The following is a 60,948-nucleotide window of genomic DNA, read 5'->3' as shown; positions in this document are numbered from 1 at the left end:
AGGAAAATAAACGGCCTGACTAAATGGTTGGGGGTATATCCCCCTTATGTCCGAAATATTGTTATTTTTTAGTTCTTTTTTTCTGATATTTGACTGCCGTTCCCCCTTTTCATACAAAATAACTCATACAACCGAAGCACATTAAACAAACGAAATATGGAAATCAATTTAAAAATTCCAAAATAGTCACGTGGTTTTACCTCATCTTCAAATAGACAAGTTGTCGACTTAATCAATTAACAAGTTGAATTCATCATGTCGACTTCTTATTACTATGTCATTACATTTATATTAACAAGTCGACATTGTAATGCAATTATTTCTTCGTCATTCCGACAAGTTGACTCCACATGATGATTAAATTCCAGCTTATAACACACAACATAACCAATAATTCCGACTTATTAGCAACAAAATAACTTTACAAGGGGCGTACCATATCCGCTTCCATAGTTTTTCAACAGACTGTCGGCATTCCAATGGGAACAAATTCTGCCCTTCTTCTTGCCGACTTGTTTCTTTATTATTATGAGGCTGACTTCATACAGAAAATTCTTATGAAGAAAGATAAGAAGTTAGCAATATCCGCTATATAGATGATGTTCTTTCACTAAATAATTCAAAATTTGGTGACTTTGTTGAACGCATCTATCCCATCGAACTAGACTGAGATAAATAAAGGATACTACAGATACAGTTAAGTCGGCCTCATATCTAGAAACTGACAATGAGGGTCGGTTGAAAACAAAACTTTACGACAAAAAGGATGATTTCAGCTTTCCAATTATGAACTTTCCATTTCTAAGTAGCAACATTCCAGCAGCACCTGCATACGGGATATATATCTCCCAATTGATACGATATTCCCGTGCTTGCATTTCCTATCATGATTTTTTTTGATAGAGAGTTGCTGCTCACAAGGAAGCTATTTTAAAACCAAGAGTTCCAAATGGTGAAGTTGAAATCATCCCTTCGTAAATTTTTACGGACGCCATCACCAGTTGGTTGACTGTTATTGAATAACCGTTTCACAAATGATATCGGATATGTTCCTGACGTCGTAACTACAATCCCCTTCCCTTTGATGAATGTGACTTTGACTAATTAGACTATTTGACTAATTAGACTATTTACTGGATTTGTTATCATATAAGCAATACGACGGGTGCCACATGTGGAGCAGGATCTGCTTACCCTTCCTGAGATCACCCCTAGTTTTTGGTGGGGTTCGTGTTGCTTATTCTTTAATTTTCTATGTTGTGTCATGTGTACTATTATTTGTCTCTTTGTCTTTTTCATTTTTAGCCATTGCGTTGTCAGTTTTTTTATTTATGAGTTGACTGTCCCTCTGGTATCTTTCGTCCCTCTTTTTTCTTCTTTACATATTACTTGTTTAGATCATAGATGGGTATTACATCTATGTTTAGATATAGATCAGTACAAACAGTATGTTAATAAAAAAACTTAAAATGATCATCATCACAGAAAAGAACTCAACTCTAAAGGTGTAATACATATATACCCCTATTTTTATACGACCGCAAAATTTAAAAATAATTTGGTCGTATATTAATATCAGTTCGTCGTTGTTGTCCGAAGACAGATGGTTTCCGGATAATAACTTTAGTATAATAAGCCAATAAAAATCAATAAAATTTTAACCCTTTCCTCCATGGAATTTTTTTTTTACAGACTTGATTCGTACATGATTTTTTCAATAAAAAAAATCACCAGGTTTAAAGTATCAATGCATTTAAGAATTGAATGCTCTTTTTTGTAAATTTATTGGAAGCGCTTCATACTAAAAATGTGCGCACGGTCAACGCTTTTACAACCCTATAAAGTTACAAAAAAAAGCATTCAATACTTTTAATTACATTTTTACCTGTATGATCATGAAAACACGCCTTTTATCAAGTTTTTATTTCATGTACCTGTGCACTTTATTGTGGGACCTTGTGTCATCATGAATGAAAAGTTGCATTGTGTAATGCAATTGATTAAGGAATATCACGAGATTGCTAGTTAACCAATCAGAATAACGTATTATAATGAAACATATGTCTAATATGTAATTATTGTAAAATCTAATATTTCATCAATGAAATTCCTGTCAGATATTCTCATGAATATCCTCTTTAAATTGGATAAAAATTTTATTAAGTCTGATTCAGATTTTTCGTAGGCATGACATTTCAACTGAAGCACTATATATATATAGCTACATAAGCGTCAAAAGGCGTCATTTTGGAGTGAAGGCAAAAAAGAGGCCCGAAAAGGCATTTTTATAGTTTCTAGACAATAACTTGTGTTCAAGTGTATGAATCTCTCTGAAATTATACCACAAGTTTCCATACCACAAAGGGGTGGTTAGGAATGGCATTGGGGGGTTATGGCTCAAACTGTTTAGGAATTAGGGACAAAAAAAGGAGGAAAAACAAGGATTTCTTGGTTAATTGACAATTAAGACAATTTTAAAGCAGTGTAAGGGAAGTAATCCAAACATAAAGTAACCATGTAACCTCAAGTTTCCAAAATATTTTTAGAAACACCAAATAAAAAAAGAATATTGCTTTGTTACACCCAAGATATAATATGTTATGACTTAGAATGTTTTTACTGCAATGAATTGTAGGATTAATTTCCTACAACTGTCAAATTCAAGGGAATATTTTTTCAACCCTTTTTCATGTGCAACTGGATGTGACGTGCTATAATTTGGTGGTATCACTCTTGAAAGATCTTAAAATGTCAAATAATAGCTATCAAAAGGAAGTGCAAGCTTAAGAACAAACAAACAGTATTATACCCTAAAAATGCTCTTAAATTACTGAAAGAAAGCTCAAGGTAATCGGCTGATATGGAATTATGCTGTTTTCTAGTGCTCTACTCTAGAATATTTTATTCAGAAGAACCATAAACCCTACAGGGAGACCCTACCTTGTTCAATGCTCAGAAGACATTTTATAGAATAACAAAGGAAAAAGAAAGAAACATTTAAAAGTTTTGTTTCAAACTTTAAATTAGAAAATTGATATACAGCCTAAAATATACAAGATAAAAAAGAGATATGAAAGTCAATTCTTCAACGAGTTAGGCAGCAACCATTTCTTTTTCTGGGGGGGGGGGGGGGGGGGGGGGGGGCGTGCTATGTTTTTTTTTTCTGTGCAAACTTTTTTTTTCGCCTTCGGCGAAGAATAATCTATTTTTTTAGCGACAAACCGAAGACAATTTTTTTCTTTCAATTTTAGCATTACATATAGTGGCAGCTGAGGGTGAAACAAACAATTTTTTTTACTCAGGGTCCAAAACAAATTATTTTTTTCACCAAAACCTGGAAACAAACTTTTTTTTATAGCCCCCCCCCAGAAAATCAAATGGTTGCTGCCTTAGTTTCAGTAATACTATTGCTGTAAAACACTGGCTATAAAATACAACATTTGGTAGAAATTCGGTATTTGGAATCATATACTTCCACAATTAATCTCTTTAATACAAAGAATGTATAATCAATTGTTTTGTATAACATCTACGAGTCACATTACCTTAAATATATGTGAAAGCGCTAGTAAAAGGGATGAATTGAAACTGTTACTATGTTTTATTAACATTCATATATCCACACCAAATAGAAAACAGTCCATACAAGGCCACAAATGGGTCTTCAACACAGCAACAAAAATCCGCAGCTGACCACTAATTAGTATAGCACAGATGGGTTTAGCAACACCCTTTAAAAGTCTTGTTTCAAACTTTAAATTAGCAAATGGGTGATCAGCCTAAAAATATAGGAAGAAATTAGTAGTTATTTTTGTAAACTTAGAAAATTCAGAAACAAAATAGATAATATATTCAATTTCTATGATATAATTAAAACTCCCTTTAGTAATTTAAATTTCCCACCAAAATCAACTCAAAACTCTTCATTGTTGGAGGTGCTAACAGTCTATTTATCCAAAACACATTTTTGTAACTTGCTGTAGCGAGTGTTGTAATAGAGTCATAAGAGAAATATAGTAGATTTTTTGGTTAATAACAATGGAATTAGGAAGGGTCAGTGTTAGAGGACAAAATGTCAACTTATTATATGAAGGTGAGATGTTGTCATGTAATAAGATTTTCTTAATTTGGCTCTAAAACAGCACTGTTGTACAGGGAAGTGAAACACGTTTCTATAGACTATGAAGTAGTCAGTATATAATACTGCATGCTAAGTAATGAGAATTTCTTGTTTTTTGACAAAAAACATTGACACACTGTAAGACATTTTCTGTGGTAGAGCAGCTGAGGCATTGAGTACCCCTCACTTGTCGTAAAGATAGCTATCAGTATCATTCTTGATGAGATAAATAGATTTGAAAAATACCTGAGGCCATGGAAGTATTATATGAACAGGAACTATTAATTAGCACTAATTTATAACCCGGGTAGCTCTGTAGAAAAGATATGGAAACTGTCTAATTAATACTTACTTATACTATACTAAATGATGTTTTCCGGTACAGGATCCTCACGGTTCCTCTTCACCAGACTGATTATTGTCTCCATTATTTCTGATGCTGCTTCTGGTTAATTCAGCTTGATAATCAGAATGATAGATTTCTTTGTATTCCCAGTATTTATATAGTCTATTTTTAAATGAGTTTATAGATGGCGCTTTAGTTACTTTAAGGTAATTTGTTCCATAATTTGGCTATTCAAAACTGTTTTTCCTCAGATTTGTTTTGAATCGTTGGTAAATGATTTTATTACTATTTACTCTTGTGCTATGCCTATTTTCAGTTCTTGAAATTAATTTATGGAATGAACTCGTTTCTGGATCGTAATTACCATTTAGTATCTTGTATGTCTCAATCATGTCCCCTTGGACCCTTCTATATGACAGTACGGTGTCGTTAATTTCGTTTGTGACTATCTGCGATGCTGTGGTCATAAATTGACCAGAGATACTTCTTATCAATCACATGGTTTTTATCGAGACAGCTTGACATTATTAACTATCGGAAAACTTTAAAAACACCTTTACTAATTTCAATCGCGTCGGTAGACCTTTATTTGTAAGAAGTATCTATAGCGCTGTCTATATCATCCTTATCAGCTCTAAATAAAATTGCCTATCACAGCTTTGTGAAGTCAAATACATTGACACAGCCTTAATAACTTTGACCCAGACATATCAGCGACATCATAATGTTTGAACTGGCATTGATAAGTTTGACTCAAACTCAGTCATCCTCCAATAGCTGGTAAAACTAAGAAAACACTTCAAAAATAGCAAAGACAGCTCAATAAATTGATTATCAGCTAGGTTATCTGCATATCGATATTGTAAAATATCAGCTGCTTAATTAAAAAGACACAATATGAAGACTTTTTGATCTTCTTTGCTGCGCTCACTCAACAAAAAGTGTGTTTACTATCAAACGAAAAGCTTCATATTGTGACTCGCAGCTGATATTTTACAATATCAACATGCAGACAACCTGAGAATCCATACTTATGAAGTCAAAATTTTACGAAAACCTGTGTGATGTCCAGTAATGGCGGACAAATAGCAACAAGGTGTATTAGTTTTAATGGTACATGTAAGTAAGTCTTGTGTGGACAAAATGCACTTCTGGTGTATTAAAAATTTTAAACTTATTGCCTTTTGTTAGCTATATTATTCGTGTGTTTCTTTGTCAATTGTGTTCTCCTATTTATTTATATTGTAGTCCTGTAATGTTGTGTTGTCATTTTAATGTTATATTTCACATGGCCATAAAAGAGAGAGGTTTGGCATGCCACAAAACCAGGTTCAACCCACCATTTTTGCCTTTAAAAATGTTCTGTACCAAGTCAGGAATATGGCCATTGTTATATTATAGTTCGTTTCTGTGTGTGTTACATTTTAACGTTGTGTTTCCGTTGTGTCGTTTGTTTTCTCTTATTTTTGAGTGTGAATTCACATTACTATAAGACGTGTCATGGTACTTATCTATCCCAAATTCATGTATTTGGTTTTGATGTTATATTTGTTATTCTCATAGGATTTTGTCTGATGCTTAGTCTGTTTCTGTGTGTGTGTGTGTTACATTTTAATGTTGTGTCGTTGTTCTCCTCTTATATTTAATGTGTTTCCCTCAGTTTTAGTTTGTTACCCCAATTTTGCATTTTGTCCATGGATTTATGAGTTTTGAACAGCGGTATACTACTGTTGCCTTTATGTATCTATGATTTGAAGATATCTGCTATAGTTACAACAAAAATATACTTACAATTACCATGATTACCTTCATAGTATCCCTATGATCATGATGATCAGTTGATAGCTTCAGGGACCAATTCACTAGGCTGTTCTAGCCCTATTGTTTTTTGCATAAATCTTAATTGTATGTTATTTCAAATCACAAATTTGTTATTTTCATTTTCAATGTATAAGTTTGTGATTAGGTCTAGTTTGTGGTGAACCACTAGTCTAAGTTAAAGATATTTGGTATGCAGTTGTATTAGTATTGGCACATCTCATTACCATGGAGATTATTTAACCTTGACCCCTCAGTTATGGTCTATTGACTTTGAAATTTTTGCTTAGTTTTCATGTACAAATGTAATACTTTGTGATTAGGTCAGTTAATGGGGAACTAGTGGTAAATTAATGAAAATCAGTATGCAGTTGTATAAGTGTTGGCATATATCTCGTTTCCATGGACAGTATTTGGCCCGCCTCCTCAGTCATGGTCTATTGCATTGGCTTTGAAACTTTTGCTTAGGTCAGTTCATGGTGTACTAGTGGTTAATTAATGATAATTGGTATGCAGTTGTATAAGCATTGGCATATATCTCATTTCCATGAAGAGTATTTGGCCCCGCCTCCTCAGTCATGGTCTATTGGCTTTTGCTAAAGTTTTCATGTATTAGTTTGTGATTAGGTTGGTTTATGGGGAACCACTAGTGGTAGGTCTATGATGTGTGGTATGCAGTTGTACATGTATTAACATTAGTACATCTCATTACCATGGAGATTACTTGACCCTGCCCCCTATGGTTTATTGTCTTTGAAATTTTGCTTAGTTGAACATATATCCATTATATCTCTCAATGCTTTTTAGCTCACCTTGCCAATGAGACAACAGCTCTTGTGGACAGTTGTCTCATTGGCAATCATACCACATCTTTTATACATAGACCAAGGTGAGCAACACAGGCTCCCTTTAGTTATTTTTATCTGTCTTCTACCTGTTGTGTCTTTTTAGCTATTCATCGACAGCATGGTTTAGTGTGGTCTATTGGGAAAACCATTCAACTGGAAAACATCAGTTTACTTGATGGTCAAGTAGAAAACAACTCACCACTGAAGCTTGGAGAGTTCCAGTAAGTACTAGGGAATGTCAAATAATCTGCTTAAAATTCTGTAGTCATTTGAACAATTTTAACAATTAAACACACATTTTTATATCATAGAAAAGGATTTTTGAAAAATTTATTTAACTTTGAATTGAACAGTAAAATATGTAGGATGTACAAATGAGATAAAATCAATTTTGAAATTTAATTCCAGTTCTTTGGATTTATCATGTTTATTGAAAATTTGTGAAGAATTATAAATATGAAAAATTAAATGTAAACTTTCAATGTCTTTCAAAACGGCTCTATCTTGGAATGAATAACATAAACCTAGCTATTGTCTACAACAAATTCACTTTGATATTCGAAAAATTATCCAGGCTATTAATTTATATATCAAATACAAAGTTTATATCTTTTCAATCAGGTTATGAATTTAAACGAAAAAAGAGTACTTTATTAAAGATGATGAAGTAGTAAAACATATATGTGTAAATAGTTTATTACTGAATCATATTGGACTTTTGTTTTCTGAGGTGAAACTATTTCCTGATCATCTGACAAAGTGTTACATCCTGACAAATAGCATGATTAGCTCGGTCATTGTTCACATGTCAAAATATAATTCATAAACTCAATCACAAGTTAAAAAAACTTTACCTGGCAGTGTTGCAAATATTGAATTCATTTATTATTAAAAAGATTTTAATTTAACTCTGCCTATATTTATAGAATGCAAATGTGATGGATCATCAGAGGTCTATCAATGTATACATAAGGTCAATGTTTATTAATTGAGCAGACAAAATCCCTATATGTGCATAAATTTGTCAGGCCATAAAAAAGAATAGGTTTGTTTGCCCAAACCCTACCTACCCAGAAAAAAGCTGCCTACTCAAATTCTTTTATTGTCCTGATTTGAAGAAGTTTTTTTTTAATCAGATAGGCATGAAGACTAATAAACATCCGATACGTAAATTTCTTTAAAAAAAAAAAGAAAAGAAAATGCCTACCTACCTACCCACTGTCTCAACCTTGGGTAGGGTTTGGGCAAACCAAAATATTTTTAATTGTGGCCTCAAATACCAAAAGCTTTTTTTCATCTTCAACAATTAAAAAATCTCCCAACCCACAAAACTAGACTTGTTTGAACACAATTCTTAGCTAGATGTCTATCACACAGCTGTACATATGATAAGGTTTAAACCTTTTTGTCTAGCCTGTCATGGAAGCTTGTTCAATATACATGTATGTCAGGTGGTCAGCTGTGGTATGCTTTGTCACTAGTGTCAAAATTTAGGTTCAGTCAATGGTTAAAGTTAAAAGTTTAAAAAAAAAAATAAAAAATAAAAAAGGCTTCTTCCAAAGCTTCAACATAAAATTCCATGAAGGTTTGACAAAATTATTGGTGCCTACAAAATTTTAACCAAGTTAATAAAAGATCAATAAAAGATGAAGCAAATTAAAAAAAAATGTTGCATTTCAAGATCTAAATATATCAACTGAAGAAGAAAAAAATAATTCTTTAAACAAAAAAATCTATTTTACATATAAACACTTATTTAGGCAGTCTATTTAACATCTTAAAAAAGACAGCAGCAATTTCATGGAACCCTTTACATCTTTTTTTTTCACTCGAGAGTTGACAAGTCAAACAAATCAATAGAAAATTAATACATACTGTAGATTTCTCGTTATTATATAGATTAGACCATTAGTTTTCCCGTTTAAATGGTTTTACACTAGTAATTTTTTGGGCCATTTATAGCTCTGTGTTGAAGGCCGAACCTTGACCTATAATGGTTTACTTTTATAAATTGTGACTTAAATGGAGAGTTGTCTCATTGGCACTCATACCACATCTTCCTATATCTATTAGAGTATAAATTCAAAACCAGTTATACATATATAATTATTTTATTTTGTATAGACATGATGTCCTGTCAGTACACTGGAGCAGTAATATTGGACCTAGTACCTGTTATTTATCTGTAGTTCACAGTCAGCATGTATCATTATGGAAAGTGGATGGAGTGGTACCTAAACTTAACTTCAAACAAGTTAGAAAGCTCAATGTACAACCAATTCCACAAGGTTAGTTAGAAAGCTCAATGCACAATCAGTTCCACAAGGTTAGTTAGAAAGCTAAGCTCATGTACAACCAACTCCACAAGGTTAGTTAGAAAGCTCAATGCACAACCAATTCCACAAGGTTAGTTAGAAAACTCAATGTACAACCAGTTCCACAAGGTTAGTTAGAAAGCTCAATGTTCAACCAATTCCACAAGGTTAGTTAGAAAGCTCAATGCACAACCAATTCCACAAGGTTAGTTAGAAAACTCAATGTACAACCAATTCCACAAGGTTAGTTAGAAAGCTCAATGTACAACCAATTCCACAAGGTTAGTTAGAAAACTCAATGTACAACTCATTCAACAAGGTTAGTGAAGGAAAGAAATATGAAAAAAGACAATTTAAAGGATACCAAATCTTGTAATTTTATTTAAAATGAAAGAAATAGGTTAACTAAATATATGATGATTTTATTGTGTAGACTTGGATTAATTGCCAATCTTCCTAAGCATCATGTAAGGGTGAAAATATGACAAATAAAAACCCACTCAGCTTTACATTAGTTTAAGTTCAGATTAAATTAAGGGGAGATAACTCAATAATATGTTATCATTCTAACCAAAATTTATCTAGATAATTCTTGCCAAGGAGACAACTATTCAACAAAGTTCATTTGAGTTATCTCCCCTTAATTGATGTCAGCAATTTTAGGCAACCATATGGCATTCTACAATGAGAAATACAGCAAATCGTACAAGTGAGAAAAATTAACAGCCTAATTTATGACAAAACAATTTTCAAAACAAATATGACACATGAACCAATGTCAACCACTGACTAAACTATAGGCTCCTGACTTGGGGGAAAGGAACATAAAGAATATTGCAGTGTTTAACATGTTTGTGAGTGCTTAACCGTCCCCTAACCATGGACAGTGGTGTAACAGTGCAACAAAAAAAAACACTATAAAAATCAGTTGAAAAAGGCTTAACTCGTCAGATACAAACAAATACAAATATGTCTAACAAAAAAAACAGAGTGGATGCAGAAGAGAACTTATACAATCCCAAAAAAAAAACATCTAAGAGTACATCCAGGTACTGACAGCTACTGTGGATTCATTAATTTTCGTTGGATACCAATTTTCGTGGGTTTCGTGGTTACAGGTAAACCACGAAATTCAATGTTCCACGAATGACAAATTTGCTATGGGCTTATAGGAAGACTGCATCAAAACCACGAAATTAAATATCCAAGAACATCCAAGTTTTCCCTTATCCACGAAAATTGGTACCCACGAAAATAAATGAATCCACAGTAGTTAAAAGCCAATAACAACTAAAGAAAAAAATCATGTATCTTAGACTAAAATATCAATCAGTATACATTCAATGGATTAAGTGTAAATTGCCATTCAGAGAAAAACATGACCTTGAAAGACTGGCACTTAAGTTGTGTACTGGTTGTAACATCTAAATGCATACTGGTAATGGTAGTACACTTTTAAATCTCTTTTAAAAGTATTGATGGAAGTATTGCTATAGATTGTGATACAAATATTTTATTGAACTGGTAGGTAAAGTTATTTGAGGTACACAGTTTGAAATTTAATACTTAATTGACTTTTTTTAACAGTTTATTGTGCACTAAGATCTCAAACCCACATGATATATTTATTTGGGAGCCAATGTGAGGATAACGCTTAAATAGTCACAACAAATTTTAGAAGAAATGTCTACTGTAAAATGTAAATTCCGAAATTATGGCGATGTTTTTATTATTGCGAAAAATGCAACAGGGTTATAATCACAATAATTTAAACTCGCATTTTGATGAATTTTTTTATATCAATTAATAGGTATTTTCTCAAAATTGCAAACAATGAAATCAAATTTTAGTGTAAAATAATAAAATGGCAATAATAAATGCACACAATAATTTCTGAATTAACAGTATATGTACGTGGAATGTAAATAAAGAATATTTTAAGTTATAAGTAAAAAACAAAACTAGTTTATTTTGTTTTTTAGGTTGTTTATGGAATCCAGATAGAGATATTTTATGTGTTTTAGCCAAACAACAATGTAGTTTCTTCTTTCACCATACAGATGACAAAGGAACTTTTGCCTTCTCTCCTCTGGAAGAGTAAGATTTATATTACCGGTATATACAAAAGTCAACCATACGTTAGTATATGATATGTTCAAAATGGATTAACCTTTCTATAAAAAATTCTCAGATCAATAAAAATGTAGTATACATAAGGAATCCTTGAGATGGATATTCATTTGAAGAAGAAAAAAACCAGCAACAAAACACAAAAATACAATGGTTTTAAAAGACGTAATATCTGAAACAAAATTTTGAAAATATGTTTTATCTTGTTCTCTTTTATACTGGCAATTATCCTTACATTTTTGGAGGTTCAAAAATTTAAGACATCACTAACTTCATGGAATGGTAGTCAACATTAAACATTTTCACCGACAGCAGCAATTGCAGGCAAGAGAAAGGATTATGTGGAATAAATTTTTGAAAGCTACATTACAACACTTTATATTAAAACATTCTCTTAAACGGTTGCATTTTAGAAACCAATTTTTTCTGTATTATGTATGTAGATTTGACAATAACTGTCCTTTTTCATAATTATATTACAGATGAAGTATTAAAATCTTACCAGCAAACATGCATCAATATACAAAACTATTTATATTTTCAAATCTCGAAACTAAATACAGTTAAAAATAGTTTCATACATCGTTTATCGATAAAGGTTTTGAACTATTCCTAACTGTCTTTTGTTTTCAGATTTGAAAATATAAATGACTGATAATTTTTTTAATATTTTTTTATTTTTTTTTGAAATGATAAAAATCTTTTAATATTTTCTGACATTCTAGATTTTTCAAAGATGGTGAATCTTTATCAAAGAGCATTCTCATAACGCAATATGACATTTGACATGTGATATAAAAAAAGATGTTGTATGATACACCACTTTTCATTGGAAGATGTTTGACTTCCATTCGTAGGTTGAAATTCAAGCTGATCCATTGGCAACAATCTTCTGCAATCAAATGCAACAGTTATGTAATAACTCTAAAGTTTTGAATTTGAATGTTTTATGACTTTATCATCAGAATACGATACTGTATTTTGAGTGGCCTAATTGGAATTTGACAGTTGCAAATATCAATTTTGTTGGCTTAGCTCAACATTCCTATTAAAACTACAATAGCAACAGTCAAATCAAGAATTGATGATGATAGCTATTTTAAGAATACAGTATTGTAATTTCTTTTTTAAACCATTTGGATTTTATTAACTGCAGACCCACATAATATACTTGTACTTTCTGTTTCAGTGAGAAGATAAGATGTGGTACCTGGACAGATGATGGAAATAAATTAGTTTTGTGTATTGGTGCATGTTTGCTGGTAAGATTTTATTCATTGATAAAATTTTGAAAAATATTTCCAGGTATGACAAAGTAAGGACTCTTTGGGGATGTCAAGTTGATGGTTGATTGATTACTGTAACATTTAGGTGCAAATATTGCATGCTATGCAGGTGATGAAATGCAATTATTCCTAAAAACTTTCATAATAACTTGTACACATTTTTTAGGTAAAGATTGCATGAAATGCAATGAAAACAGACTTGATATCTAAATCTTCCAAGGCTGATCACTACCTTTTTGATACACAAAATATAGTGCATTGATCATAACATTCTGTACAATTACATATTACCCATGATTATTTCCAGAAATTTATGGATGTAATATATGCTTAGATATTCAAGGCACAAAATGATGTTACACTTGTCAAGAAAATTACATAACTTTTGCAAGGTGCAGGAATCTAATAACTGTTTTTAAAACTTTTAATGATGTCATTGTTAAAGTCATCTTCAAAAATTGATTGGAGTTATCTTCCTTTGTGCAGACTGTTAAATCAACTACTGGTACAACCAATGCTTTATAAAATGCAATATTTAATTTTACTTCCCCCAGATAAATTGAAGCAATCTTTACTGTTCATTGCTTACAAGCACTTTGATTTTAAAGATACCAGCTCCTTTAACTCATCTAAATCCTATTCCGTTTATTCAGAAACTTATCGTCGCTAGGCTTCTAAAATGTTGTATATGACTTTTTTGGCTAAAAATGCTTTTTGACACCAATGGTCTGGCCGGTCTTGAAAATTGTTGTAGAATGGCTTTGGGAAAAAATAATTATACATTTCTTTATTTCTGTGAAAATAATTTAAGTTCTTGGATTATCCAGAAATGTCAAAGTTTTTATTTCACTGCTTTTTACAAAAATGTTCAAGTTCACAGACGACATTTTGGAAGCATGCATTTTGCCAAAATTTTCAAAGCCTGTTTGTGAGATATTTTTTTCTTGAAAAATTTGTTATTTACAACATTTTAGAAGCCCAGCGACATTATGATATGAGTTGTGTCAGATAGAAATCGACCATATGTAAGTGAAAGAATACATGTACATGCATATATGATTTTAATCCATTTTGGAACAATCAATTACAAAAAGGATGATTTTTTATCTGTTTTTAAAGGTCCCTATGTCAACTCAATATTCAAACATTTACAAACGTCGCATAAAGTTTTTTTTAATAATTTTCAATCCGAAATAAATAATCAGCAGTATTGGTATTCATTTGCATAAGGTCCATTTCTATCAGACTCAGCCATATGTTTTCATTTTATGGAATAATGATGACAAAAACTTGGAATGAAATGGCAGGTGTTAATCTCACATTCAGTTTGTTTTGAACAAGAATAGAATTTTAAATTTACAGTATGCCTAACATTGTGTACAGTCTGATATATATCAGAATAGTTAAAAATTTCAGCTATTTCAGAATATGAATAATGTTTTAATACTTGTGAAGTACAGATGCCAGATAGATATACATTTTTGTTAATCTATTAATATATTAAACTTTTTTTCATGACTCCTTTGCTTTCTATGTTAAATTCTGGACTGGATCCCAAAAGTTCAAAAGTATATAAAAAGTGCTTTTACCCTGAAAAAACTGGGAAATATTCTTGTCTATTTAAATTTGAATTGTTACAGCTATGTAGAGGAACTATTTGTACATTGCATTTTTAAAATCATTCCTATATTTCATTTGCTCAACTTTGTACCTTATACTTGGTAAAAGTTAGATTAAAGCCAAGCAACTACCTGTTTTTAAAGAAGAGGTTTTAAAAGTTTGATTTTGAAATGTTTAATTAATATTACTTTTACAGTTGTATTCCTGGCCAGATATAGATGACACTATAAGTGATTATAAGTCAGCAGTATGGAGAATTCCTAAGTAAGTTTCTTTGTTCACAATTGTTTTCTCATCTACAAGTTGTATGTTCATCTAATTATAAACTTGCATGTTGGTACACCGTAACAAAACGGTTAATATTCAAGTGAAAGAACGCAAATGTTAAAAAAATACACATGATCCACTGCTTTGGGTTAGGGTTTAAATCAAAATTATTATATTGGAATATATTTAATGTAGATTCATCAGAATTGGCATGTACAATAGGTACAGTTTGAGGAATAGGCAGAAAGAGATGTTTATAACAGTGCACCCTGATGTATGATTTTAAAAGTACATATTGATATTTAAAGAAAATTAAACTTTGATTTTAAAGTAATATTCTTTAGAAAGTTTAAAAAGCAGTATGCCACACCAAGAATCGAGATTTTGCAAGAAATGTTTGTGCATCATGGCAATATTAAAAACACAACAAAATTTTAAGAACACTGCACCCCTAGTTTGACAATACACCTCTATGTTTAAAAGACATCACTCATTATTATAGAGAAAATCTGGCTAAGATAAAAAGAGCTTGTACTGTTGGTCCATGGAACTGCTAAGATAATTCCTTATTGGAGTTATTGCCCTTTTTTGGTGATTTTTATGAACCTTTTTTTCTACATTACATTAAAAACCGTTATGGATAGAAGGAGGCTATCTAAGTAAAATATGCACACCCTTATTTAATTAACCTTTTGTTTGTATTCTGTTTCTTTTTAGTTTAGATGGATGTGTGACCTCCATTGTGTCTTTATCAGATAGTATTGTATTGTGTGCTGCTGAATTACCTCTGGAAAGTCTTTGTAAGGTCAAGGACACTTTTGTGGTTCCAGGTAAATTTTTGTGTTATGAGCCTCCTGATAGTGTTCTTTGACTTTAGGACTGCACCGATAGTTTTAGGGGAGATAATAATAACAAGCATATTATTTTGGCCATATTTTCCAGACGTATGATGTAGAAGATAATTTATCTTAAATAAATAAAATGTTTTAACAGAAAACTTAACAGCATGATTTGACACAATCATTCTGAAGTCTCCATGTTTTTATGCCCCGTCTACGATAGTAGTAGGGGCATTATGTTTTCTGGTCTGTGCGTCCGTTCGTCTGTTCGTTCGTCTGTTCGTTCGTCTGTTCGTTCGTCCGTCTGTCCCATGTCAGGTTAAAGTTTTTGGTCGAGGTAGTTTATGATGAAGTTGAAGTCCAATCAACTTGAAACTTAGTATACATGTGCCCTATGATATGATCTTTCTAATTTAAATGCCAAATTAGAGTTTTGACCCCAATTTTACGGTTCACTGAACATAGAAAATGATAGTGCAAATTTCAGGTTAAAGTTTTTGGCTTCAGGTTAAAGTTTTTGGTCAAGGTAGTTTTTGATGAAGTTGAAGTCCGATCAACTTGAAACTTAGTATACATGTGCCCTATGATATGATCTTTCTAATTTAAATGCCAAATTAGAGTTTTGACCCCAATTTTACGGTTCACTGAACATAGAAAATGATAGTGCAAATTTCAGGTTAAAGTTTTTGGTCAAGGTAGTTTTTGATAAAGTAGAAGTCCAATCAACTTGAAACTTAGTATACATGTTCCCTTTGATAAGATCATTCTAATTTTAATGCCAAATTAGAGAATTTATTCCAATTTCACAGTCCTTTAAACATAGAAAATGATAGTGCGAGTGGGGCATCCGTGTACTGTGGACACATTCTTGTTTTAAACTTTTTTAAATTTGAGATGGAACTACTTTTTTAACTATGCTAAGCTCACAGCAATGCTTTAACGGTTTCAAAGACTCAGGCCATGAAATTTGCTATCTTTTAAAAAAATAATTAGAGAAATATCTTTTTATCATTCAAATGAATGCTTTGTGTTTATTATTATATTTTAGAATAAACTTAATTAAAAATAAATATTTTTAACATCGAGCTGGTTTGTGTTATTGATTGCAGCAATCTTGTTTACATTGGAAACAAAAAGTAAATATGTAAATGTCGTATATCCAAACAAGAATGTGTCCAAATTACAGGGATGCCCCACTCGCACTATGCTTTACCATGTTCCATGGACCGTGAAATTGGGTAATAATCTAATTTGGCATTAAAATTAGAAAGATTTTACGATAGGGAACATATGTACTAAGTTTCAAGTTGATTGGACTTCAATTTTATCAAAAACTACCTTGACCAAAAACTATAATCTGAAACTCCCACTTTCATTTTCTATGTTTAGTGGACCATGAAATTGGGGTCAAAAGTCTAATTTGGCTTTAAAATTAAAAAGATATTATCATAAGCAACAAGTTTACTAAGTTTCAAGTTGATTAGACTTCAGCTTCATCAAAAACTACCTTGACCAAAAACTTTAACCTGAAACTCCCACTTTCATTTTCTATGTTTAGTGGACGGTGAAATTCGGGTCAAACGTCTAATTTGGCTTAAAATTAGAAAGATCATATAATAAGCAACAAGTGTACTAAGTTTCAAGTTGATTGGACTTCAGCTTCATCAAAAACTACCTTGACCAAAAACTTTAACCTGAAACTTCACTTTCATTTTCTATGTTTAGTGGACCGTGAAATTGGGGTCAAAAGTCTAATTTGGCTTTAAAATTAAAAAGATCATATCATAAGCAACAAGTTTACTAAGTTTCAAGTTGATTGGACTTCAGCTTCATCAAAAACTACTTTGACCAAAAACTTTAACCTGAAACTCCCACTTTCATTTTCTATGTTCAGTGGACGGTGAAATTTGGGTCAAAAGTCTAATTTTGCTTAAAATTAGAAAGATCATATAATAAGCAACAAGTTTACTAAGTTTCAAGTTGATTAGACTTCAGCTTCATCAAAAACTACCTTGACCAAAAACTTTAACCTGAAACTCCCACTTTCATTTTCTATGTTTAGTGGACGGTGAAATTCGGGTCAAACGTCTAATTTGGCTTAAAATTAGAAAGATCATATAATAAGCAACAAGTGTACTAAGTTTCAAGTTGAGTGGACTTCAGCTTCATCAAAAACTACCTTGACCAAAAACTTTAACCTGAAACTTCACTTTCATTTTCTATGTTTAGTGGACCGTGAAATTGGGGTCAAAAGTCTAATTTGGCTTTAAAATTAAAAAGATCATATCATAAGCAACAAGTTTACTAAGTTTCAAGTTGATTGGACTTCAGCTTCATCAAAAACTACTTTGACCAAAAACTTTAACCTGAAACTCCCACTTTCATTTTCTATGTTCAGTGGACGGTGAAATTTGGGTCAAAAGTCTAATTTGGCTTAAAATTAGAAAGATCATATAATAAGCAACAAGGGTACTAAGTTTCAAGTTGATTGGACTTCAGCCTCATCAAAAACTACCTTGACCAAAAACTTCAACCTGAAACTCCCACTTTCATTTTCTATGTTCAGTGGACCGTGAAATTGGGGTCAAAAGTCTAATTTGGCTTTAAAATTAAAAAGATCATATCATAAGCAACAAGTGTACTAAGTTTCAAGTTGATTGGACTTCAGCTTCATCGAAAACTACCTTGACCAAAAACTTTAACCTGGACGGACGGACGGACGAACAGAAGCACAGATGGACGAACGGATCCACAGACCAGAAAACATAATGCCCCTCTACTATCGTAGCAGGGGCATAAAAATAGATAGCTACAAGAGCCATTGATTTTTAACACTATCTTTGGATTTGTTATATCTGATGTTAACATTCTCTTGTATTGAAGTATGAATACTTTTATCTATTCAGAAATTAAAATCAAAATATAAAGTTATTCATTTTAATTAAGGTATTAATTATTGACATAATGAAATACTTTCAGATTTAAATGAAAACACAAACAGTTTACAAGAGGATATAATCTCACCGAAGAAATCTGTATCTGCAACAGAAGCATTGTTCAGTTTATCCAGAAATCCACATTTTGATATTGAATCTACAACTCAGCTGGTGACAGTTAGTCTAGAAGATGAAAAAGATCCTTGTAGCATTTCTATGACAGGGATCAAAGGAATACTTACACCAGAACTCTTAGTTTACATCGTAAGTGTAAAGTTTTGTGTAAAGATCCTTGTAGCATTTCTATGACAGGGATCAAAGGAATACTTACACCAGAACTCTTAGTTTATATCGTAAGTGTAAAGTTTCGTGTAAAGATCCTTGTAGCATTTCTATGACAGGGATCAAAGGAATACTTACACCAGAACTCTTAGTTTATATCGTAAGTGTAAAATTTTGTGTAAAGATCCTTGTAGCATTTCTATGACAGGGATCAAAGGAATACTTACACCAGAACTCTTAGTTTATATCGTAAGTGTAAAGTTTTGTGTAAAGATCCTTGTAGCATTTCTATGACAGGGATCAAAGGAATACTTACACCAGAACTCTTAGTTTATATCGTAAGTGTAAAGTTTCGTGTAAAGATCCTTGTAGCATTTCTATGACAGGGATCAAAGGAATACTTACACCAGAACTCTTAGTTTATATCGTAAGTGTAAAATTTTGTGTAAAGATCCTTGTAGCATTTCTATGACAGGGATCAAAGGAATACTTACACCAGAACTCTTAGTTTATATCGTAAGTGTAAAGTTTTGTGTAAAGATCCTTGTAGCATTTCTATGACAGGGATCAAAGGAATACTTACACCAGAACTCTTAGTTTATATCGTAAGTGTAAAGTTTTGTGTAAAGATCCTTGTAGCATTTCTATGACAGGGATCAAAGGAATACTTACACCAGAACTCTTAGTTTATATCGTAAGTGTAAAGTTTTGTGTAAAGATCCTTGTAGCATTTCTATGACAGGGATCAAAGGAATACTTACACCAGAACTCTTAGTTTATATCGTAAGTGTAAAGTTTTGTGTAAATATGAACATTAAGATACTTTGATATATGTCAATGAGACAAACCCTAACTACACAAAAAAAAATCAAAACAACAGCTTAAGTTTTACAACAAAAGAACAACATAAAAAAGTAAAAAACCATCAATCTGTGCCTATTACAATTTTTTTTAGTTTATGCGTGTGACTGTGTGTTCATTGAAATTATTCGTAACCAAAATAAGAAACTAGTAAATAGTTTTGAGTCAGGACATTGGTTTTTGTGAAATGGCTTTTTGTTCTTGATGCCATATTAATTTAAAAATTCACTAGTACAACAATTTATAAGAAAACGAAGCCAAGGTTTACAATGCTTTTTCGAGGGGTACCAATCTGCTCTATCACCCTCTCAGCTATGTGTTATTTAATTTATTATACTGAATGTCCTATCATTATTGTCTTTAACAGATTAATTTTATTTTAAAAGTAGTATCTATGACATCACATACATATCAACGTGGGTATGAGAAAAACAACAAAGATGTTTTATTTTTTTATTGTGACGGTAAAATAATAAATCTGAGCCAAAACGTAAAAATTAAGTATTGTATTTATAACTTGATGTAACTTCAATTCATTGTCCTTTAAATTATTGATTTTTGATTGGTCTGGACGAGAGGGTAACATTCAAAAAAATTGTCACCTACTCAGCCATGTGATAGAGTAAATTAACATCCCTGTATAGTAGTAGTAGTAGGCATTAACATCCTCCCTCGTATCAGCCAATCAAAATATGTCAATTTAAAACACATTGTCATCAGTCATCCATATATATATTTTTGTATTTGAAAAAAATATTTTTTTCTTTTTCAGCCAAACATAAAGTCAGTTGTTGTTGGCAGTAATACACAGAATCTATTGCAAGTTTTTACATTTCAAAATGGCAGCATAACATCAGCCTTAACAAAAACAGCAGAAGTTGTAAGTTTTATATGATTTTGAAAATATCCAACTTGTCAAAATACGCGTCTCATAACTGAGGGTAGTAATGGGGATATCTTCATGACAAAAAACGTAAAAAATTGTGTCAAATGACTTTAATGGTAATTTTTGATGCATGATGATAAACTGAACACATTCTTTAAAACAATAATAAAATTTGACTAATCACGTTAAGTTCAATCCAAAAATAACAGTAACAATAATTATTTGAGACCTCTGACAAATCACAATAATGATATTTTGAGAATGACGGTAGAATTTTAACCAATGTGAAGCCAATGGTAGCCAAAAACGATAGTTGGATGCCTGACATTAAAAGATATTCTTGCCCTAACACTTATACTCACAATCCTGTTCTCACGTACAAATAGATGTCATTAAATAAAATAATGTCTTTAACACCATGATTATTTTCTGATTATGTTCATTTTAAAACAAGTTGTTGTATCTCAATATTATTTCAATACATGTAGAGACTTGACAAACAAGAAAGACCTAAAGGAATCTCTCAGATGTTACCTCCCCTTACAAACCAGACTGGTATCCTGTTAGCAGTAGGAAGAAGAGCCAGTTCAGATTCAGCCTTTCTAACATCCAGTTCAGGGTCAGCTATGGAAATAAAATTGAAATTCTTTCCTTTTGCAATTGGTATGTTTTATATATATATATCTCAAAATAATAAGATGTGATGAGTGCCAATATTAGACAACTCTCCATTAAAGTCACAATGTATAAAAAGTTATAGGTCAATTTAAAGCCTTCAACACAGAGCCTTTTCTCACACCTAACAGCAAGCTATTAAGGGCATGAAAATGACTAGTGTAAAACATTTCAAACAGAATAAAAAGAATGTTTAAATCTATATAAAAAACAAGAAACACCTATAAACCACATCAACAAATGACAACCATTAAACAACAGGCTTCTGACCTAAATGATACACAAATGATTGAACTGACATAAATATAAAAAAAAAAATTGTAACAAGACGGTTGACAGCTTTTTGTCTTGAAAGGTAAGTTGTGACAAGTATATATATATATATGCCATTATGGTTTTATGAGATATAATGACGCTTGCGGTCAAATAGTTTCATCCAGGTCCAATAGTTGGCAATTTTTGACCGGTCCAATAGTTCAAAGCTTGTTATTTGCAACATAGTGAAAATATTGTGTACTTATTTTATGTAGAAAATGATAACTGAGGTATATTAAATGATTTTGTTTTCTTTTGACAGATAAAAATGTACTAAAGAAACTCAAAGAACAGCAGGGATCGTTGGAATTTAAAGAGTCAGAGAGTTCAAAATCTGTAATAGAAAATGCTGAAAAGGTTTCAGATACAGTTGACATACCAGAAAACATCAAAGAAGCAGTTGCTCATGGAAACCAAACTGAAAAACATTCTGAAAATGATTCCTGTGATAATTATGATCGTGATCTTCTCATAAGGAAACAAGAAACAGTCACTGAACTCAAAGATTTCTCTGAAACCGATTCCACTGATTCATCTCCAAGAGATATTATTATAGGAAGTCAATCTAAGGGAGGTAAATCATTAGTTGAAGACTTGACTGGTTCAGGGAATTCTGGGAGTGAACTTGAAACTGAGACAACAGAATTTTCTGCTAAAACTCCATATTTTCAGAATAACATAGATACATCCTTTCATGACTCTATAACGGATCAGTTAATAAAACCAGTAAGTGATCAACATGATGTTGAAGAGAAACAAGTCCATAGGCCAAAGGTTACAACCTGTCTTGATGATTCTGCTGTATCCATGGCAACCTCTAGTACATCTTTTGTAACAAATACAGATTCAACAAAAGAAGAAAGGATGCAACTTGAGATTGATAAACTTGTAAGTGCAGTAAATGAATTAAAATCTCTTTTCTTGTCAACTTGAGATTGATAAACTTGTAAGTGCAGTAAATGAATAAAAAATCTCTCTTCTTGTCAACTTGAGATTGATAAACTTGTAAGTACAGTAAATGAATAAAAAATCTCTCTTCTTGTCAACTTGAGATTGATAAACTTGTAAGTGCAGTAAATGAATAAAAAATCTCTCTTCTTGTCAACTTGAGATTGATAAACTTGTAAGTACAGTAAATGAATAAAAAATCTCTCTTCTTGTCAACTTGAGATTGATAAACTTGTAAGTGCAGTAAATGAATAAAAAATCTCTCTTCTTGTCAACTTGAGATTGATAAACTTGTAAGTACAGTAAATGAATAAAAAATCTCTCTTCTTGTCAACTTGAGATTGATAAACTTGTAAGTGCAGTAAATGAATAAAAAATCTCTCTTCTTGTCAACTTGAAATTGATAAACTTGTAAGTGCAGTAAATGAATAAAAAATCTCTCTTCTTGTCAACTTGAGATTGATAAACTTGTAAGTGCAGTAAATGAATAAAAAATCTCTCTTCTTGTCAACTTCAGATTGATAAACTTGTAAGTGCAGTAAATGAATAAAAAATCTCTCTTCTTGTCAACTTGAGATTGATAAACTTGTAAGTGCAGTAAATGAATAAAAAATCTCTCTTCTTGTCAACTTGAGATTGATAAACTTGTAAGTGCAGTAAATGAATAAAAAATCTCTCTTCTTGTCAACTTGAGATTGATAAACTTGTAAGTGCAGTAAATGAATAAAAAATCTCTCTTCTTGTCAACTTGAGATTGATTAACTTGTAAGTACAGTAAATGAATAAAAAATCTCTCTTCTTGTCAACTTGAGATTGATAAACTTGTAAGTGCAGTAAATGAATAAAAAATCTCTCTTCTTGTCAACTTGAGATTGATAAACTTGTAAGTGCAGTAAATGAATAAAAAATCTCTCTTCTTGTCAACTTGAGATTGATAAACTTGTAAGTGCAGTAAATGAATAAAAAATCTCTCTTCTTGTCAACTTGAGATTGATCAACTTGTAAGTGCAGTAAATGAATAAAAATCTCTCTTCTTGTCAACTTGAGATTGATAAACTTGTAAGTGCAGTAAATGAATAAAAAATCTCTCTTCTTGTCAACTTGAGATTGATAAACTTGTAAGTACAGTAAATGAATAAAAAATCTCTCTTCTTGTCAACTTGAGATTGATAAACTTGTAAGTGCAGTAAATGAATAAAAAATCTCTCTTCTTGTCAACTTGAAATTGATAAACTTGTAAGTGCAGTAAATGAATAAAAAATCTCTCTTCTTGTCAACTTGAGATTGATAAACTTGTAAGTGCAGTAAATGAATAAAAAATCTCTCTTCTTGTCAACTTCAGATTGATAAACTTGTAAGTGCAGTAAATGAATAAAAAATCTCTCTTCTTGTCAACTTGAGATTGATAAACTTGTAAGTGCAGTAAATGAATAAAAAATCTCTCTTCTTGTCAACTTGAGATTGATAAACTTGTAAGTGCAGTAAATGAATAAAAAATCTCTCTTCTTGTCAACTTGAGATTGATAAACTTGTAAGTGCAGTAAATGAATAAAAAATCTCTCTTCTTGTCAACTTGAGATTGATTAACTTGTAAGTACAGTAAATGAATAAAAAATCTCTCTTCTTGTCAACTTGAGATTGATAAACTTGTAAGTGCAGTAAATGAATAAAAAATCTCTCTTCTTGTCAACTTGAGATTGATAAACTTGTAAGTGCAGTAAATGAATAAAAAATCTCTCTTCTTGTCAACTTGAGATTGATAAACTTGTAAGTGCAGTAAATGAATAAAAAATCTCTCTTCTTGTCAACTTGAGATTGATCAACTTGTAAGTGCAGTAAATGAATAAAAATCTCTCTTCTTGTCAACTTGAGATTGATAAACTTGTAAGTGCAGTAAATGAATAAAAAATCTCTCTTCTTGTCAACTTGAGATTGATAAACTTGTAAGTGCAGTAAATGAATAAAAAATCTCTCTTCTTGTCAACTTGAGATTGATCAACTTGTAAGTGCAGTAAATGAATAAAAATCTCTCTTCTTGTCAACTTGAGATTGATAAACTTGTAAGTGTAGTAAATGAATAAAAAATCTCTCCTTTTGAAAGTATGATATATCAATTGATTTTTCAAGAGTCAAAATTTGAGGAATGTCTATATTTTATTCTATATATGCATGCTTAGAAACTTCTTATAAAGTTTTTGAATATTTATAACATTAAAAAAGGGTGAAATTCTTTTACTATTTTAATTGTGTATGCAATTGAACATGGAATAGATAATTATTATTACCAACAAACAAAGCAATAAATTTAATTCTATTTTATTTCAGAATCACAGAATAGAAGAATTGAAGATGAAAGTATCACATCTTACTGAGTAAGTATTATAAATCTGATTAATCTTAATGATAGGACAATTTTTGGATAACCTCCAGGCATTATTTGCTATTGTATAATAACTGTCCTACACTGTAATACAGTTGAGGGGTAAGTATTATCAGGATAATTATGGTCCTACACTTAAACAGTTTCAGAATAAAAGTCACCTAATAAAAGTTCATAAGATATCTTAAGATAACTGTGGTCTCAATGTTCAAGACAGTATAACGATGATTTGTTCTTTCAATCAGATTTGAATAAATGAGATCCTTTAGATCCTTCAACAAACATTGTATGACTTAAATTGATTGTAAGTGTTAACAATTTATTGTGACTTGCAAGTTATTTTTATACGACCTAAAAAAAATTTGCGTCGTATAATGCTATCATGTCGTCGTCGTCTTCGTCCGAAGACACATTTAGTTTCCGGACAATAACTTTAGTTTTAGTGAATGGATTTCTATAAATTTTTAAATTATACCACAAGTTACCATACCATGAAGGGATGGTTAGTATTGATTTTAGGGGAAGGGAAGGGGGGGGGGGGGGGTGTTATGGCTTAAAAGTTTTGAAAATAAGGGCAAAAGAAGGGGAAAAACTAGGTTTTTCTGGTCAATGGACAATTAAGACAATTTAAAAGCAGTGTAAGGGAGGTAACTCAAAAACATTTAACATACAATGTTGGGTATGTTTCACATTTACCTCCTTTACAGTACTTACAAATTATGTATAAAGAAATGTCAGGTTTTGGACTAATTGGCAAAAAAAGGGGGGGTGGTAGTAGTTTTCAATTTTTTTTCTCAAACTTCTCAAATTCCAAATTTTTGAAAAGTTTGAAGAAGAAATCTTTAATTGCACAATATTTCGTAATAGATTTGTAAGATCTTGACATTTGTTTTGTCTCAGAAACTCATATTATGTCAAAAATTTGATCACAATCCAAATTCAGAGCTGTATCAAGCTTGAATGTTGTGTCCATACTTGCCCCAACTGTTCAGGGTTTGACCTCTGTGGTCGTATAAAACTGCGCCCTGTTGAACACCTGGTTATGTTTTTGTAATATGGTTTTGACTTTCTGGAAATGATGCTTTTTTTTTTAATTTTCAGGCTTATCAAAGAATCTACTATAATTACTAAATATCAGTCACAAAGTCAACCAGGTAAGTTTATATCACCATTTTGTGTCTACTGCAGTAGAACCGTGTCATTCTGAGAACTTACAGTTGCTTATGTGTGACTATATGTCATCTTATGTGCATGTTTAATGTATGACAGTTATTCATTTCACAACAGAGTCATTTCTGTAAATGCTTCTTAAAATCTACAAAGAAAGGAAAATATTAGGTAGCTGGATGGTATTTACTAAAAAGAATGTAAAGACACCTTTCTTTTGTTGAGGACTTAATATTGACTTCAAGATGTCTAGGTTTTCGTGTAATTTTAAGCCACTGCCATTATTCAGATGTACTTTTATTTGATCAAAAAACTATGTTTCTAAATTATTTTCAGAAATAATACAAATACATTGTAAATGTCCTGGTGTGGAAACAAAGAAAAAAACTTTCCTATTAGATAATGGAAGATTACAATATGAAATTGTTAAATCAGCATTCCAGCTTACAACGTTAGAGATATTTATTGGTAAGTTCTGTTTCATCGACACAACTTGTAATGTTTTGTTTTGCAAATTATATTAGGCTAAAATTTCAAATTCATTATAAAAAATTGGGATAACAGTTAAAAAAATTCTTTATAATGCAAATGAAAAGCTTAACACAATATTTAGTAAAATACTAAACTTATTACAGTGAAATTGTCCTAACCAAACTCCTTTAGAATTAATTTGTTGTTTTGTTTAGGAAGATCAAACAATTTCAATAATTTTGCACTTAAGGGGGCTCCTGGGTATAAATCTTTTCTTTTTTTCTAATATAGGATTTCGCTATATTTTTTTATAAATGAACTTTATCATATACTTAAAAGAAAAATGAAATAAAAAAATGGGGTCACCGTTCATTTAAGCTCACAATCTGCCATCGATATAAAAAAAATAACCTAATTACAGAAATCGATTAAATTTTACAATTATTTAGTTTATGTACAGCTTATTTGAAAACAATAATAAAAAAATATAGGTCAACGATGAGTTAAAAAAGATATTTCAAATTTCATGCCAAAAAAATGGCATTTTTGTACCAAAGGGAGATAATTTGGAGTTTTTATACGACCCCAAAAATTTTTTGGGATCGTATAATGGTATGATGTTGTCGTCTGCGTCGTCTGCGTCGTCGTCCGAAGACACATTGGTTTCCGGTTAATAACTTTAGTTTAAGTGAATAGATCTTCATGAATTTTTTTCAGAAGGTTCAATACCACAAAAGGAAGGTTGGGATTGATTTTGGGGATGATGGTCCCAACCGATTAGGAATTAGGGGCCCAAAAGAAGCATTTTTGTTAGTTTCAGGATAATAAATTGTGTAGAAGTATTTCAATTGCTCTGAAATCATACCGCAATGTTTAAAACCACAAGTAGAAGGTTTGGATTCATTTTAGAGGTTATTGGGCCAAAGTTTAGGAATTAAGGGCCAAAAAGGGGTAAAAACAAGCATTTTTCTAGTTTCAAGACAATAACTTGTGTGTAAATGTATGGATCTCTCTGAAATTGTACCACAATGTACCATATAACAAAGGGGAGGCTGGGATTAAGTTTTGGGTCAATTGCCCAAAATATGTAGGAATTAGGGGCCAAAAAAGGGCCAAAAAGAAGCATGTTTCTAGTTTCCAAACAATCATGACAATAACTTGTGTTTAAGTGTATGGATCTCTCTGAAATTATACTACAAGGTTCAATACTGCAATGGAAAGCATGGGATTGAGTTTAAGGGTTATTGCTCCAAGGGGTTTTAAAAAGTTGGGGGGGGGGGGGGGTTGTTTACCATTTTTTGAAGGGCTTCCTTTTTTTATCAAAATTTTTCGAATTTTGAAAAGTTTCAAGAAGAAATCTTTAATTGCACAGTATTGTGCAATAGATTTGTTAGATCATGGACCACATTAATTTTGTGACAAAAACCTATATTATGTCAAAAATTTGATCACAGTCCAAATTCAGACAGAATCAAGCTTGAATATTGTGACCAAATTTGCCCCAACTGTTCAGGGTTCAACCACTGGGGTCGTATAAAGCTGCGCCCTGCGGAGCACCTGGTTTCAATGATATAAACATTTTAAAAGTCATCTGGGGCCAAACCGAATCGATTTTTTGGGTTGATTTTTGTACCATATCATAAAGTAATAACTAATAGTGTAATAAATAAAATTTGTAATGAAAAAATAAAGGTTTAATTTTTAATTTTTTGTACCCGTGAGCCACCTTAATTAATAAACAGGTTTCTCTCTAATTGAACTGTAATGATTTATATAAAAAAGAACATTAAAAAAACAGGCATAGCCATTTACTTAATTTATCATCATATAAATTTTCATTATTTGTCTTATTTGTTTACAGATGATGATCCATGTGTTGTAAGTGCCAACATTGATGGTTACATTCCAATAAGATTCACTCCCTCATCCACTCTAGTCATCACAGGAAACACAGACAGGGGAGACAATACAGCAAAGTGAACAATAAACGAACTGTGATATTCAAAATTGATGTGTTATTTCCCTTTGCAGAAATCCAATGTGTGGTTGAAACTATACATGAAAATTTGTTACAGTTATATATATTGATTGGAGTAACTCTACTTAATATTTATCTACACCATTTTGGAGCAGCTATCAGAAGTTTTAATAGTTTTTGTTACAATTTGAATAGAATTGACTTGTAAGAGGAAAATTGTTTGAATATGCCATGCAAAAAATATCATTGCTGTATAGATCTTGTTACAATTTGAATAGAATTGACTTGTAAGAGGAAAATTGTTTGAATGTGCCATGCAAAAAATATCATTGCTGTATAGATCTGATTATATATTACAACATATATTTTTATATTGTACATACCAAATGTGTTCTACATGTAAATTATGCAATATTTTTATATGTTATTGTTTGATGTTTTGTTTATGTTTAAATTTATGTGATTGGTGCTATGTTACCATATATAGCTCTGTATACATGGAATGCACCTTTTTATACTAAGTTTCAGGCCCTGTTTTACATTATGGAACCCATTAGTGACATTACTATTTGGATAAGGTTCTTGTAAGGATATAGTTAAGCTAAAAGTAAGAATATTAAATACAGTTTTGTGCACTTAAGACACAGTATGTAACATATAGTCTTTTGTCTTTTGACTGATATGCATTGCAGTTGAAGGTTTTATGTTTTTGAATATATGTGTTTGTTTTGAGGTCTGTACCTAAGCATTATTTGAAATAATTGTCATTGTTTCAAAATATTTTCCATATTGTTTGACATCTTGTTAATATCATTGATCTATGTGTAAAAAATCAGCAAGTTCCCTAGCAAATTTTATTTGATGTTTATTTTTCGACAACAGAAAACTCTCCAGATGTGGAAATAGCATTGGAATTATTTAAAAAAAAAAAGCTTAATAAATATCTGCATATAGCCAATAAAAAATGTTTACATGAGTTATTTCCACTTCATGTACATGAGTTATCTCCACTTTATTTTATAGAAGTTATCTCCACTTTATATTGCAAGCATTATCTCAACTTTTCTTTGTGTAATTTAACTGAAATTGATCTTACATATATACAGGAAGAAGACTTCAAATGACAAAAAATGAATCTTTGTAGATAGTCAGTCATGTGGTAGTTTGCAGCCATATCTATCTGTATACTTTATTGCATCTCCTCAAAATAATGTATATCCTAAACTTATCCAAATATAGGATCAGTATGCTCATTTTGTATATGCTGCATCAACTAAAGACTTGATTATTGTTTTTGTTTATAGTAATTCTTGTTATATGAATCCCTCCATAATGTTAGTAAATCTTGCATCTAATTAGTTTCAAAAAGTGGTCAATACAATTTTAAGAAAATCCTGCAAAGAGCAGGGTTAATAAGAATGAATAGATCTTATCATGTTTAATAAGAGTTAAAGACTGGAGAGTGACCTATGTTGACATTAGATATATATTCAGGTGTTAAAATCTGAAAAGTCCTCATGATGACTGCTCCAACAAGCCAGAGCTAATATTTATATTTTCTTAAAGCCTGTATTCCAATTACATTTTTATGTAGGTGAAGGGGGCATTTTGATATACCCTTGTCTGTCTGTACGTACCTCCCAAATTGAGTTTCAGTTCTCTAACTTTAGTTTGCCTCAACCTAATGTTATGAAACCTAAAACAATGCATATTACCACCAAACACAGATCAAATAAGAATTTAGGTGGAGTCACTTCCACCCTTTTTATGTAATGTCCCATTATTGACTCTTGCATATTTACAAGCAAGGATATCTTTTTTTATTCTTTTATTTGTTCCCCATTCTTCAGGGCTGTTTGAGACCTCATATGTATCTTTTTCTTTTTATGATAACTAATTTGTAACTTTTCAGATAATATGCCTGTTCTTCATCACACATATCTATGTATTCCTCAGATGTCTTTCTTATACCTTATTTGTTTTATAAGTATACATTCCATATTATGCTTTGAATAAAAATTCTTACTTCCTTTTTGTTTCTAAATACAGTGTACATTTAAAAAAAGAGAGATTGGTGTGATAGCCAATGAGACAACTCTCAACAAGAGACCGAAATGACACAGAAATTAACAACTATAGGTCACCGTACAGCCTTTTACAAGGAGCAAAGACCATACCGCATAGTCAGCTATAAAAGATCCTGAAATGACAATGTAAAACAAAATCAAACGAGAAAACAAACAGGCTTATTTATGTAATGTTCTGTGCAATTTTATGATGTTGTGTTTTAATGTCTTCGAAATGCTGTGAAACAACTCAATACTTCTGGTAAAACATCAGCTGATTTCAATTTGACTTCAAAAATTCAAGATGACACTTATCAGGTATAATAATTAATTTTGATAAGTTTAATGTCAATTAAGATTAATTACAACTCATACAGTGAATTCATTATTATTTGAGAGATACCAATTTCATGGATTTGTTTGTACAAGTATACCACAAATTTAAATAAGAGTGCAAATGCTGGGTTTCTGTTATCCCACCCTTTTTATATAATTTAGATTTTAAAAATGTATACCTTTTCATATATTGCGTAGGTAAAAGTGTTACCTTTTCACACATTGTTTGGGTTTCGTCTGGTAAGAAATATAACAGTGAAATACCAAAGTGCCATAAGAGAGAAAATTGGTTGATAAAACACAGCCAGGAACACCAAGAAAGATGATGGTTGAAGTTGGGGGAACTTTATCGACCTTATCATATATTTCTGAGACCTATTCACATATTTTGAAGCTTGAAAAGGTGACCTATTCCAGCAGCATGTCCTATCACCTTGTATGGACAAATATAGTTGACCTATTGCTTATAGTAGTTGAAAAGCTGAACTCTAAAAATGAGGTCAAGGGCAATGGAAATATGGCAGATGGAAACTTTGTAACATAAGGTACTGCCATACAAAATATGAAGTATCCAGGCCATTTACGTTCTGAAATATAAAGCTTTATTAGTTAATGCTGCCATCGCCAGATAGTCGTACCTATAGAGTGTGGTCAAATGTATTTGTCACTTGAGATATTTGCTATATATTGTATATACAAGAGTGCACACGCTGAAATGTCTCGCCTTCTTTACTAATCATTGATATTGTGTTGATAGTCCTAAATATAAAGCTTTATTACATCTGTCACATAAACTTAACATTAACCAATGAACCATGAACATGAGGTCAAGGTCAGATGAACCATGCCAGGTAGGCATGTACAGCTAACAATTCTTTCATACAACAAATATAGTTGACCTATTATATATAGTTTAAGAAAAACAGACTAAAACACAAAACTTAACACTGAGCAATGAACAGTGAAAATGAGGTCAAGGTCAAATAAAACTTGCGCGACTGACATATAGATCATAAAATATTTCCATACACCAAATATAGTTGACCTATTGCATATAGTATAAGAAAAAAAGACCAAAACTCAAAAACTTAACTTTGACCACTGAACCATGAAATTGAGGTCAAGGTCAGGTGACACCTGCAAGCTAGAGATGTTCACCTTACAATCATTCCATACACCAAATATAGTAGACCTATTGCATACAGTATAAGAAAAACAGACCAAAACACAAAAACTTAACTATAACCACTGAACCATGAAAATGAGGTCAAGGTCAGATGACACCTGCCAGTTGGACATGTCATGTACACCTTACAGTCCTTCCATACACCGAATATACTAGACCTATTGCTTATAGTATCTGAGATATGGACTTGACCACCTAAACTTAACCTTGTTCACTGATCCATGAAATGAGGTCGAGGTCAAGTGAAAACTGTCTGACGGGCATGAGGACCTTACAAGGTACACACATATCAAATATAGTTATCCTATTACTTATAATAAGAGAATTTAAAATTACAAAAAATCGCTATATTTTCAATCAAATTAAATTATAAAAATTTATTGTATGTGTTCACATCAAGAGAAAACAAAAACACCTGAAGACAATTTCCAAATTAACAAATATACTTTAGACAATTCTACATCATTTAAGGCCTTGTTGATAAAAATCCAACCACAAATGCCTTCAAAATATTTTTTTGAAAAATGTGTTTTTATATGAAATATATAGCAAAAAAAGGCAAGTGACGAATACTTTTGGCCAGGTACTGTAGGTCTCGCATATTGCAGCTGTTGTCACAATCGAGACAAAAATTATGTTTAAATTTTGCCTATAGGCTAATATATGAAACTTTAGCAACACCAGGAAATCCAACATAAACAAAAATACTACTTTTCACGTGTCCACAAAAATTAGAGCCTTGGTGGCCAAATGGTCAAAGTAGTCCAACTACAGTATCACTGGTCTTTCAACATTGAGGTCACAAGTTTGAATCCTGCGTTTGGCAGGCATGCTCAACCAATTGAGCTCATCAGCTTTGTTACCAAAGATCAGTGGTTCTCTCCCCCTTCCTCCAACAATAAAAACTGACTGCCATAATATAGCACAATAGTGCTGAAAATGGTTCAAAACACCAATCCATCAATCAATCAAACAAGAATGTGTCCAAAGTACACGGATGCCCCACTCGCACTATCATTTTCCATGTTCAATGGACCGTGAAATTGGATAAAAATATAATTAGGCATTAAAATTAGAAAGATAATATCATAGGGAACATGTGTACTAAGTTTCAAGTTGATTGGACTTCAACTTCATCAAAAACTACCTTGACCAAAAACTTTAACCTGAAACATGCACTTTCATTTTCTATGTTCAGTGGACCGTGAAATTGGGGTCAAAAGTTTAATTTGGCTTTAAAATTAGAAAGATCATATCATAAGGAACATGTGTACTAAGTTTCAAGTTGATTGGACTTCAACTTCATCAAAAACTACCTTGACCAAAAACTTTAACCTGAAGCGGGACAGACGGACGGACGAACAAACGGACGCACAGACCAGAAAACATAATGCCCCTCTACTATCGTAGGTGGGGCATAAAAAAGTTTCCTATGAAAACTAGTGAATCAACTGACTGTGTTGAAGGCTGTACCTTGACCTATAATGGTTTACTTTTATAAGTTGTTACTTGGATGGAGAGTTGTCAAATTGGCACTCATACCACATCTTCCTATATCTATTAACAACCAAATTCATATAGGTTTTAGCCAATTTTTTGCATTCTGTCGATTCCATCAAACGGTTCTATCATTTTTATGAGAAAATTCTGCAATAAGAGAAGGCAAAAGTTTACAAAGTGAAGAAAAAAAAATAGTAGTCCTGTTGGAAATATCATTTATTCAATTTTATAAAAATATGCTGCACCAATTAATGACTGATTTATGTGTTTCACACAAAGTAACTACATTGGCCGAAAATTACAATAAATATACATATTAATAAATATTTATCTTACCGGTAATGACATAAAAATAATGTTCTCTTATAAACCTCAACCAATCAATGTTTACAAATTTATGAAAATAGGTGACAATACAATGTATAAACAAAAACTCAAAAATAAATTACAGAAATAATGCTGCATTTATTAAATTTCAAAAACCGACAAAAATGTGAGGTTAATCAATGCAAATTGCAGCAGGGGCATAACTATCATTGTAAATTCTAATGGCATTAGTGGTTTACATTTCCCCCTAAATTTGCATTGATTAACCTCACATTTTTGTCGGTTTTTGAAAGGACCCAAATGTGAAAACCAAAAATCTTGGTGTAGTGTCAGATATTGGACATGTTTCTATTTTTAACATGTGACTGAGCTTAACCATTTATGTTGATCTGGAAAGTAGAGGACCATGTTATATGTAGAATAAATGTAAAAACTTATTGTATATATATATATATGCAAATTACAAAATTTTCAAAAAACTTTTAATGTGAAAAAGGGAGTAAACTAAAACTGTATTCAACATATTCAAATAACTTGTCTCTACTAAAAATCTTAAATAAAATGGCTAAATGATATTTTCATACATACTATTATTATATGATATGGTTCTTCAAATTTAAGTATGTAGACAAATATTCAGTGAAAAGTAAAATAACAGAAATACAGATATCTCGAAGGAAAATTCAAAACAGTAAGTCTCTCATCAAATGGCAAAATCCAAGCTCAAACGAATGGATAACAACTGTCCTATTTGTGACTTAGTACAGACATTTTCATATGTAGAAAATGGTTTATAATAAACCTTGTTTTATAGCTGGCTTATAGACAGTCACATAAAATTCTATTATTTTGACAACAATTGAGTCACTCCCCTGAATTTGAAATGACTAAACAAGATATGAGAAATACAATCTAACAATCTGACTGTCAAATAAACTCATCATAGATACCAGGACTAAATTTAGTATATACGCCAGACGCGCGTTTCATCTACAAAAGACTCATCAGTGACGCTCGAATCCAAAAAAGTTAAAAAGGCCAAATAAAGTACGAAGTTGAAGAGCATTGAGAACCAAAATTCCTAAAAGTTTTGCCAAATACAGCTATGGTAATCAAACACATGATGAAATACAAAGGAGTTTGAATTAAATGCAAATAAAATGCTTAAAATAAAAACAAATGAAAAAAAGAATATGTGTTGTCCAAGCTAAAATAGTCATATATTCCTCAGTAAATGAAAAATACATACAAGAACTTTTGATTTCCAAGGTTGAAATTTGTGCTTTTTCTAACACAATTTTAAGGAAGGATTTCATATTTTTGAGTTCTTATGGACACTTATCCTTTTTTTTGTATAACTCATTTTTGCTGCATGTACAACATGTACAAAGATAAACAAGTGTTTTTGTTTCATTGATTAAATCATGTTTTCTTATATCAATGTTTATTTCCTATTAGTTACTTTTAAAAAGAAGAACATCACTTCATAAGTAATAAGTAAATTCACTTATATATATGTTAACATACATGTTTTCAAGAGAAGTCATTTGCTTAATAATGACCCATTTGTCAAACACTACAAGCAAATTGAAACAAGAATGTGTCCTCAGTACATGAATGCCCCACTCGCACTATCATTTTCTATGTTCAGTGGACCGTGAAATTGGGGTAAAATCTCTTATTTGGCATTAAAATTAGAAAGATCATATCATAGGGAACATGAGTACCAAGTTTGAAGTCGATTGGACTTCAACTTCATCAAAAACTACTTCGACCAAAAACTTTAACCTGAAGCGGGACAGACAGACGGACGAACGAACGAACGAACGGACGCACAGACCAGAAAACATAATGCCCCTCTACTATCGTAGGTGGGGCATAAAAAAAAGTACCATATAACCTTGAACCAACTATAATGTTATGTTTCTATATATGTATAAAGTGTAACTTGTTATGGCCATGAAACTCTGCTGATCTTAGACTTCTTCTTCGAAGATTCTTCTGTTGGTGAAATTGGCTGAAATTATACAATATCATGGATATATGCTTACAATGAATACAAAACATGTTTAACCCTTCCAGATAGACATGAACATCTTATAATTGTTCTATTCTACAAATAAAATTGTCCAATTGCTGATTATATCTGAGAAACAGACCAAACCACACAAACTAAACACTGTCCAATGATCTGTTAAATTGAAGTCAAGGTCAGATGAAAAATACCAATTGGACATGTACACCTTACAATCATTACATACACCACATATTGTGGACCTAATGCTTTTAATGCTTATAGTATCTGTGATGCGGACTTAACCATGTAACTTTAATCTTGATTGCTGATTTATGAAATGATGTCAAATCAGGTGAACCCTAGATGGACATGTAGACATTACAAGGAACCTAAATACCAAATACAGTCATCCTATCACTCATAATAAGTGAGTAACAAAGCAAGGTTAATATTCAAATTACATTAACCTGTTTCTCGTCATGAATATGCTTTCAATTTTTTGCTGGAGATTAAACAATTTTGGATGGAATAACTTTCCTTCTTTCATCATGTTCATACAAATCTATATTTGATTGTGTGCACTTGCAATATTGAATAACTTTGTAATATAATAAGCTGTACATAATACCTTTGTATTTTCTGATTTATTGTTGACTGTACTGTGCTCTTCTTTATGGTTTAGGTCTGTTTTTCCACCCAAATGTTTGTTGATAAGACTAACAGATGACTGAAAACTTGCTGCTTTATTTGGAGAAGTTGGTGAATTCAATTTAATTTTCTTAGATTTCTGATTTTCTTCACTTGCGTCACTACATGTTGATGAGTTGAGTTTAATTTTCTTTGGCATGTCAGGTGATACACTTTTGTCATTCTCTGTTGATGATGAATCTAATGTAATTTTTATAATTTTCTTTCGTAATGTTTGTGTATCTTTGCCTTCTTTATTGTCATTATTTAAATTAGCATTTTCAAGCTTTGCCGTTAAACTCTGCTCAGTTTTATTTTTAGAACTTAATGAAATTTTCTTCTTGGTAAAGTCTATACAAGATGGTGGTGGCTTCAGTCGATCACTAGCAGCAGATGAAATATTGTAGGATGAAATAAGTCTTGAATTCGAATCAACAGATGATTTCCTGGAAACAAAATAATTACAGAAAAAATATAAGAAATTGCAAAAATCTTTTAATATACCGATAAACAACTTAACATTAACATATTTCATCTGTACAAATGCAATAAAAAAAACTAGATATCATTGAGATGGGAGCCATCTCTGTGGGCCCCGCTGTCAATAACGTGGGGTAAATAAGTTGTATGGATAATCTGATATGAAGCATTATTTGAAGTTATTACATAGTCTCATGTGTGATTTTGATCTAAAATTTTAAGTTAAAACTGATAAATATTCTCATCTTACTTTCATAGTATAATAGTGATATGACTGCATGATGTGAACTCATTGATTACTACTCTAAGGTGACTTCTGGATATATGGATTGATGTTTGAACAATATGTTTAAAGGTGCTGCCCAATTGATATTTGTCACATATTTTTAGAATTATGCCTTCAATATATTATGACCCACCAAGTATAAAGTATGAAATATTAATGGTTCTCGAGAGGTAGAGCGGACACAATTTGTTAAGAACAACGAACAGATGGACAGACCGACAGACTGATCTTAGACCTAGGATGCATACATTATGACACATTCTCTTGTGTTGGTTAATATATATGTTAAGTTGAAAATGTTTGTCAGGTATAAAGTATGAAATAATAACAGCTGTCCTCTCAAAATATAATGTGGATCAAATTTGTTAGCGATGGACAGACCAACAGACAGACAGACCTTTGACCTAGGAAGTGGTACATATATCATGACACACCCTCTGGTGTTGGCTAAAATAGATGTCAAGTATAATATTTGAAATCATAACGGTTTTCAAGATATAGAGCGGACACAATCTTCACCACAGGACACAGGGTTGTCAACTGAAACCAAAGTTTTTTTGACGTTGACCTTTGACCTAGGAAGTTGTACATACATCATGACACGCCCTCTGGTGGTGGTTAAAATGTATGACAAGTATATACTTTGAAATCATAACGATTATCTAGATATGGAGCGGACACGATCTTCACCACAGGACACAGGATTGTCAACTCGAAACCAAAGTTTTTGACCTTGACCTTTGACCTAGGAAGTTGTACATACATCATGACACACCCTCTGGTGGTTGTTAAAATGGATGTCAAGTATAAACTTTGAAATCATAATGGTTATCTAGATATTGAGCGGACACGATCTTCACCACAGGACACGGGGTTGTCAACTGAAACCAAAGTTTTTGACCTTGACCTTTGACCTAGGAAGTTGTACATACAACATGACACACCCTCTGGTGTTGGTTAATAATCATGTTAAGTATTAAGTATGAAATCATAACGGTTCTCTAGATATGGAGCGGACACGAAAGTGTTACGGACGGACAGACGGACGGACGGACGGACAGACAGACGGACGGACGGACAGACTGATCACTATAGGGCAACCCGCCGTCGGCGGGGCCCTAATCATTCTTGACAAACACTTTTTTAAAAATATTTTAGAAAGCCTACAGATCAAGCAAGGTACTATTGGAATATGGAATTATTATGAAATCTGAAAACGTATAAGATATCTATAATACTAAAATAACGAGGTCCAATTTGTCAGCCCGCATGGGATAAAAACAGCAAATCAAAGAATTCAACTTTATATATAGCTAATATAGGACAATGGTGTTGATTAAAAATTACACCACTCCAGACCCTTTTGTTTTCCAGATAATTATATATTGCAAATAATTAACAAGTTCCGGGTCGAATCCGATACCGATACCAATAGTATATTCACCTGTTACCTTATCAGTACGTTCTGCATCTGACAGGCACACCACCAAACGGTGTATTTAGGATTTGCTATAAACACGGGTCTGTCATAATCACAAGGTTGACAATACTAAATTCTATCATTGTCACATTGTTTCCTATTGTCATATTTTAATCAGTATGACTTTAAATATAATAAGAATACTAAAAATCTAGACTTAAAATAAGGCGTATAGATAGTTTCCAATTTGTTAGCCGGCATGACGCAAAACAACAAAACCAAGAATTCAACTTTATTTATAATTAATATTGGACAGTGCTGTTGATAAAAAATTACTCCATTCCAGGCCCTTTTGTTTTTCAAATAGTTAATATTACCAATAATTGATAAGTTCCAGGTCGACGGTTTCAAACAGAAAGATTTTGAAAGTAGAGAAAACCGTGCATCTTATAATCAGCATAACTTTATCAGATGACTAAATATCCAGGCTAAAATAAGGCTTACACATAGTTATATACTTTAATTTAGTCACGGACCAGCGATTTCACGGGTGTATTCTAGTATTTTAATGAAAACTAAATCAACTTTTGTTGGTTAGCTATTCATGCATGACTAAGGTTCAAGCTCCCTTCTCTGATATTTTAGTACGAACAAACTAACCCCTCTTAGCCATGCATACATACCCATAATTAATTTAATATTGTCTGAGACATTGTTAATAAAAACTTGATATAACTTTCATAATAATTTTGGCAAGAATTACACAATTGAGAGCACTTTTTTACAATGCAATTTTCCATATAATTGATATTTCCAAGGGACATAATTCTTTTAAGAACAGTTGATCTGCACAAATTTGTGAACTACGGTAGTCCCAGACATTGCTGATATTAAATTTTATAAATTCAGGAATTGTACTTGTGAGAGCGCTAACAAGACTGACTGCACAAACAGTATTTCAATGCCTCCTGCAATGCATCAGGCAGAGGAAAAAATGTGTTTGATTTAACAGCTATTCTAGACAAAGGAAGATAACTCCAATTTTTAAAAGATGAGGTTTACAATGACATAATTAATATTTAGATTAGATATTAGATTCCTGCACCTTGCAAAAGTAATGTTATTTTCTTGACAAGTCTAACTTCAATTTGTGCCTTGAATATCTGAGCATATATATTACATTGATAAATTTCTGGAAATGTTTATGGATAGGATGTATAGAATGTATAATATGATCAATGCACTATATTTTGTGTATCAAAAAAATTAGTGATAAGCCTTGGAACATTTAGGTGACAAGTCAGTCCCATAAGGTTTTGATTGCATTCTTTACCTAAAAATATGACTGTAAACAAGTATCTCTTTTTACATGTATTTATATAATGTGAATGTGCTTACTTTTTTGGAGGTTCATTATCATCATTAATTGCGATCTTTCTCTTCTTTGCCATTATGACCTGTTTCTTGGTCATCTCCCGTCCCCGTCTGTTCATACGATATTTCCTCTGAGGAAGTGGTAATACATATCTATAATAGAGTTCTACTAAGCCTTCCTTGCATAGCGATGACAAGTCTTCATTTTGTATGTATCTCTGAAATAGGCATAATCTAGCTGATATTAAGTTAGATATTGTAAATGTTCTACATTAAAGGCGCTCCAAGATATCTAAAAAAAAAACATTATTTGTTTTATTCAATCATTAATAAGTGAAATAGTGAAATAATCATTTGCTTTTAGCAGCCAATTTGTAAGTTTTGTTCAATTTTGTCAAAATAAGCTAATAAATAGAGCTGATGGATTATTCACAATCAAGACAAGTGAAATTTTTTACCTCATCGAGTCTATATACATGTCACCTTCTGTTTAACACTTAAGCTAGAGATGGTTTACACATAAATTAGGCATGTTCAGTTAATAAAAGAAAAATAATGCCAACATTGAAAGTGAAACAAGTGTCAACCATTTGATTGATTGATTCGATCCACAAAACCTCATATTTCAACAGGTAAAAAGGATGATTAACATATATTTCTAGACTATAATATGGAAACAAACACCTAGAAAATGCAATTGCATGAGTTTGCTTTCTATTTCTATTTATGTTTCATCAGATATATAACAGTTGGCAGTCTTCTGAGGTCACCCATATGGTTAATCAGATGGCGTCTTCTGACTAAAATTCATATGAAATGTGGATACAAATTTTACAGCGATTTTACTCTTTAAAATCAACATGTTTCTGATACCCAATCAATTAAGGAGGATAAGAAATTTACTTTGAAGGATAATATGAAGTCGTTGAGAGTTTAGTTTTCTAATGTTGACACCCTGTCAAATAAGCGTTTAGAGTTTGAGGCACATTTATCGATTGAGAAGCCACATATAATAGGTTTATGCGAAATATATCCTAAGAACTCTATTGATAAATCTATAGCATCCATGCTAAATCTAGCTGATTACGAAAAGTATTTACCGGACAAAGTGGGGGATAGAGGTGTAGGTATTTATATTCATTATTCACAAGTCTTTGACAGCTTTTAAAGTTGACATTTTATCAGAATCTAGATTTAATAAATCAGTGTGGTGTGAAGTAAAATTAGAAGGAACTGATAAACTGTTATTGGGCTGTATTTATAGGAGTCCGTCGTCTGTACCATGTAATAATAAGAAATTGAACGATTTAATATGTCATGCTCGTAACTTAAAGTACAGCCATTATTTAATTATGGGAGACTGACTACCCTGAAATCAAGTGGGTTGATAATGTAGTATCAAGATCCTTTGAAATTTTATGAGTGTATGCAAAACAATTTCCTTTTTCAACATATATGTACACCGACTTGTTTTCGTACTGGTCAAAATGCTTATTTACTTGATCTGGTTTTTACCAATGAAGAAAACATGATAGCCAAAGACTCTATACAAATGGATTCGCCAGTTGGAAAGAGTGACCATTGCATGATAACTTTGAGTTTTGTTGCTATTTGAATAATGAGAATACAATGTACTTCTGGCGATCGTTTTTCATATTTTAGAGGTAACTATAAAATTTTTAATGAGAGTCTAAACGACATTGACTTGGATGTTCTGCTAAATAATAAAAGCATTAATGAAATGTGGAAATGTTTCTCTTCTATTATGTCCGAAAACATTGATAGATTTATTCCGAAGAAAAAAACTGACCGTAAATTTATAAGCCCACCTTTGTGAATGGATAGAGCTACTAAGTCTGTAATTGTCAAGAAACATAAATTATGGAAAAAATATAAATATTAAAGAAATAATTTGCCATATGTTAAATATGTGAAGGATCGTAATGAATGTACAAATGCTGTTAGAAATGCCAAACTTAGTTTTGAAAAAAAAGTGGCCTTAGAATCAAATACTAATGTTAAGTAGTTTTGGAATTATGTTAACAGTAAACTCAAGACTAGATCAGGAATAGGCACGCTTGAGAAACCAGATGGTACTTTAGCATCCAGTACTGCTGACAAAGTTGAAGTTTTAAATCAGTTTTTTACTAGTGTTTTTACTCAAACAGAGGACTTGAAAGATTATAATACTAATTCAGAGTCAAACAATTTTTTAAATGATATTGATATTTGCTAGGAAGATGTGTTAAAGACACTTAATAAATTAAAGACAGATAAATCTGCAGGACCTGATGGTCTTCATCCGAAAGTTTTATATGAAGTTAGATATGCAATTTTTTATCCATTGTTTCTAATTTTTAATAAGTCTATATAAAAGAGGGTAAAGTTCCAGACGATTGGAAAAATGCCATAGCATCACTGATATTTAAGAAAGGGAAAAAGCTGAAAACTGGTAATTATAGACCTGTAAGCTTAACATCAGTGGTATGTAAGATCTGTGATTCCATTATTAGAGACAATATTACAAGTTTATTCTCACGAACAATCTTTTTACTAGTAGTCAATATGGCTTCCGTCCCGGTAGATCATGTGTTACTCAACTCCTAGAGGTTTTGGATGAGTGGTCAGAATTAATTGATAGTGGTTTCCACTGGATACTATTTTCCTTGATTTTTTCCAAGGCGTTTGATACCGTGCCACATCAGCGTTTATTTTTGAAACTTGAAAAACTTGGAATAAAGGGGCTGCATTTTGAATCGGATAAAAAGTTTTCTATCTGGGCGTAAGCAATGTGTTCGTATAGATAACACAACTTCAACATGGTCAGAAGTGATGAGTGGTGTACCTCAGGGCAGTGTTTTAGGACCAGTTCTTTTTTTAACATTTATTAATGACCTTCCTGATGTAGTAGAGGGCATAGTGAAAGTTTTTGCTGATGATTGTAAAGTTTATTCTAGTCTCGTCAGATTATGAGCGATGTAAGTTACAGGAAAATTTGGACAGATTATGTGAATGGTCAGATATGTGGAAATTAAAATTTAATGCTGCTAAATGTAAAGTACATATTAATCCTGACAATGACCTGCAATATCGTTCTACCATGTTGGATGAATCCGGAAATTTTATTGTATTATCTACAATGAACGAAGAAAAGGATCTGGGAGTAACTGGGAGTCTAATTTGAAATTTGAAAAACATATAAGTGATATTTATAACAAAGCGCAGAGAGTGTTATCACTTATTCATCATTCTGTTGATTACATGGATCAAGATATATTTCTTACTATTTATAAATCAATGGTGCGTCCGCTGTTAGAATATGGGACATGTGTCTGGTCACTGTATCTTAAACTAGAGGCTCTTTCTAGAGGCTCTAAAGAGCCTGTGTCGCTCACCTTGGTCTATGTGAATATTAAGGAAGCAGATGGATTCATGACAAAATTGTGTTTTGGTGATGGTGATGTGTTTGTACATCTTACTTTACTGAACATTCTTGCTGCTTAAAATTATCTCTATCTATAATGAACTTGGCCCAGTAGTTTCAGTGGAAAATGTTAGTTAAAATTTACAAATTTTATGAAAATTGTTAAAAATTGACTATAAAGGACAATAACTCCTTAGGGGTCAATTGACCATTTCCGTCATGTTGACTTATTTGTAAATCTTACTTTGCTGAACATTATTGTTGTTTACAGTTTATCTCTATCAATAATAATATTCAAGATAATGACCAAAAACAGCAAAATTTCCTTAAAACTAACAATTCAGGGTCAGCAACCCAACAACGGGTTGTCCGATTTATCTAAAAATTTCAGAGCAGATAAATGTTGACCTGATAAACAATTATATCTCACGTCAGATTTGCTCTAGTGCTTTGGGTTATGAGTTATAAGCCAAAAACTGCATTTTACCCCATGTTCTATTTTTAGCCATGGCGGCCATCTTGGTTGGATGGCCGGGTCACCGGACACATTTTTCAAACTACTAACCCAAAAGATGATTGTGGCCAAGTAGTTTCGATTCAGAGAAGATTTTTGTAAAAGATTACTAAGATTTACGAAAAATGGTTAAAAATTGACTATAAAGGGCAATAACTCCTAAAGGGGTCAACTGACCATTTCAGTCATGTTGACTTATTTGTAAATCTTACTTTGCTGAACATTATTGCTGTTTATAGTTTATCTCTATCAATAATAATATTCAAGATAATAACCAACTAGAGAGGCTCTTTAAGAGAGGCTCTAAAGAGCCTGTGTCGCTCACCTTGGTCTATGTGAATATTAAACAAAGGAAGCAGATGGATTCATGACAAAATTGTGTTTTGGTGATGGTGATGTGTTTGTACATCTTACTTTACTGAACATTCTTGCTACTTACAATTATCTCTATCTATAATGAACTTGGCCCAGTAGTTTCAGTGGAAAATGTTAGTTAAAATTTACAAATTTTATGAAAATTGTTAAAAATTGACTATAAAGGACAATAACTCCTTAGGGGTCAATTGACCATTTCCGTCATGTTGACTTATTTGTAAATCTTACTTTGCTTAACATTAATGATGTTTACAGTTTATCTTTATCTATAATAATATTCAAGATAATAACCAAAAACAGCAAAATTTCCTTAAAATTACCAATTCAGGGGCAGCAACCAAACAACAGGTTGTCAGATTCATCTGAAAATTTCAGGGCAGATAGATCTTGACCTGATAAACAATTTTACCCATGTCAGATTTGCTCTAAAGGCTGCGGTTTCAGAGTTATAAGCCAAAATCTACATTTCACCCCTATGTTCTATTTCTAGCCATGGCGGCCATCTTGGTTAGTTGGCCATGTCATGGGACACAATTTTTAAACTATATACCCCAATGATGATTGTGGCCAAGTTTGGTTTAATTTGGCCCAGTAGTTTCAGAGGAGAAGATTTTTGTAAAAGATAACTAAGATTTACGAAAAATGGTTAAAAATTGACTATAAAGGGCAATAACTCCTAAACAAATCAACAGACCATTTTGGTCTTGTTGACTTATTTGTAGATCTTACTTTGCTGAACATTTTTGCTGTTTACAGTTTATCTCTATCTATAATAATATTCAAGATAATAACCAAAAACAGCAAAATTTCCTTAAAATTACCAATTCAGGGGCAGCAACCTATCAACGGGTTGTCCGATTCATCTCAAAATTTCAGGGCAGATAGATCTTGACCTGATTAACAATTTTAACACATGTCAGATTTGCTCTAAATGCTTTGGTTTTTGAGTTATAAGCCAAAAACTGCATTTTACCCCTATGTTCTATTTTTAGCCATGGCGGCCATCTTGGATGCTTGGCCGGGTCACCGGACACATTTTTAAAACTAGATACCCCAATGATGATTGTGGCCAAGTTTGGTTTAATTTGGCCCAGTAGTTTCAGAGGAGAAGATTTTTATAAAAGTTAACGACGACGACAGACGCTGGATGCCAAGTGATGAGAAAAGCTCACTTGGCCTTTTAGGCCAGGTGAGCTAAAAAGACATCCGCAAACTGGAATCTGTACAAAGAAGGGCCACAAAACTGGTAAAAAATATTTGTCATCTTAATTATGAAGACAGGCTACGTTCATTGGGTTTGCCAATCTTGGAATATCGTAGGGATAGGAATGATATACAAGTCTACAAAGCGTTGCATGGTATAGATGACATCGACTGGATGAATCTATCTACTTTAGAACCATCTAATAATACTAGAGGTCAGCAGGTCACTCAATAAAACTTTAAAAAAACAGTGTAAGACTACACCATGTACACATAGACTAAATACTTTTTCAATTAGAGTAGTAGATCAGTGGAATAACCTGTCAGATTTTACAGTGACGGCAAAGACTCTGAATAATTTTAAGTCTGCATTCCTTCTTAGAAAACCTAGTGTACTGTTAGCCTTATTACAGATGGTGTTTATGTGACTGTGCCATTTTGGGTCTGATTGTATTGTCAGGCCTAGGTATTTTGCTTTGTCCACATGTTCAAGAACATGGACGTGTAGAGTGTAATTATAAGTAATTGGATTTTTATTTCGACTGATGGACATAACATTACACTTGTCAGGATGAAAAGCCATTTTCCAAGTATGATCCCAGATGCCTAGTGTGTTAAGATCTTTTTGTAGGGTCTCGCAGTCGCTGTTAGATTTTATAACCAGGTAAGCAATAGTTAGTCTGCGAATAGGCGTATGGTGGAATTTAGCCCGACTGGTATATCATTAATATAAAATAGAAACAGACTTGGGCCAAGAACAGATCCTTGAAGCACTCCTGACTTCACAGGGACATAGTCTGAAGTCTCACCCTCTAGGATAACTGCTTGGGTATGACATGATAAAAAGCCCTGTATCCATGCATTTGTTTTCCCCTGTATCTCATAGTAATTTAGTTTGTGTGATAATAAGTTATGACGGACTTTATCAAAAGCTTTAGAAAAGTCCATTATGAGTACATGTTTGTTTTGAAGTTTCAATATTTTTAGTGACATCATCTATAAATTCCAAAAGCTGAGTTTCACAAGATCTATTTTTTCGAAAGCCATGTTGAAGGGGATACAGGATGTTATGGTTGTCTGCGTGTGTCATGATTGCAATAATTACAACAGGTTCTATAATTTTACAACATATGCATGTTAAAGAAATAGGCCTATAATTCTCTGGATTATATTTGGACCCTTTTTTAAAGATGGGAGAAACATGTGCAGTATATATGCCAGTCAGTGGGGACTTCGCCAGTGTCTAGTGATTTTTGATATATGATGCACAGTATAGGTGAAATTTCATGTGCTAACTCCTTAAGGAGGCGCGGCTTAAGTTCGTCTGGTCCACTTGCTTTTGATGGGTTTAAATTTAAAAGTAGTTTGGTGATACCGTTGATGGTTATGTTTATGTCTGGCATGATAGGATAAAGCTGTTTTTTGTTGCATGTACTGATTGTTTTCAAATTCAGTATCAGTGATTTTTATTGGTTCTGAGAAAACTGATTGAAACTGCCTATTATATATAAATATATTATTATGATATATATGAGAAATCATATAAGACAATCCAAAATGAGGGGACAGTAGAAGCATTTGGCTTACATGTATGTAGCGACCCGATGATAAAGGTATATCACATCAGACATTATAAACCCATGAGGCTGAAAGTGAAAGTGTTGACGCTGAACAGATTCATTTAAAAACAAGCAGTCCGCCTTTCATATATTTTATCATGAGCAAATTGAATTTTAAAGACACATGTTTTCCATAAGTCATAACATCACCTTGTCACGCCTGGTAATCTACACACGCAGAACATTTGGTTCTGCAATAAAAACCGTGAGAGGATTTTCCGGTTGTGCTTAAGTGGAGTAATTATCACCGCTTCAAAAGGTATGTACATTTCTAAATCTCAATTTTCTTATTCAACTGATCAAAATATTGAAAATCAGAGAATGCTATGCTGTGGTGAATACTTTAACGAAGAGATACGTGTATCATTCACTGTTGTATGTAGAGTTGAACTCTTACAAAATCAGTTGCCCCACTAGAAATTGCTTTAAAAAGTGACATTTCAATTTTGAAATGGTTCTTTTTACAGACCTACAAGTTCAAATTTAGTTTTTTTAGGGCAATGGGTATGAATGTTGTATTTGGCGGCGTTAACGCTGTCCGGTGTTGATAGACGTCTTAATAATTCCAAAAGCTACATTTTTTCATTAAGTCATGCGTAAGGGGATCGGTTCTGATTGAGGACATCGTGAATGCGTGAGGGGAAGTACAAATTATATTTTTATATTCAAGCTATGAGTCGTTGAAACTTACCTAAATTAGGCTACATTAGAAAAATTTATGAGATTGAATTATGAAATAGATTGTGGGAACCTAGGTTAAATAATATGTTTCACGAAGAATAAAAACAAAAAATGTGGTCAACGATAACCAAAAATACTGCAGAGATGTTGGGGAGTATCTCATTCGTCTTGATTCGTCCTTTTCAAACCACTCAACAATGTCCAAAAACAGGTCGAACGCAATGTTGTTTAAGGGAAAACGTCCTTTCTGTACTAATGAAAAAAAAATAAAAATTTCTCTTTTCCCTACGTCTGAGAGTTTATCTAAAGCACTTTAAAAAACTTTATATTATTCCTCAATTTCGTCCATCTGGTCTTTCTCGTGGTCTACTACGTGGTCTTCTTCTATGACTTCTTCGTTGTCTAATACATGCTCTACCTTATGGTCTTCCTCGAATTTATCTTGACTTTCATCGATGTTCGTGAATAATAAATTCTGTTTTGCCTTTTTTGTTTCGAAAATTTCGTGATTTAGGGTGAACAGATAACGTCTAATATATATAGGTGTTGAAGTTTTGATCGGCGATATACTTTTCTTAAATTTATGTGGTGATCTCTGTGACGTATATTTGACGACAGGACTACTCCCAGAGGGTTTAGTTCGCTTCGAGGGCGGGGATAACTTGTATCTCCATGGCTATTTGTAGAGAGTCAATTTTAGTCCTCTTTTCCTTTTTCCTTTGAACAATGGCATTTTAAGAAATTGAACAAACAATTAGTAGTTTGATTTCATTGAATCAGTGATCAGTTGACATGTATTGCAGTATAAGGATAAAAAAATGTTTGTTCTTCCCCTCACGCATTCACGATGTCCTCAATCAGAACCTATCCCCTCACGCATGACTTAATGAAAAAATGTAGTTCGGAATTATTAAGACGTCTATCAACACCGGACAGCGTACACGCTGCCAAAACGTACACGCTGCCAAAAACAACATTCATACCCATTGCCCTAAAAAAACTAAATTTGAACTTGTAGGTCTGTAAATAGAACCATTTCAAAATTGAAATGTCACTTTTTTAGGCAATTTCTCGTGGGGCAACTGATTTTGTAAGAGTTCAACTCTACGTACAACAGTGAATGATACATGCATCTCTTCTTTAAAGTATTCACCACAGCATAGCATTCTCTGATTTTCAATATTTTGATCAGTTGAATAAGAAAATTGAGATTTAGAAATATACATACCTTTTGAAGCGGTGACAATTACTCCACTCAAGCACAACCGGAAAATCCTCTCACGGGTTTTATTACAGAACCAAATGTTCTGCGTGTGTAGATTACCAGCCGTGCTTGTGAAGAGTTTTGGAAAGAAAGGGGCAAGAGAATACATCGCATGTCTGTTCGAACAGAAATGCAGACATATCTTTTTCTTTCGAACTGGAGACATACTTGTTCTAAAACTGAAATCAAATCTCCAACTGACATCAATTCTGGATATAATAAATTGGGAACAGCATTTTTTTCGATTTCTTTTTCCACACTTTCCTCCATGATGTCGTTTCTCGGAACTTTTCGTCCAATACGATGAAAGTTCAGAGACGTCCGAACAACTTCAACTAACTACCACAAAATTTAAAAGGACAGGAAAGTACTTTAATTGGTCCTGATGCAGCAATTTCTAGTAAACAAAGTATAACCTACCAAGGCCATAACTAGGCATATTATTTTAGTGAGGCAAAATAATTGAGCCAAGCGAAGCGAGGCGAAATTTTTTTTGGGAGGGTATGAAATGAATGGTGCAAAATTCTGCATTCTAGGCATTTCAAGATAGTTGATAATGTTTAAAATTTGGGCACTTTTTATAATATTTTTAGATCTAAAAACTTTTACTAACACCAAAAACAACTTCATTTAAATTTATATGTTAGATAATCATCCAAATTTCAATTTGAGTCTGTCGGCAGAACATAGATCAATCATCGATTCAGTCGAGTTGGCCAAATTTTTCTTCGGATGGTTTCCTCAAATCAGTACAGAATATTTGGTCTGCCAATATCCTTATCGCGTGGAACATGAAGCATGGTAAGACCGCACAATCTCTCGCCACTCGTGCATGCTCTTTTCCAAGTTTTCATTCGTTTCAGGGCAGTCTGTCTTTCTAGGGGTAGCCCACTATCATCAACACAATGATCGACGTCTTCTTCTGATTCCTTCTCAATCAGCAATTCGGTAGCAACATCAATAGTAACAGTTTTGTTTGCTTTCCTGTAAGCACAGTGGCGGATCCAGTGGGGGGTTACAGGTTTTTTTTTGGACGATCTATGCATTTGAATGACCCCCCTCTAAAACAAATCGATATCGTTCACCACCTATGAAGTCATATCGATTGATAATCTCCTCTTAATACATTATACACAAAGTATAACCTACCATTACCTAAAACATTACAGTAAAAACAAATCTGTTTGTTCATCCCCTATGAAGTCAATTGGATTGATTATCTCCCCTTAATACATTATACACAAAGTATAACCTACCGTTACCTCAAACCTGACAGTATATAACAAATCTTTATTGTTCATCCCCTATGAAGTCATTTGGATTGATAATCTCCCCTTAATACATTATACACAAAAGATATATAACCTACCATTACCTCAAACCTGACAGTATAAAATAAATCTTTATTGTTCACCACCTTTGAAGTCATTTCGATTAATTATCTCCCCTTAATACATTATACACAAAGTATAACCTACCACTACCTCCAACCCGACAGTATAAAATCATCTTTTGTTCACCCCCTATCAAGTCATTTGGATTGATTATCTCCCCTTAATACATTATACACTAAGTTAAATCTACCATTACCTCAAACCTGACAGTATAAAACAAATCTTTATTGTTCACCCCTTATGAAGTCATTTGGATTGATTATCTCCCCTTAATACATTATACACAAAGTATAACCTACCATTACCTCAAACCTGACAGTATAAAACAATCTTTTTGTTCACCCCCTATGAATTCATTTGGATTGTTTATCTCCCCTTAATACATTATACACTAAGTTAAATCTACCATTACCTCAAACCTGACAGTATAAAACAAATCTTTATTGTTCACCCTCTATGAAGTCATCTGGATTGATTATCTCCCCTTAATACATTATCCACTAAGTATAATCTACAGTTACCTCAAACCTGGCAGTATCAAACAAATCTTTATTGTTCACCTTATAAGAAGTCATTTGAATTGATTATGTCCCCTTAATACATTATACTCAAAGTATATATAACCTACCATTACCTCAAAACTGCCAGTATAAAACAAATCTTGTGATTCAGCACACGCTGAAATGTCTCGCCTTCTATACTAATCATTGATATTATGTTGATAGTCCTAAGTATAAAGGTAAGCTTTATTACAACTGTCACATAAACTTAACATTAACCAAGATAACTAAACAAAGACCAATGAACCTTGAAAAAGAGGTCCAGGTCAGATGAACCATGCCAGGCAGACAGGTACAGCTAACAATGCTTCTATACAACATATAACAGTCTATTATTTGAACTTGGAATTATTTTTAACTATGGAATTTGCTTGATTTCTTGTTATTGAAATTTTTTTAAAATTCCATGATTATTCTGTACCAAAATGTTCTGTGCTGCGCACAACACTTTCTATTACAAACAAAATAGTATACTTTCAATAGAAGGCACTGTTCCGCGCACAACACTATCTAACCAAAATACATTGTATTGAAATTGTTATTAACCGCTCAAAAGATCATAATACAAAATAAACATGGAATTTATAAAAAAATTTAAACACAAGAAATTATGCGAATTCCATAATTAAAAATAATTCCAAGTTCAAATAATAGCCTGTTATATATAGTTGACACATTACTTATAGTTTAAGAAAAATAGACCAAAACAAAAAAACTTAACACTGTGCAATGAACCGTGAAAATGAGGTCACAGTTAAATAAAACCTGCTCGACTGACATGAAGATCATAAAATATTTCCATACACCAAATATAGTTGACCTACAATGTATGGCATTATTTCCCCTTTATACAATATACACAAAGTATAACCTACCATTACGTCAAACCTGACAGTATCAAACAAATCTTTATTGTTCACCCCCTATGAAGTCATTTGGATTGATTATCTCCCCTTAATACATTATACACAAAGCATAACCTACCATTACCTCAAACCTGACAGAATAAAACAAATCTTTATTGGTTACCCCCTATGAAGTCATTTGGATTGATTATCTCCCCTTCATACAACATACACAAAGTATAACCTACCATTACCTCAAACCTGACAGTATCAAACAAATCTTTATTGTTCACCCCCTTTGAAGTCATTTGCATTGATTATCTCCCCTTTATACAACATAAACAAAGTAGAACCTACCATTACCTCAAACCTGACAGTATAAAATAAATCTTTATTGTTCAACCCCTATGAAGTCGTTTGGATTGATTATCTCCCCTTTATACAACATACACAAAGTATAACCTACCATTAACTCAAACCTGACAGTATAAAACAAATTTTTATTGTTCACCCCCTATGAAGTCATTTGCATTGATTATCTCCCCTTAATACTATAACCTACCATTACCTCAAACCTGACAGTATAAAACAAATCTTTATTGTTCATCCCCTATGAAGTCATTTGGATTGATTATCTCCCCTTAATACATTATACACAAAGCATAACCTACCATTACCTCAAACCTAACAGAATAAAACAAATCTTTATTGGTTACCCCCTATGAAGTCATTTTGATTGATTATCTCCCCTTTATACAACATACACAAAGTATAACTTCCATTACTTCAAACCTGACAGTATCAAACAAATCTTTATTGTTCACCCCCTATGAAGTCATTTGGATTGAATATCTCCCCTTAATACATTATACACAAAGCATAACCTACCATTACCTCAAACCTGACAGAATAAAACAAATCTTTATTGGTTACCCCCTATGAAGTCATTTGGATTGATTATCTCCCCTTTATACAACATACACAAAGTATAACCTACCATTACCTCAAACCTGACAGTATAAAACAAATCTTTATTATTCACCCCCTTTGAAGTCATTTGCATTGATTATCTCCCCTTTATACAACATACACAAAGTATAACCTACCGTTACCTCAAACCTGACAGTATAAAATAAATCTTTATTGTTCACCCCTATGAAGTCATTTGGATTGATTATCTCCCCTTAATACATTATACACAAAGCATAACCTACCATTACCTCAAATTTGACAGAATAAAACAAATCTTTATTGTTCACCCCTTATGAAGTCATTTGCATTGATTATCTCCCCTTTATACAACATACACAAAGTATAACCTATTATTACCTCAAACCTGACAGTATCAAACAAATCTTTATTGTTCACCCCCTATGAAGTCATTTGGATTGATTATCTCCCCTTAATACATTATACACAAAGCATAACCTACCATTACCTCAAACCTGACAGAATAAAACAAATCTTTATTGGTTACCCTGTATGAAGTCATTTGGATTAATTATCTCCCCTATATACAACATACACAAAGTATAACCTACCATTACCTCAAACCTGACAGTATAAAACAAATCTTTGTTGTTCACCCCCTTTGAAGTCATTTGCATTGATTATCTCCCCTTTATACAACATACACAAAGTATAACCTACCATTACCTCAAACCTGACAGTATAAAACAAATCTTTATTGTTCACCACCTATGAAGTCATTTGCATTGATTATCTCCCCTTAATACAACATACACAAAGTTTAACCTACCATTACCTCAAACCTGACAGTATAAAATAAATCTTTATTGTTCACCCCCTATAAAGTCATTTGGAATGATTATCTCGCCTTAATACATTATACACAAAGCATAACCTACCATTACCTCAAACCTGACAGAATAAAACAAATCATTATTGGTTACCCCCTATGAAGTCATTTGGATTGATTATCTCCCCTTTATACAACATACACAAAGTATAACCTACCATTACCTCAAACCTGACAGTATAAAACAAATCTTTATTGTTCACCCCCTTTGAAGTCATTTGCATTGATTATCTCCCCCTTTATACAACATACACAAAGTATAACATACAATTACCTCAAACCTGACAGTATAAAATAAACCTTTATTGTTTATCCCCTATGAAGTCATTTGCATTGATTATCTCCCCTTTATACAACATACAGAAAGTATAACCTGCCATTACCTCAAACCTGACAGTATCAAATAAATCTTTATTGTTCAGCCCCTATGCAGTCATTTGCATTGATTATCTCCCCTTTATACAACATACACAAAGTATAACCTACCATTACCTTAAACCTGACAGTATAAAATAAATCTTTATTGTTCACCCCCTATGAAGTCATTTGGATTGATTATCTCCCCTTAATACATTATACCTAAAGCATAACCTACCATTACCTCAAACCTGACAGAATAAAACAAATCTTTATTGGTTACCCTGTATGAAGTCATTTGGATTAATTATCTCCCCTATATACAACATACACAAAGTATAACCTACCATTACCTCAAACCTGACAGTATAAAACAAATCTTTGTTGTTCAGCCCCTTTGACGTCATTTGCATTGATTATCTCCCCTTTATACAACATACACAAAGTATAACCTACCATTACCTCAAACCTGACAGTATAAAACAAATCTTTATTGTTCACCCCCTTTGACGTCATTTGCATTGATTATCTCCCCTTTATACAACATACACAAAGTTTAACCTACCATTACCTCAAACCTGACAGTATAAAATAAATCTTTATTGTTCAACCGCTATGAAGTCATTTGGAATGATTATCTCGCCTTAATACATTATACACAAAGCATAACCTACCATTACCTCAAACCTGACAGAATAAAACAAATCTTTATTGGTTACCCCCTATGAAGTCATTTGGATTGATTATCTCCCCTTTATACAACATACACAAAGTATAACCTACCATTACCTCAAACCTGACAGTATAAAACAAATCTTTATTGTTCACCCCCTTTGAAGTCATTTGCATTGATTATCTCCCCTTTATACAACATACACAAAGTATAACATACAATTACCTCAAACCTGACAGTATAAAATAAACCTTTATTGTTTATCCCCTATGAAGTCATTTGCATTGATTATCTCCCCTTTATACAACATACAGAAAGTATAACCTGCCATTACCTCAAACCTGACAGTATCAAATAAATTTTTTTATTGTTCAGCCCCTATGCAGTCATTTGCATTGATTATCTCCCCTTTATACAACATACACAAAGTATAACCTACCATTACCTCAAACCTGACCGTATAAAATAAATCTTTATTGTTCACCCCCTATGAAGTCATTTGGATTGATTATCTCCCCTTTATACAACATACACAAAGTATGACCTACCATTACCTCAAACCTGACAGTATCAAACAAATCTTTATTGTTCACCCCCTATGAAATCATTTGGATGTATTATCTCCCCTTAATACATTATACACAAAGCATAACCTACCATTACCTCAAACCTGACAGAATAAAACAAATCTTTATTGGTTACCCCTATGAAGTCATTTGGATTGATTATCTCCCCTTTATACAACATACACAAAGTATAACCTACCATTACCTCAAACCTGACAGTATAAAACAAATCTTTATTGTTCAGCCCCTTTGAAGTAATTTGCATTGATTATCTCCCCTTTATACAACATACACAAAGTATAACCTACCATTACCTCAAACCTGACAGTATAAAATAAATCTTTATTGTTCAACCCCTATGAAGTCGTTTGGATTGATTATCTCCCCTTTATACAACATACACAAAGCATAACCTACCATTACATCAAACCTGACAGTATCAAACAAATCTTTATTGTTCACTCCCTATGAAGTTATTTGGATTGATTATCTCCCCTTAATAAGTTATACACAAAGCATAACCTACCATTACCATTACCTCAAACCTGACAAATAAAACAAATCTTTATTGGTTACCCCCTATGAAGTCATTTGGATTGATTATCTCCCCTTTATACAACATACACAAATTATAACCTACCATTACCTTAAACCTGACAGTATCAAACAAATCTTTATTGTTCATCCCCTATGAAGTCATTTGCATTGATTATCTCCCCTTTATACAACATACACAAAGTATAACCTACCATTACCTCAAACCTGACAGTATAAAATAAATCTTTATTGTTCACCCCCTTTGAAGTCATTTGCATTGATTATCTCCCCTTCATACAACATACACAAAGTATAACCTACCATTACCTCAAACCTGACAGTATAAAACAAATCTTTATTGTTCACCCCCTTTGAAGTCATTTGCATTGATTATCTCCCCTTTATACAACATAAACAAAGTAGAACCTACCATTACCTCAAACCTGACAGTATAAAATAAATCTTTATTGTTCAACCCCTATGAAGTCGTTTGGATTGATTATCTCCCCTTTATACAACATACACAAAGTATAACTTACCATTAACTCAAACCTGACAGTATAAAATTTGTTTTTATTGTTCACCCCCTATGAATTTATTTGCATTGATTATCTCCCCTTAATACTATAACCTACCATTACCTCAAGCCTGACAGTATAAAATGCATCTTTATTGTTCATCCCCTATGAAGTCATTTGCATTGATTATCTCCCCTTAATACATTATACACAAAGTATAACCTACCATAACCACAAACCTGACAGTATCAAACAAATCTTTATTGTTCACTCCCTATCAAGTCATTTGGATTGATTATCTCCCCTTAATACGTTATACACAAAGCATAACCTACCATTACCTCAAACCTAACAGAATAAAACAAATCTTTATTGGTTACCCCCTATGAAGTCATTTAAATTGATTATCTCCCCTTTATACAACATACACAAAGCATAACCTACCATTACGTCAAACCTGACAGTATCAAACAAATCTTTATTGTTCTCTCCCTATGAAGTCATTTGGATTGATTATCTCCCCTTTATACGTTATACAAAGAGCATAACCTACCATTACCACAAACCTGACAAAATAAAACAAATCTTTATTGGTTACCCCCTATGAAGTCATTTGGATTGATTATCTCCCCTTTATACAACATACACAAAGTATAACCTACCATTACCTCAAACCTGACAGTATAAAACAAATCTTTATTGTTCACCCCCTTTAAAGTCATTTGCATTGATTATCTCCCCTTTATACAACATACACAAAGTATAACCTACCATTACCTCAAACCTGATAGTATAAAACAAATCTTTATTGTTCAGCCTCTATGCAGTCATTTGGATTGATTATCTCCCCTTAATACATTATACACAAAGTAAATATCACCTACCATTACCTCAAACCTGACAGTATAGAACAAAATCTTTATTGTTCACCCCCTATGAAGTCATTTGCATTGATTATCTCTCCTTTATACAACATACACAAAGTAGAACCTACCATTACCTCAAACCTGACAGTATAAAATAAATCTTTATTGTTCAACCCCTATGAAGTCGTTTGGATTGATTATCTCCCCTTTATAAAACATACACAAAGTATAACCTACCATTAACTCAAACCCGACAGTATCAAACAAATTTTTATTGGTCACCCCCTATGAAGTCATTTGCATTGATTATCTCCCCTTAATACTATAACCTACCATTACCTCAAACCTGACAGTATAAAATACATCTTTATAGTTCACCCCCTATGAAGTCATTTGCATTGATTATCTCCCCTTCATACAACATACACAAAGTATAACCTACCATTACCTCAAACCTGACAGTATAAAACAAATCTTTATAGTTCACCCTCTTTGAAGTCATTTGCATTGATTATCTCCCCTTTATACAAAATACACAAAGTTTAACCTACCATTACCTCAAACCTGACAGTATAAAATAAATCTTTATTGTTCACCCCCTATGAAGTCATTTGGAATGATTATCTCGCCTTAATACATTATACACAAAGCATAACCTACCATTACCTCAAACCTGACAGAATAAAACAAATCTTTATTTGTTACCCCCTATGAAGTCATTTGGATTGATTATCTCCCCTTTATACAACATACACAAAGTATAACCTACCATTACCTCAAACCTGACAGTATAAAACAAATCTTTATTGTTCACCCCCTTTGAAGTCATTTGCATTGATTATATCCCCTTTATACAACATACACAAAGTTTAACCTACAATTACCTCAAACCTGACAGTATAAAATAAATCTTTATTGTTCACCCCCTATGAAGTCATTTGGAATGATTATCTCGCCTTAATACATTATACACAAAGCATAACCTACCATTACCTCAAACCTGACAGAATAAAACAAATCTTTATTGGTTACCCCCTATGAAGTCATTTGGATTGATTATCTCCCCTTTATACAACATACACAAAGTATAACCTACCATTACCTCAAACCTGACAGTATAAAACAAATCTTTATTGTTCACCCCCTTTGAAGTCATTTGCATTGATTATCTCCCCTTTATACAACATACACAAAGTATAACCTACAATTACCTCAAACCCGACAGTATAAAATAAACCTTTATTGTTTATCCCCTATGAAGTCATTTGCATTGATTATCTCCCCTTTATACAACATACACAAAGTATAACCTGCAATTACCTCAAACCTGACAGTATCAAACAAATCTTTATTGTTCAGCCCCTATGCAGTCATTTGCATTGATTATCTCCCCTTTATACAACATACACAAAGTATAACCTACCATTACCTCAAACCTGACAGTATAAAATAAATCTTTATTGTTCACCCCCTATGAAGTCATTTGGATTGATTATCTCCCCTTTATACAACATACACAAAGTATGACCTACCATTACCTCAAACCTGACAGTATCAAACAAATCTTTATTGTTCACCCCCTATGAAATCATTTGGATGTATTATCTCCCCTTAATACATTATACACAAAGCATAACCTACCATTACCTCAAACCTGACAGAATAAAACAAATCTTTATTGGTTACCCCCTATGAAGTCATTTGGATTGATTATCTCCCCTTTATGCAACATACACAAAGTATAACCTACCATTACCTCAAACCTGACAGTATAAAACAAATCTTTATTGTTCACCCCCTTTGAAGTCATTTGCATTGATTATCTCCCCTTTATACAACATACACAAAGTATAACCTACCATTACCTCAAACCTGACAGTATAAAATAAATCTTTATTGTTCAACCCCTATGAAGTCGTTTGGATTGATTATCTCCCCTTTATACAACATACACAAAGCATAACCTACTATTACGTCAAACCTGACAGTATCAAACAAATCTTTATTGTTCACTCCCTATGAAGTTATTTGGATTGATTATCTCCCCTTAATAAGTTATACACAAAGCATAACCTACCATTACCATTACCTCAAACCTGACAAATAAAACAAATCTTTATTGGTTACCCCCTATGAAGTCATTTGCATTGATTATCTCCCCTTTATACAACATACACAAAGTATAACCTACCATTACCTTAAACCTGACAGTATCAAACAAATCTTTATTGTTCATCCCCTATGAAGTCATTTGCATTGATTATCTCCCCTTTATACAACATACACAAAGTATAACCTACCATTACCTCAAACCTGACAGTATAAAACAAATCTTTATTGTTCGAATTCACCTCCTTTGAAGTCATTTGCATTGATTATCTCCCCTTTATACAACATACACAAAGTATAACCTACCGTTACCTCAAACCTGACAGTATCAAATAAATCTTTATTGTTCACGCCTATAAAGTCATTTGGATTGATTATCTCCCCTTAATACATTATACACAAAGCATAACCTACCATTACCTCAAATTTGACAGAATATAACAAATCTTTATTGTTCACCCCCTATGAAGTCATTTGCATTGATTATCTCCCCTTTATACAACATACACAAAGTATAACTTCCATTACTTCAAACCTGACAGTATCAAACAAATCTTTATTGTTCACCCCCTATGAAGTCATTTGGATTGAATATCTCCCCTTAATACATTATACACAAAGCATAACCTACCATTACCTCAAACCTGACAGAATAAAACAAATCTTTATTGGTTACCCCCTATGAAGTCATTTGGATTGATTATCTCCCCTTTATACAACATACACAAAGTATAACCTACCATTACCTCAAACCTGACAGTATAAAACAAATCTTTATTATTCACCCCCTTTGAAGTCATTTGCATTGATTATCTCCCCTTTATACAACATACACAAAGTATAACCTACCGTTACCTCAAACCTGACAGTATAAAATAAATCTTTATTGTTCACCCCTATGAAGTCATTTGGATTGATTATCTCCCCTTAATACATTATACACAAAGCATAACCTACCATTACCTCAAATTTGACAGAATAAAACAAATCTTTATTGTTCACCCCTTATGAAGTCATTTGCATTGATTATCTCCCCTTTATACAACATACACAAAGTATAACCTATTATTACCTCAAACCTGACAGTATCAAACAAATCTTTATTGTTCACCCCCTATGAAGTCATTTGGATTGATTATCTCCCCTTAATACATTATACACAAAGCATAACCTACCATTACCTCAAACCTGACAGAATAAAACAAATCTTTATTGGTTACCCTGTATGAAGTCATTTGGATTAATTATCTCCCCTATATACAACATACACAAAGTATAACCTACCATTACCTCAAACCTGACAGTATAAAACAAATCTTTGTTGTTCACCCCCTTTGAAGTCATTTGCATTGATTATCTCCCCTTTATACAACATACACAAAGTATAACCTACCATTACCTCAAACCTGACAGTATAAAACAAATCTTTATTGTTCACCACCTATGAAGTCATTTGC

The 60,948-nt window shown here is 32.4% G+C and overlaps 2 protein-coding genes across 2 annotated transcripts; one reads left to right on the top strand and one right to left on the bottom strand.

Moving 5' to 3' along the window:
* Nucleotides 1–3,935: 3,935 nt before the first annotated feature.
* LOC139491702 (WD repeat and coiled-coil-containing protein-like) lies at nucleotides 3,936–29,593 on the top strand. The gene is made up of 16 exons (XM_071279516.1): nucleotides 3,936–4,093; nucleotides 7,236–7,353; nucleotides 9,257–9,420; nucleotides 11,430–11,544; nucleotides 12,767–12,839; nucleotides 14,680–14,747; nucleotides 15,468–15,580; nucleotides 18,569–18,789; nucleotides 20,441–20,548; nucleotides 21,043–21,217; nucleotides 21,807–22,432; nucleotides 24,818–24,864; nucleotides 25,974–26,026; nucleotides 26,376–26,507; nucleotides 28,372–28,750; nucleotides 28,829–29,593. The coding sequence occupies exons 1-15, from the start codon at nucleotides 4,039–4,041 to the stop codon at nucleotides 28,488–28,490; spliced, it is 2,187 nt and encodes a 728-aa protein (XP_071135617.1). The 5' UTR covers nucleotides 3,936–4,038; the 3' UTR covers nucleotides 28,491–28,750; nucleotides 28,829–29,593.
* A 4,181-nt stretch (nucleotides 29,594–33,774) lies between these two features.
* On the bottom strand, nucleotides 33,775–49,575 carry LOC139491701 (ashwin-like). Its single transcript, XM_071279515.1, has 4 exons — nucleotides 49,416–49,575; nucleotides 40,192–40,385; nucleotides 36,549–37,053; nucleotides 33,775–35,920 (listed from the first exon to the last, which is right to left on the bottom strand). The coding sequence occupies exons 1-4, from the start codon at nucleotides 49,515–49,517 to the stop codon at nucleotides 35,855–35,857; spliced, it is 867 nt and encodes a 288-aa protein (XP_071135616.1). The 5' UTR covers nucleotides 49,518–49,575; the 3' UTR covers nucleotides 33,775–35,854.
* Between the last annotated feature and the right edge of the window lie 11,373 nt (nucleotides 49,576–60,948).

The sequence above is a fragment of the Mytilus edulis genome, chromosome 10 (genome assembly GCF_963676685.1).
Source record: "Mytilus edulis chromosome 10, xbMytEdul2.2, whole genome shotgun sequence".
Lineage (NCBI taxonomy): Eukaryota > Metazoa > Mollusca > Bivalvia > Mytilida > Mytilidae > Mytilus > Mytilus edulis.
This window is presented reverse-complemented; position numbering and strand designations above follow the sequence as displayed.

Excerpts from the sequence above, each read along its gene's own strand:
- LOC139491701 (XM_071279515.1), bottom strand. The coding sequence starts at position 49,517 with ATGGAGGAAAGTGTGGAAAAAGAAATCGAAAAAAATGCTGTTCCCAAT. Across the intron at positions 37,054-40,191 it reads GATAATGAACCTCCAAAAAA|GAAATCATCTGTTGATTCGA; the intron begins GTAAGCACATTC and ends TTTTGTTTCCAG. Across the intron at positions 35,921-36,548 it reads ATAAATCAGAAAATACAAAG|CCAATTTCACCAACAGAAGA; the intron begins GTATTATGTACA and ends GTATAATTTCAG.
- LOC139491702 (XM_071279516.1), top strand. The coding sequence starts at position 4,039 with ATGGAATTAGGAAGGGTCAGTGTTAGAGGACAAAATGTCAACTTATTA. Across the intron at positions 12,840-14,679 it reads GTATTGGTGCATGTTTGCTG|TTGTATTCCTGGCCAGATAT; the intron begins GTAAGATTTTAT and ends TTACTTTTACAG. Across the intron at positions 26,508-28,371 it reads AACGTTAGAGATATTTATTG|ATGATGATCCATGTGTTGTA; the intron begins GTAAGTTCTGTT and ends ATTTGTTTACAG.